Raw genomic sequence first — 72,089 nt, 5'->3', positions numbered from 1 at the left:
AATAACAGACAACGGCATCCGGACGCAAAGGAAATTGATGTCTGCCCAGCCAACCGCCAATGGGACTATCCAGCTTTTGCTGAGTATGGCAAATTAGGCTGACCTCAACCCCCCAAGGGGAAGGCTTGAGCCAGGTAGGGGAAGGAAGGCAAAGGAAGGAAAGGGATAAGGGCTCTATAATCCTATATGGACTTGCTGGGGAGATAGTCCCGTGTGTGGTCTGTTAATAATGCTGAGTAGATTGAAGCAACCAATCAAGCGTTGGCGATGACAGAGTCTATAGATGCATGTATAATACTGACATATATATACTGGTGAGAGGATATTTCAATCAGCAATCAGCATCTGCAGCAAGCAACATTGATGATAATGTCAGTGGTAAAAAGAGAGTGGGCACATCGTAGTACATTACCACTTCCGGGTTGCGGGTGAGTACCATCAGACACTTCGGAGGCGGTACATATCATCCACTGTGTTCTGCTACCACTGGGTATTCGTGACATTAGCGTACTGTCACTAGAGGGTACACAATGCTGGCAGACAGGTGTAAGTCCATAGGCGTGCACCTGGAAGTCCTCCCTTGTGTTAGCCTTGACCTACCAGTCGTATTCCATCCCTTGGTGTATGGGCCCGCAAGCCTCCCCGGGGGATGACGCCCGTGGCGTAACGTCCGGACGGAACTGACGCCCACCTGGACATTAACAGAAAATACAAGAGAATGCTCAGACATAGGGGTTGATTTACTAAAGGCAAATAGACTGTGCACTTTGCAAAGTGCAGTTGCTCCAGAACTTATAATCTTAGTTTTAAATTTTCCTTGTACGTGATTGGGCAGCTGCTGCTGTAGGCACACAAGGTGATGTTTCAGGATGGAGTAATAGTCACATAGTTGGTAAGATTGAATAAAGACACCAGTCCATTCAGTTCAGCCTGTGGTGTGTGCGCGTACATGTGTTTATGCCAATAGTAGATTGCATATCCCTGTATGTTGTGATCGTTAAGGTGCCCATCTAATCATTTTTTTAAACTAACGACGTTCCTTCTTGATAATACTGCTTGTGGAAGAGAATTTGACATCCTTACCGCTCTGATAGTAAAAAACCCTCTACACAGTTTAGGGTACACTGCTCTTCCAATTTCAATGAGAGTGGAGGAAGATTCTGTTCATTCAACTGAAGCATAGTAATCTGTGTACTATGCAAAACATAAAAATTAAACTCAGCGCTGCTCCTTTACTCAAACCAATATAGTATTAAGCAACCCTTTATCAACAAATACAATATCATGATATAGCTTAATGACATGATATAAAGTGCTCAGTGCAAATATAAAGTGCAATAAATATAATACAGTGGGGGTTATTTACTAAAGGAAAATCCACTGAAAGTGCACTTGGAAGTAAAGTCGCTGTAGATTCGAAGGGGACATGCAAAGAAAATAAAAAACATTATTTTAGCTTGCACATGATTGGATGATAAAATCAGCAGAGCTTTCACTCATTTCAGATCTACCCCTTAGATTTAGAGCGACTACACTTCCAAGTGCACTTTCAGTGCAAAGTGGATTTGCCTTTCATAAATAACCCCCACTATCTCACAAAAGTGAGTACACCCCTCACATTTTTGTAAATATTTTATTATATATTTTCATGTGACAACACTGAAGAAATGACACTTTGCTACAATGTAAAGTAGTGAGTTTACAGCTTGTATAACAGTGTGAATTTGCTGTCCCCTCAAAATAACTCAACACACAGCCATTAATGTCTAAACCGCTGGCAACAAAATGAGTACACCCCTAAGTGAAAATCTCCAAATTGGGCCCAATTAGACATTTTCCCTCCCCGGTGTCATGTGACTCATTACTGTTACAAGGTCTTAGGTGTGAATGGGGTGCAGGTGTATTAAATTTGGTTTTATCACTCTCACTCTCTCATACTGGTCACTGGAAGTTCAGCATGGCACCTCATGGCAAAAAACTCTCTGAATATCTGAAAAAAAGAATTGTTGCTCTACATAAAGATGGCCTAGGCTATAAGAAGATTGCCAAGACCCTGAAACTGACCTGCAGCACGGTGGCCAAGACCATACAGTGGTTTAATAGGACAGGTTTCCACTCAGAACAGCCCCTCGTCATGGTCGACCAAAGAAGTTGAGTGCACATGCTCAGCGTCATATCCAGAGGTTGTCTTTGGGAAATAGACGTATTAGTGCTGCCAGCATTGCAGCAGAGGTTGAAGGGGTGAGGGGGGGGTCAGTCTGTCAGTGCTCAGACCATCCGCCGCACACTGCATCAAAGTAGTCTGCATGGCTGTCATCCCAGAAGGAAGCCTCTTCTAAAGATGGTGCACAAGAAAGCCCCCAAACAGTTTGCTGAAGATAAGCAGACTAAGGACATTGATTACTGGAACCATGTCCTGTGGTCTGATGAGACCAAGATAAACGTATTTGGTTCAGATGGTGTCAAGCGTGTGTGGGGGCAACCAGGTGAGGAGTACAAAGACAAGTGTGTCTTGCCTACATTCAAGCATGGTGGAGGGAGTGTCATAGTCCGGGGCTGCATGAGTGCTGCTGGCACTGGGGAGCTACAGTTCATTGTGGAAACCATGAATGCCAACATGTACTGTGACATACTGAAGCAGTGCATGATCCCCTACCTTCGGAGACTGGGCCGCAGGGCAGTATTCCAACATAAGGACCCCAAACACACCTCCAAGACGACCACTGCTTTGCTAAAGAAGCTGAGGGTAAAGGTGATGGACTGGCCAAGCATGTCTCCAGACCTAAAACCTATTAAGCATCTATGGGGCATCCTCAAATGGAAGGTGGAGGAACGTAAGGTCTCTAACATCCACCAGCTCCATGATATTGTCAGGAGTGGAAGAGGACTCTAGTGGCAACCTGTGAAGCTCTGGTGAACTCCATGCCCAAGAGGGTTAAAGGCACTGCTGGAAAATAACGATGGCCACACAAAATATTGACACTTTGGGTCCAGTTTGGACATTTTACTTAAGGGTGTACTCACTTTTGTTGCCAGTGGTTTAGACATTAATGGCTGTGTGTTGAATTAGTTTGAGGGGACAGCAAATGTACACAGTTATACAAGCTGTACACTCACTACTTTACATTGTAGCAAAGTGTCATTTCTTCAGTGCTGTCACAAGAAAAGATATAATAAAATATTTACAAAAATGTGAGGGGTGTACTCACTTTTGTGAGATACTGTATATTTCTGGAGTGTTATTCTAATAGGTGAACAGGGTAGTGGGGGAGCACAGTTTAGGAATGTGTCTATGGGCATGTTTGACCATTCTTTCAAGTGCATTTGTGAGGTCAGGCACTGATGTTGGACGAGAAGGCCTGGCTCCACTCTAATTCATCCCCAAGGTGTTCTGTTGTGTTGAGGTCAGGACTGTGTCCAGGCCAGTCAAGTTCCATAAAGACATGGATGAGTGAGTTTGGGGTGGAGGAACTTGACTGGCTGAGTCCTGACCTCAACCCGATAGAACACCTTTTGGCTGAATTAGAGCAGACTGCGAGCCAGGCCTTCTCATCCACCATCAGTGCCTGGCCTCACAAATGCACTTCTGGAAGAATGGTCAAACATTCCCATAGACATACTAAACCTTGTGGACAGCCTTTCTAGCCTTTCCAGAAGCTGTTCTAGCTGCAAAGGGTGGGCCAAATCAAATTTTAACCCTACGGACTAAGACTTGGCTGCCATTAAAGTTCATGTGTGTGCAAAGGCAGGGATCACAATACTTTTGACTAGATAGTGTATCTGGCAAGATTTACAATGTTGGTGGAACCCTCCTACACATAAATACTACATTTAGACATAGTTTTAGGACCTGGGAGATGAGACAACTTATCTACTTGAAGTGGCATGTTTGGGATTCAAACCCAGATGCTCAGGGATGCTAAGCAGAAGTTCTAACCTCTAAGCCATAGAGCTGCCACATGTGAAAACTTCCTACACATAAATACACATAAATACTGCATTACTTTGGACATACAGGTGATGGAATTACATTACTCAAGAGTTATTCTTCTTGATTTATTCTGTGATATTTGGTGGTTCTTTGTGGGTGAGTGTAGAATAGTGATATTACCCTCAAATTTTTGGGAATTACATTTTGATTTCTGATGTTGGTACACATATCACATTTTTTGGGCTCAAATTATGATTATTTGGAAATAATAAAAAGCACAAAAAAATTTGACTCGTTTTAAATTTGCATCAGCAATGGTATTGTTTGTGGATTATAAAGACACCTGTGTGAGTTTGGGTAAAGATTGTTGTGAGATGGAGAGTAACAAGTGAAAGTGACAGAGACAAATATATTTTACCAAAACATCAAAACATTCCACATACTAACATTCTTAAAAACAAAATATTTGAAGTAGAAGCAACTACGTTGCAAAGGAAAATTTATTTCAGAGAAAGATACATTTCATCTCAACGTTAAAAGGATTTATTTGTGAAAGTTACAATTGTTCCATTAGAATAAATGGCTAAAACTTGCATTGAACTATAATAGTGCTGATTTTCACTTCCAAAAAATGCTCTTTAACACAGCGCTCATTTTCGTATTTACTATAGCGCCTTGTAAAAAAGACACTGGAGCTAAAATAAGAGCTATATTCAGGTCTGGGCATGCTCAGTTGTGTTGGCACCTTTTTGAACAAAACGGGGAATTTATCTGTTCTCAGACTTTTAAAGATATTTCATTGTAGAAATCACTTTTTCACACAGTTTAAAAGCAGATTATCTTTAAATAATATACTGCATATTTTTGTACTATTTAGGCAATTATATCATGCTCTAAACAATATTTCCATGTGCAATTCTCCAGGTTTTAGCAGAGTAGGGGTTTGGGCGCTATTTAGTTTCAGGGAAATATAGTAAATTCAATTTTGAGAGTATTTTCTCACCTCTCTTCACTATAGTGAATACCGTTTTAGTGCTAATAAGCGCTAATTACTATGATCAGCGCTAATTCGCAGTAATTAGCGCCGCGGCGCTATAGTAAATGAATCATCTGTTTTGTTTCCCTCTGATGAAGATCAATTGAATCGAAACATGTTGGAGTTCACTGCTATTTGTAACAGTTTGGGGTGATGTCGGTATATTGTATCGGACCATGTTGGTTATTTTATATCTATATGTTTTTTTAACAGAACTATGTCGGATAAAATGTTGTTTTTTGGGTGCTTAAAAAAATCCCATCCTCTTTCTACACATTATTCTTTGTAATCAGGGATGTGGTATCCGAACCACTTTTATTAATCTGGATCTACTTCATAACCAGTCTATGTATGCTGATACATGTGAAATGATGGATTACCATATTTTCCTACATTTTTAAATAATTATAAAGGGTTCAAGGAGAAATATTTTGTGCGTTGAGTGCCTACTGCACATATGGGGGTATCGCCAAAAGGGGGTGTTGCTTCACCCGTTATGGCTTGTAGTGTTCCAATACTACTAGAAAAGGACAGAGCTGGGCTTATTGCTGAGGATGATGGAGATTTAACCTCCTCCTAGGATTCAAAAGATCCCCAGGGAAAAATAAATGGATTTATTGGTTTGAAGATTAACACAAGTATTTTCAGGATCTAAAAAGATACTTCAGGCACCTATGTACCCAAGTTAACATTTGAACAGAGCATCTGAACAATTTGTGTTTAAGTTAAAGTTAATTCCTGCATGTTCATCCACAAACCTGTCACTGCAGAACCTTAGGGTCTGTGTCGATAGACTTTTGTTCATGTCAGAACTGCTTTCTCATACAAGTCTATGGAAATGCCAAAGCAGCTTGAAGCAGGTTGAATGCAGGCTAGACGGAGGTTAACTGCAGGTCTAATTCACCTGTCAATTAATTCTAAACTATCTCAGAAGCATCCCAAACTAATGTCAAATTAAACTTTATTTGCCCATTGACATAAGCCCTTTCACTATCAAAGTTGCCTTTGGGCAATCATTGTGCACAAATTAATAATTTTTGAGTACAACATTGAGGGAGGCCCACTAATACTCTTTAGGTGCTAGCCCTTATTTTTAAAAATTCTCAGAATGAATTTGCTACTTTTCACTTTTTGCTTACAATCTTCTGGTTTTGTTCTATCCAGTTTCACTGGTCTAGTAGTGGGAAATAGAAACAGTATGTAACTAGACTGGATACCAGTGGCAGCTGGTGCTCCATTTTTTTGGGGGTGGGCAAACAACCCCCCCAATGCTCTGTGCCCAAGCCCACCCTTTTTGAAGCCAATTAGAGCCTCCGGGTCTAATCACGTGCTTCACAAAAAAAAACCTCTAGAACTCTGTGTTCGGTGCCCTACATCAAGATTAGGGGCTGGGCGCATACAGATTAGGGGGGCGGCACCCCTTATGGACAGGCCGCTGCTGCTGGATATCTCATGTTACCTGTTAGATATCCAAATAAATACTGATTTGGTACAGGGGCTTGTTTGCATTTAATTTACAGGCTAGTTAATGGAGGTATTCATAGGGGCAGCCACAGATAATGCAAGTCTAACTTGTTTATTATATGTGCGATGATTTTTGTATGTTTGCAATTTTTTGATCCTTCCTCTACATATATGGTTTAAGAAACTCATTAGCATTACCTTCACTAAATGTCACATGTGAATATTTTGTTAGATGTTTGTAAAACTGGCATGCGGAGGCCACAGGATAATTATGCCCTAACGTATCTAGGGATTTACATAATTTCAGATGGCAATTAAAGAATCCAAGGGAATATATTTTTCCTGCCTCTTTCTTTTTCAGCTTCTTGTACAAAGAAAGTGTTCGTTTACATTAAGGACTCAGCTCCAAGCTGCTTATTTGCATAAAATGAAAGGTTTCTGTATTGTGAACCAGCAGGGTACCATTTAAAATTCCGTTTTAAAAACCTCACCTTAAAATAAGAAAATGTTAATATCATTTTGCAGTCTGCGTGAGCAGCCGACAGATGCCTGCTCATTTCTAAGTTTTATACAATGGATTTTTTTCTGTTCTGGTTAAGATTTCAGCGCTCTTGATAATGTCTTTACTGGAACAAGAGCTTATTTTATCACTGTTTTCCCTTTCATCTCCATTCCCCATTCTATCTGCTCATTTATGTGTTTAGAAGTATTGTTGAAAGAATAATGTTCGTGGTATGAGGTTATTGTGCTCATTATTCTCTGTAGTGACACGTGGCTTGTATGACTGTACTGCACTTGCAGAACTACCTACATAATAGCCCATATAGCTGCTAGGGGCCCATTCGAGTCATACATGCTGGTCCGTGGGTGCTACATGCTGGTCCATTTTCTTCAAGCCACCAAGACAAGGGGTCAATTCACTAAGAGTTAAATATAGGGCCAATATAGCCGGTAAAACAGCACTTGCGGTAAATCGGTTTTGAAAGTGCAATTCACTAAGAATTATGCGTTAACTAACAAATGCGTTATTTTCTCGATTGAGCAGTAATTACCGCATTTTTCCATGCGCTAACTTACTGCATTGAGCTGGTAGCTAAGGAGCCAGCTGGGAAGTCCTTAACAGTGGATGACTGTTAGAAAACCTGCCGAAAATTAAAAATTATGAAAAAAAAAACAGTGTGGGATCCCCCCAAAATCCATACAAGACCCTTATCCGAGCATGCAGCCTGGCAGGTCAGGAAAGGAGGGGGACGAGTAAGCGCTCCCCCTCCAGAACCATACCAGGCTACATACCCTCAACATGAGGGGGGTGGGTGCTATGGGGCAGGGAGGACTCTGCCCCCCCACCCCAAAGCACCTTGTCCCCATATTGATGGGGGCAGGGGCCTCATCCCCATAACTCTGGGCTGTGGTTGTGGGGGTCTGCAGGCAGGCGGCTTATAAGAATCTGGAAGCTTCTTTTGACAAGGGGGCCCCCAGATCCCAGCCCCCCCATGTGAATGAATATGGGATACATAATACCCCTACCCATTCACCAAAAAAGTGTAAAAGGGAATAAAGACAGGACAGTTTTTAACAATTCCTTTATTAGAAAATAAAAAACCTGTCCCCTGGTGTAGATCCATCGTCAATCACAATGATGATGCCCCTCCCCAAAGAAAACTCCCCCATATGTTAAAGGCATATGTCCTGGTATGGTTCATGAGGGGGGGGGGACGCTTGTTCCCCCCCTTTCCTGACGGGCAAGGGATGTGGTAACAAGGCCCTTGTCCCCTTCAGCATGGGGACAAGGTACCTTGCCAAGAGCCCCCCCATGTTGAGAGCCTGTTGCTTGTTATGATTCAGAAGGGGGAGCCGAATGCTTGATTTTGGAGGTACCCTATACTGTTTTTTTGTTTGTTTGCTTTTTGCATGGCGACCCCCTTAACAATCCATACCAGGCCCCTATTTATTATAGGGTTTTGGTATGGACTTTAGGGGAACCTACACTATTTGTTTTAGTTTTTTGCATTTGCAATTATCCAGACATGCAGCCTGCATAACCAGGAAAGGTGGGGGGCACCAGCCTTGCATGTCCTGCAGAAAAAAAAATGGTGTGGGGTCCCCTATATTTTTAGGTCCCAAAGCAAAAAAAAAAACAAGTTTCCCCTGAAAATTCATACCAGGCATGCAGCTTGGCTTGCCAAGAAAGAGGGGCCACATACCTGCAACACTGGATGTGTGCCTTACCATGCCCCCCCCCACTTCTCCGCAGAAAGAAACCTTGTCTCCATGTTTAGGGGGAAACAATCTCATCCCTACATCCTTGGCCCAGTGGAATTGGGGGTCTTATTGAAGCCTGAAAAAAAAACCCTTTGGAATAATAGGGCCCCTGGATACCATTTCCACCCTACAAATGTCAATCATGTCATCCAGAGATGTAGATCTATCGCCATCACGATAAGAGGCACCCCAGTTACCCAACATCACAAACATGATGGGATCCATATTGATACAGGGTTATGTTGTCACTGTCTTGAGAAGGTCATTTCTATTTGCCTGATTATTTAATTGTATCCCATGTCTTTAAAGTGGTGTTCCACCCTAAAAAAAAAAAAAGTCATGATTGTGCCTAAAAAAAAATAAAAAAAAACATTTGGATATTTTTTTTTTTTTCTTACCTCTAAATGCCTGTTGCTAGGGGGTCCCTCGTAGTCTGCCTCTTCCAGTGCCTGGGCTGGTGACATCACTTCTCCCTCGGCACAGGAAGGGCTCAGCTCTGCTCCCTCCCTCCTGTCAATCATCTGGGACCCATTACAGGTCCCAGGTGACTGAGCGGCCAATCACGGCGTGTGGCGCCGCTCGCGCATGCGCAGTGGGTGCCAGGCTGTGAAGCCACACTTGTGGATGGGGATACTGACTACATAGAGATATGGCTTAACTTTGACTTATAATTAGAATTTCTAGTTAAGCGCAATACAGACTTGGGAGGAACACTCTTTTCGAAGATTTCACAAATTAGGTACTATTGCTGTATTTTACACAACAGATAAAAGTCTGCTTGGATTTTAAGTTAGAGATACTTCTACCGGTCAGCCATAACATTATGACACACCTAAAATTTAGACGTGCACACTGAAATATTTCTATTCGGAATTTCGTTTTCGTCCGAAAAATAAATTTATTTAGTTACTCCCGAAATTCGTTTTTATTTATTTTGTTTTTCGTTAAAAATTGCATTCGTCCGAAAATCCAAATTAAGGTCCAATCTGTCATTGAAGGCTTATGGTGTCTGTCGAATGTTCAAAGAAGATTCGACGGAGCAGCTAAACTGTACGACGCCGTATAGTTTATCTGCTCCGTCGAATCTTCTTAGAACTTTCAACAGACACCATAAGCCAAAGTACGTGTGTACTTAGTTCTAGCTATGTTACGGCTCCTCCTCTTTTGTTAGAATCAGCCAATAACATTCATCATCATCATTATTTTTATTAATCTTTTCTCCCCTGTGTCGAATCTTTTCTCCCCTGCGTCGAATCTTTTCTCCCCTACGTCAAATCTTTTCTCCCCTACGTCGAATCTTTTCTCCCCTACGTCAAATCTTTTCTCCCCTACGTCGAATCTTTTCTCCCCTACGTCGAATCTTTTCTCTCTATGTAGAATAATCTTGGACTAATAGAGTTAAGGTTAGGCACATTCGACCACAGGTTTGATGGACACAGATTGTTATTGTCATCATCATGTCGAATCTCCTATCTATATCGAACTGTTGTAACAACGAAAATGAAAATAAAGCATTTGTTTATGTCGGATCTTTCGTTTTTCGGATACTGCACTTTCGTTATCGTTTGTTAAAACGATAACGAAAATACCTGAAATTCGGACAAAAATGCATTCGGACGAAAACGAATGCACATGTCTAATATTGATTAGGTCTGCCCTTTTGCCGCCAAAACGGCCCTGACCTATCCTGCTGAAAGAGCTCATTGCCATTAAGGAATGTCATTTCCATGAAGGGGTGTACTTAGTCAGCAACAATATTTAGGTAGGTGGTACATGTCAAATAACATCCACATTAATGGCAGGACCCAAGGCTTCCCAGCAGTACATTGCCCAAAGCATCACACTGCCTCCGCTGACTTGCCTTCTTCCCATACTGCATCCTGGCGCCATCTCTTTCCCAGGTAAGCGACACACACACCCAGCCAATACACATGAAGTAAAAAAAAAACCTGATTCATCTGACCAACCCACCTTCTTCCATTGCTGTGTGGCCCAGTTCTGATGCTCATGTGCTAATTGTAGGCATCTTTGGCTGATTGGTCTGCGGTCTGACCCTGACTGGTTTGTTGCTATGTAGTCTAATACACAGAAAACAGCTATGCTCATTTGTTTTTGTTTCAACGCATTAACATCAAGAACAACATGTTTACTTTCTGCCTAATATATCCCACTGACTTTCAGATGCCATTGTAATGAGAGAATCATTGTTATTCATTTTATCTGTCAGTGATCTTAATGTTATGGCTGATCCGTGCATTAATACCCATACCAAATCAAATATGTTATCTCCATCCTGGTTAGTCAGACCTGATCACAATCAAGTGGGTTTTATATACCAACAAGTTATTCATGAACCATGAGATTTTCTATTTGTCTGTGTGTTGTTTTTTTTTTAATTGGTTGAACTAGATCAGGGGTCAGCAACATGTAAATCACGATCTACCGGTAGACCTCGGACAGATGACTGGTAGATCACAGAGGAAGTACTTGTAAAGTTGGAGCTGTAGTAGGGAGCAAGAGCAATGAGCCGATGCCTCCTCTATAGTGCTGGCTCCTGTCCCTTGCGGAGTGATACCAACTGTACTCCATGTCTTATCCCAGCTGGCGGTTTCCAGAGTGCCAGCAGCAGGAAAAAAGAAATCCTCAGGTCAGTGTGAAGCAATACACAATAGCAGCATTGTGTTGCTTTCTCACAACCTGCTTTAACCCCTTGGACCCTGCAGAAGCATACAGTTGCGGGGTGCTTGCAGAGTGGCCCCATTTACCTGAATGGGTCGCGATTGGCAGGCGGTAGCGCCCACCAAAAGCAACAGGGGGCTTAATTTCTACTGAGGCATGTGTACACCAAAGGAGGTAGGGATTGGGGGTGGTAAAACCTCAGGGTTTTACCACTACCACCACCACCACAGCCTCCCCCCCCCACCACTTTACGTTTAAACGAGCCCTAAGGGTGCCGCTGCCAAATGCAACTAAGGGCTCATTCACAAGTGCAGCAGGAATTACTGCTGCTTTGAAAAGTGATCCCAGTGTGTTTGACAGGTGGCGAGGAGATGGTATGTTGCCTCCTCACCACCTGATTTAAACTCATGATTGCTGTGTGTCAGGTGGCTTCTCCCATGTTGTTCAGGTCGATCTACAACTCTTTAAGGTTGCCTACCCCTGAACTACTGTCTTTTTTCAGCCTAACTATGTAACTAATGCACATTAGCACAGATCGTGAATCGTTATTATGTCATGTATGTACCTATCTACAGCCTTATGGTACATGTTAAGTGTCATTTGGTAAATGCACAGCTGAAATTTAAAGTGTATTTCCATATTTACAGTCAGATTTAGGCCTCATGTACACTGCTGCTGGTAAACGGACGTTCAGAGGCAGTTGGATGCTTTTTTCAGCTGCCCCTGAACTCATCCAATGTTATCTTATGTGTACATGTACACAGGTTCGTTTAATGTCCTTTTTAGGCAGTTGCGTTTAGAGGCTTTTCTTTGAAGGCAAAAAATGAGTTCAGACGCCAAAGTTGCTGACGTTTCAGACGACAAACGCGTCTACGGCATTTATGCGCGTTTTCGTTTAGAAGCGTTTTTAAAGGTGCCCTATTTTTTTTTACATTACAAAACTTAAAAATGATAGCAACTGATGAAAAACCACTAAAATTTTTTTTAATAAACTTGTAATTGCTTGCAATGCTTCATAGACCATTTATATACCCCTAATGAGCCCATGATCCAATCCAATGCACCACTAGCATTGCTGTTAGCCAAAGTAGAATTGGTAATTTGACCTATATGTTGTTAGATTTAAACCAGATGACCCCACCATTGAGCTTGACCACCGACTTGATCAAACATAGTTGCATGAAACTAAATAACTGGCTTTTTAAATTTCCTCACATATACTCATTATGGGATCCATAGTAAAAGCACCGAAATTGAGGTAGATACAAGTACACTGCTGCTCTCTCAGCTGCTGCTACTCACTCTGGTCTCACAGAATGGCTGAAATAGTTAAATAATACTGTTTTTTGTGCTTTGGGAGGGTCTTATGATGTTATCTTAAATAAACGCTCCTAGACGTAAATGCATCTAAATGGAGCTAAATGCGACTAAACGCGGCATGCAAACGCGGCTAAATGGGCGTTTTTAAACGCCGATTTCAAGCTGTCAAAAAAATCGCTCAGAAGAGGTTGCCTCAGCGTCCCGTGTACATTAAGCCTTAAGAAAACCCCACTATATGTTTGTGATGTGTTCATTGCATAATAAATATGTGAAAATCATTATACTTTTTACATAGCACACATTCACCTAACATCTGAAGCCTTGTCTTCTGTAAACATTTCTATAGGAATTGCTTGGTAAGAAAAACATAGAAAAAGAAAAAGGAAAATGACCATTTGGCAAGTCTACAGAGATGTGTTTTAGAGTCTGTTGAGTAGGGGAGACAGCAAAGAATGCTGATTTGAGAACACTAAAGCTTTCCTTAAAAAATGCTGTTCACAACAGTATTACTCTCAGCAAATAAATAAAACATCTAAACTGCTGTACAGAGGAGATACATATCTATCACATGCTAGATTCCTCAGTACTGCCAGTTCTCATGGTCTTGAAGAACCATTTTTCAGCACTCAAGTATCTCTGCATGCAATTGAACTGCAGTGCACATCCATAATTCCATAGAGCCTCCTGTTTAAATGTTTGGAATGTGTAGAGTCTCAGCTGTTAGGAATACGTATTCTGGAATATACCCACTTTTACTACTATAATACATTTCTAACATGACCAATGTAAAGTAATTCCACTTCTTTTCATATACATAATGTAGCACCCTGGAGTTTAGGCAGGGTTGCTCCCAGGGCCGTCTTTTTGACTGGGCATGCTGGGCAGTTGCCCGGGGGCCCCACTTGCCTGGAGGGCCCCACCCAGGGCCAATCCTGGGCGGGTGCACCGCGCCAGAGGGGCGCCGACACTGACTTGAAGTTGACTGCACTGCACTGGTTGCTCACTTGCTAGAATCGCCGGCCACCCGGCATCTAGCTAGCAACCAGTGACATCAGTCAGGAGCCGCAGCCGCCCCAGCATTCATAGCACGCCGCCTCCGCCTCCTAGTGAACAAGCTCCGCCCACCGTTTCCATGTTCTTCAGACAGCGTGCCTCATAGGGAGCGGAGCATTTCTAAAGAGATAGCTGCCTTGCTGTCAGTGACTCACTGCACTGCACCAGGCAAGTAAGTTCAAGTTGTGTCCATTAAAAGCAGCCACTGTGCCCATCAAAACTGCCACAGTGCCCATCAAACACAGCCACTGTGCCCATCAAAAGCTGCCACTGTGCCCATCAAACACAGCCACTGTGCCCATCAAAAGCTGCCACTGTGCCCATCAAACACAGCCACTGTGCTCATAAAACCACCGTGAAGATACCACCGTGAAGATTGGAGGAGCCCAAGGGATTCAGTGACAATGAATCGGTGGGTCTAATGAGAGACCAGGAGCTCAGTGTGCTGAAGAAGGGGCGATTGTAGTGAAAGTGAAGGAACTGTTAAGCTTTGTGTTTGGAACTGTGAAAGACTGTTACCATAGGAGACAGCATTCCTACACATGCAGATATGGCGTCTTGCTGGATGCCTTTCCCTGCATGGCTATCCTCCTATTGAAGTCTCAGAGTCTGCCGATTAATTTTGCAACTACCTAAGTAATAATAATCATAAAAAAATCATAAATCCAACCAAATTTACCAGCTATTGTTTTTCCATCCCTTAAAAAAAGGATGAAATATATATTTATAATTGTTACCTGCCATTAAGACTGACACCATTGGATTGTCTGCCAATAATAGACAGAATTATTGACAAAAAAGCCTATTTTAAGCCTCTCATTTGTCCTCTCTTCAGGATCAAATCTAACCCATCTATATAATATCCCTTTCCCCCTATATATATATGGGTTATTTAGAGACACATCCTTAGAGCTCTTCCTCTAGGGAGCATCACAGGATGATGGAACAGACACTGTTCTGGCGGCATGTTATTATGGTTTTATGCAAGGTAGGAATTTGTGATTCATGTTGTGTATATGAGTTTTTTCTTTTCTTTTTTACTCCCCCCTTTTTTTTTTTTTGAACAATTTTTGATTGATTTTCCTTCATGCCTTCAGTTCACAGTGTCCGTTTTGGAGGAGAAATCCCCCTCTGTTTGCTCCAGCATATAACCTGATATACTGGGTATATGGGGGAAATCCATACATATATTGTTTTGTGTGGTCTTGTTGAATATCCTCTCATGCGCCCCATTGAATGGGAGGTTATGGAGCTCTGCAGGAAATCTGATACATTTCCAATGTTTGTGAGTATATATATTGATGTAATGTTATACATACTTGTGTATAGAAAAGTTTGTATTATGGTAGAATTTTCTGATTTCAGAGTGGTGATTTACATCCCTGAAGAAAATCGAAATGACCTTGGATACAGTGCCCATTCTATGATATTGCTGTCTTACAATTATTCACCTACTCACAAGCCTGGGTATCACCACCTTACATATGTTTTGTGTATTAGTTTTTGAATGTACAATGTTTGTTTTTAAACATGTCCCATACATGGCAGCTTTTATGGTAATACAATAAACTATATATTTTATAATACATAATTTGTTATGTTGGTTGCCTTTTCAGAAAGTCCCAATTTAGAGATTTGGTTTCTTTCAGATAAAATACAGGGATGATGGCAACCCTGATTCAGCACTGATGAAATTAATACTGTAAAATGAATGTTGCTTGTTTACCAGTGAGAACGGGACACAAAATTTATGAGAGTCTTTGTCATACAAGCGATATATTTTTCCTAAACAGAGACTTTGAGAACTATTGCAAAAAACCTTTATGCGTGAAGTATGCTATCGGGGAAGCTTGGATATTTATGCTTCATTTTGAAGGTTCAGCCTGTAGCAGGGTGTTAGGAGTGGAATTCTCACTTTTAGGCACTAGATGCTCCCACCTGTCCTTAGTTCCTTATTGGAATTGTTTTTTCAAGAGAAGTACTTCTCTTCTAGCTTTTAGGGGGAAGCCACACATAGCACCAGAGGGTCCTCTGCTGTGCACTCTGGGGTCCATTTTGGGGGAGCCAGTATCTGATTGGACATAAGGTTTGGGAGGCTAATCTAGACTCAGGAAGGCTTTATAAAGATCCTGCTGGGTAACAAAATAAAATGTGGAAAAAGTAAAGCGCTGTGAATACTTTCCGGATGCACTGTATGCCAGTAAACCTGCAGCTGTTTCTATTGTGCTAGTATAGCAAAGAAACTGCACTATCTCAGTAACAGTAAATATTATTAAATATTCACATATAGTTGTAATAGTATTAAGGGCTGTGAAAGACAAAGTACACATGGGAGACCAGATGTATCAGAATAGTAGTGCGGAGGGAGGTGATAAGTGTGAGAGGTGCCACTCAGACAAATCATAGACGTGACAGTAATAAGTGTCACCATAAAATGACAGATTCAGTAACTCAGGGGAAATCCAGGCTGTCATTTAGAATATGAAACATAAGTGTTAGCAGATGTGGCAGCCACCTTGAGGCATGGACCAACATCCTAGATTCCCCTCTGTCAAAGCAACATGTGACATGGTGTTCCTGAATCCCTATATACAAGGTGAAGACAGGTGGCTGGCTCAAGATGTGTGTTGTCTTACATTCTTTTCAGAAATTAGCACCAGCAGGGAATTTACAAAACACCATACTAATGTATTAGAGGGATGTAATATTAGTGGTTCTACTTAACAAGCTGTTGAGTATGTGTAATGTTCATGTTATATGAGCAGAACAATCCCAAGCAGGGCACTTTTACCATATTACCATTCCATACTGAGCCTAATATAGAAATAAATGGGCTTTTAGGGTAAACATGCCATTTAAGGCCAATGGATATCCACTATGGAAACTGAGCAACCAGGAAAAACATGGTGTCATTTGGGAGGTTATGCGGTATTCTGCTGGCTCAAGAACAGGAACAAGAACCGTTCTGATTGTAGAGCCCCCTTGCTGTAGCCTGCTGTAGATCATGGGACATGAAAGGTTGGGCTACCACTACTGTTATACCGCTGGGGACATTTTGCCATCTTGCAACCACAGGGCCTAGCAGGCTGTGCACAGGTGCATGGTCCATAGGGAAAGAAATCTCATAGTCCATGGTGGCTGACCTGGTTCACCTGTAGTAACACATAGGGGTTGATTTACTAAAGGGAAAAAGACTGTGCACTTTGTAAAGTGCAGTTGCTCCAGAGCTTAGTAAATGAGCACAAACTCTGCTGACTTACATCATCCAATAATTTTCTTGCACGTTATTGGGTACTCTTTGTAAAGAAAGCCTTACCTCCTTTACTAAGCTCTGGAGAGGTAAGGCACAGTCTAGTTGCCTTTAGTAAATCAACCCAAAGACTCAATGGCCATATTGCATCCTGAACCCACCTTCCTCACTTACATGTTAGGACAGCAGTGGAACCCCCCTTGTTCTGTCTTCATCTCAGAGGGCCATGGGAATAGACAGTGAACACCTGCCCTTGCTGTGCATCAGGCCCACCAGGGTGGGAGGTGCTCCAGGCCTTGCGAGACAATACAAACATCCAGCTGATCCATTAAGGAAATGCCCAGTCAGAAAACATGCCTTTCTGAATGCCTTACTTGATAATAAAAAAAATAGCAGAACAGACCGAAAGCCGGTCAGCTGTGTGCCCACACTTGTAATGCCGGTGCTGGGGAGAGGCAAGGGAGAGAACCGAGGGTTCTGGCGACCACATTCCTGGATCCTTGGGACAGGTGAGTGTGTGTTTATTAAAAGTCAGAAGCTACACTTTTTGTAGCTACTGACTGTTAATAAACATGAAAAATGACTGGAACTCTGCTTTAACTATGCCCCAAAAGCATAACCGTGTTCCATCCGCCGGCCTGACTACTATGGGACTGAAAACCTCTGCCCCTCAACTTTGGAACACCCTGTCTCCTGACATCCGAAACATTGACTTCCTACCAATCTACAAATCACGTCTCAAAACTCATCTCTTTAAACTAGCATATTCTGTCTGACTTTGACATGAAGGCATGTAGCATCCCTCTAGCAGGCTCATCTAAACATTAGAATTCTGCAAGAACATTTCAGGTGGAATGGTCGGAGACCTAAAACCTGTGTTTAATGGCTCACTTTCCATAATATCATACTGTCAGGGGAACACTTTATCTTGAGAGGTCTCCTTAACCCAGGTAGCTCCAGGCACTGTACAAGGGGACAATACTGCACCCAGCCAGTGGTGTCAAGTTCTCACGTACCTGACTGATGAGCCCGATAGTGCAGAGGAAGGCCTCCCTTACGTATCTGACTCGCGGCCCATAAATATTTTTGCAGTTTCCACAGCTGAGGGTGTTCCTTTCATAGGCAAAAAATGAGCCATTTTGGACAGCCTGTCCACCACCATGAAGATGGTAGAAAAACCCTCTGCCGGAGGGAGTTCCACAATGAAGTCCATTGAGATCATTTTCCAGGGTCTCTCTGGAATGGGCAATGGCTTCAGTAAACCCCAGGCTTTTACCTTGCTGTTCTTGCTTCGGGAGCAAGTAGTACAAGACTCCACATAACTCTTACAGTCATCTACCACCTGAGGCCACCAGAAGGTGCGTTGTACCAGTTCGGCCGTCTTCAGGGCACCGAAGTACCCAGCCAGCTTGTGGTCATGACAGAGCTCCAATACTGCCACCCTTAAGTTCTTAGGTACAACAATTTTACCTTCATGCCACAGTAGGCCATCCTGTGCCTGTAAGCTGGTTTCAGAAGACGAAGCAACCTCAGCAGAAGCCTGTTTGATTCGTGATAGCAGATTCTCCTGTAGTATGAAAAAGTTTCCTGAGGGAAGGATGGTGTCTGGTTTTGTATTCTTCGACCCTGGCCTGTACGTTATATGGAATTAGAATCTAGAGAAAAAAAGTGCCCACCTTGCCTGCCGTGGTTTTAATCTCTCTGCTGTTCTCAGATATTCTAAATTCTTGTGGTCCGTATAGACCAGAATGGGATGTGCTGCACCTTCAAGTAAGTAACTCCATTCTTCTAATGCGGTCTTGATGGCCAAAAGCTCACGGTCTCCCACATCATAATTTCTTTCCGCTGTAGATAATTTGCGGGAAAAGAAAGCAACTGGGTAAAGTAGGGCTTTAGCTCCTTGCCGTTGAGTCAGCACAGCCCCTACTGCAACTTCTGAGGCGTCAACTTCAAGAACAAACGGTAAGGCAGGATGCTTCATGATGGAGGCTAAAGTGAACAGTTTTTTGAGGGTTTCAAATGCCGATTGCGCTTTGGGAGACCAGAGGAATCGGGTTCCTTGTTTAGTTAGTTCAGTAATGGGGGCAATAATAGCAGAGAACCCCCTAATAAACTTCCGGTAGAAGTTGGCAAACCCAATGAAGCGCTGAACCCCCTTCTTGTCCATAGGAGCTGGCCAATCTAAGATGGCGGTGACTTTCTGGGGGTCCATCTTGATGTCTTCAACAGAGATTATCAGGCCTAAGAACTGGATATACTGAAGTTCAAATTTGCACTTCTCCGGTTTGGCGTAGAGGCCATGCTGCCGGAGTCGGGTTAGCACATTTCGGACATGCCTACGGTGGTCATCTACTGTGGAGGAGAAAATCAGGATGTCGTCCAGGTACACAACGACGTACAAGTCCAGATAGTCACAAAAAATGTCATTGACAAAGTGCTGAAAGGTGGCTGGCGCGTTGCATAACCCAAAAGGCATGACTAGGTATTCAAAGTGCCCGAATCGGGTATGAAAAGCCGTCTTCCACTCATCTCCTTCTCGAATATGGATTAGGTTGTATGCTCCCCGGAGATCCAGTTTAGTGAAGATGACTGCGGTTCCCAGTTTCTGAAACAGTTCGGGCACAAGAGGCAGTGGGTAACAGTTTTTGACAGTAATCTTGTTTAATTCTCAATAGTCTACGCAGGGGCATAGTGAATGATCCTTCTTTTCAACAAAGAAGATGCCTGCGCCAGCCGGAGAAGTAGATGGGCGAATAAATCCTTTCTTAAGGTTGTCATCAATATAGTCCTTCAGCGTGCCCAACTCAAGCTCGGTTAAAGGGAAAATCCTTCCGAAGGGGACCTCAGTCCCTGGTAACAGTTCAATAGGGCAGTCGTAGGATCTATGGGGATCTTACTGAACACATCCAGAAAATCGTGGTATGCCTCTGGGATTGATTGGCGTAATTCAGGATCTGTGTCAAGGCAGAGTAAGGGTGAACGGTTGACTGAGGCCTCTTGCAGGCAATGTTGCTGGCAATAACTTGAAGGAAATTTGATTTCTCCAGTGGCCCAGTTGATGTGGGTATTATGGGCCTGCAGCCAGGGCATACCTAAGATGATGGGGAACAGAGGTGATGAAATGGCATCCAGGCGTAAAAACTCTTGGTGATGGGAAGCAATGATAGCCAGCAAAGGGACAGTCTCCTGTGTGACCAGACCAGATTTAATAACAGAGCCATCAGCAAGATGTACGGCTAGTCTCCGGGTCTTTGGTTGAAGTGGAATGAGGTGTTTGGCTGCAAACGTCAAGTCTATGAAACGGCTGCAGGCTCCGGAATCAATTACGACAGATACCTGGATACTCTTTCCTGGGAGCTGTAACATGATGGGGAGAGCAAAGTGAGAGGCTTGCTTAGGTAAGACAGGAACATGCATTGAAGAGATTGAAAGGCACTTATGCATCTTTGCAGGACAAGACCTCACATAATGCTCGTGTCCCCCACAGTACATACAGAGGTTATGGATTCGCCTGCGCTGTCGCTCCTCCCAGGTGAGAGAAGGATGAAGCAAACCCAACTGCATGGGCTCGGAGGAATCTGGAGCCGGAGCAACTGGAGCGGAAGGAGTCTGGCTGGAGAAACTGGGAACTTTAGGTAGCATCCAAGTTGGCCGATATTGACCTATGGATCTTTCGGAGCGACGTTCCCTTAGATGTTGGTCAATCTGAATTGACAAAATAATAAGTTCGTCCAGAGATTGGGGTATCCCTACTCGTGCCAGTTCATCCTTTAGAGGATCAGATAGACCCATCCGAAATTGGTAACGAAGGGCCGCATCGTTCCAATTGGTATCAGAACTCCAACGCCTGAACTCGGCCACGTAGTCCTCTGCCGCTCTGCGGCCTTGCTGAAGTGCATGTAATGCGGCCTCAGCAGTGGCAGTCTGCTGGGGCTCCTCATAAAGTTGTGACATAGTGACAAAGAATGTGGTGAGGTTGTTTAACGATTCAGCCTTTTGTTCCAGAAGGCGATGTGCCCAGACTTGGGGTTCACCGGTCAACAGGGAGATAACGAAACCCACTTTAGTTGCTTCCAGAGAAAAGGTGCGGGGTTGTAGGGCAAAATAGAGTTTACGAGCATTACGAAAGGCTCTGTATTTGCTACGTTCACCCGAAAATCTTTCGGGCGTACGTACCTTTGGTTCTGGTAGTAACATCACTACTGAAGGTGCGGATGAGATACCAGCTGAGGTAGCGCTTTGAGGGTTGGCGGGAGATGACAGAATTTGAACTCGTTCTTCCAGCCGAGTATATCCCTCTTGTAGATCTTTAACAGCTTGTGTCAAACCCGCCAGGTGTCGGCACAGTTCTTCCAATGGGGAGGTTCCTCGCTCGGGCTCAGACATGGCTGTTTGATACTGTCAAGTTCTCATGTACCTGACTGATGAGCCCGATAGTGCAGAGGAAGGCCTCCCTTACGTATCTGACTCGCGGCCCCTGGTAGAGCAGACAGGTGGCACGGGAATGCAGAATGGTATGAGTGCCTGGCAGGATCAACAGCAGATGGGTCAGATGGCCGGCACAGCAGACAGGACCAGCAGGCTGGATGGATCAGCAGACAGGTGAGCAGACTGGATGGATCAGCAGACAGGTGAGCAGACTGGATGGATCGGCAGACAGGTGAGCAGACTGGATGGATCAGTAGACAGGTAAGCAGACTGGGACTGAAGTCAAACAGGAGCAGATATCAGATCTTCAGGAAACGCATACACAGAGCTGCAGATCAAACAGCAAGGACACAGAGCTGCTGAGGTGTTTAAATAAGTCAGCCTGTTGCCAATCACTGAAATCAGCCTGGACTAAGTTAACCTTTAGGTGGCAGATCCATGACAAGTGGCCTGCTACAGCCCTAACTCCTAAATGGCACTTAAGTTTATCAAAAAGTTCCCCTCATACAGCCCAAATACCCTTTTCTGACAGAACCCTTAACATTTTCTTAAACTAGCTATAGGCTATACCATTACCTTCTTAAAAAGAATAGGAAACCAGTCCAGCAAACTTGTTTGCAGATGAGAACTCTTATTTGAGATTTATACTGCAGGTACATCTCCAGCTTTATAGTATAACATCTTAGCAGTGCTGAGCACAACATTTCTACTTAGTAACTTCTACACGGGGGGCCACACCTGCACCAGGATGAGAGTAGTGGTACCGAGTATGTCCTCACAGTTTCTAGTCTATATTTTGGCAGGCAAAATAACGACTCCACTTCCCCTCTTTTCCACTGAAGGTATGTCCTATGCTTCCCCAAAAGGTAAAAAAATTACACCATGCCACTACTTAGAGGTTCAGGAAATCTTCCCTCCGGAAAACAGTTCTCACTCCATCAGCTCTAGACTCAACTACTCTTCATTACTCCTAACAAATCTCACAACCTGGTTATGTGTGTCCCTAATCAGCTATGATGCTGGACAGATAGGGTCCCCAAGCAACCCATAAAGGCCATACCAGCCTGAACTGTGTTTTAAAGTCTTCTTAGCCTACTTTAATTGAAAAGATAGAAAAACAAACCTCAGACAAAGATTCCCATGCAGGGTTTCTCCCAACAACTAAACGGTCAATGGGAAATTCCAAGCCATTTTTGCTTTGGTCGATCAGACCTGGCTCTCTGGGTTTCCATGATTCACTCAACCTTCTGCATCCCCCAGCTGTATGGACCTGAGCTCTCTCACTTTCCTGAAACGTACAGACTCCCTCCAGCCCCCAGGACTCGCTAGCTGCCTCAACTTTCTCAGACACCCTAGACTTTTGTGTAAGAGGATCTTCATGGTTGGCTGGTTTTGCTGCCAAAGCACAAATCCCTACTCCCGCTCTAGGCCTGCTAGAACACTGTCCCTCCTTCTGAGGCCATCTTGTGCCCTGCTTTTTGTCATAGGTCTCCACTTGACATTCCCGGCCATAGATTTTTACATCCCCAAGGAAGGAATGTCCACAAATAGTAAATAGTTTGCTGCACATTACTGGTTGTGTCAAGGAAATGGCATTACAGTGACATTACAAGGAGGTACATTCAGGAGTCACTTGACATTACACAGTCAATCACATTTAGTGGAAGATCCTCAGTAGTCACAAGTGAAAGCATGTGCAGCACTTTAGCATATATATATATATATATATATATATATATATTATATTTCAGCATGATGACAATGACCTCAAGCATGTAGCCAAGGTCATAAAGTGGTTCTAAAGGCAGAAGTTGTTTACTTTAATGTATTCTATGCACTAAAATAAAAAAAAACCTTCTGTGTGTGCAGCAGCGCCGCCAGCCACCCTAATATTTACCTGAGCCCCATCTCGATCCAGCAATGTGCACGAGAGCCTTTGCTCTCCGGGGACTTTCCCTCCTCATTGGCTGAGACAGCAGCGGGTGCCATTGGCTCATGCCAGTGAGTCAATGAGGAAAGACAGAGGTGGGGCAGGGCCAAGCCATGGCTCTGTGTGTGAATGGACACACACAGCAGCGGCTTGGGAGTGAGCCTGCTCGGATGCCCCCAGATCAAACTACTTGCTCTGGGGGCTTTTGGCAAGAAGAGGAGGATCAGGGCTGCTCTGTGCAAAACCACTGCACAAAGCAGGTAATTATGACATGTTTGTTCTTTTTTTTTTTTTTAAAGCAAAGTCTTAAATATCACTCAACTATTTTTAGTGTAAAGAACAAGGAGTCTTGGAAGTGATGGTTTGGTCCTGATCTCAACATCAAGTTAGGCTGGGATTACATGAACAGACAGAAGAATTTGAAGCAGCTTACATCCACAGAAGATCTGTGGTTAGTTCTCCAAGATGTTTGGAACAACCTACCTACCAAGTTCCCTAAAAAACTGCAAGCACACCTAGAAGAATTGATGCTGTTTTAAAGGCAAAGGGTGGTCACTGAAACTATTAATATGATTTGGATTTATCTTCTGTTCATTTATTTTCCATTTTGTTAATTGATAATGTAGCACTACCCCTGCAGGAGCTGCTTAAGTATGTTCAGTCTCGTACTCTGCCTTTTAACCCCAAGAATAGCCACAGCCCCCTCTGGCACACCTGGCAACAGTGTGAGTGCAAGGACCAATGAAACCGCACACGTTATGATAAAACACAGAAATTATCTTTACTGCAATATTTCTGTGAAAAGGGTAACAGACAATAACAGTATATATTCAAGTAATGCAACTGGAGAGCAATAACTGAGATCCAGAGCAATATAGCTCAATACTGTATTCAGGCTGCTTTCAGGTGATTCCAAACTTGCGAATAACCCCAAGAGCAGAGGCACACTTAAATGGCAAATAGATCACAATATGACACTTTATACTGGATTGGTTACCTCTACTCAAATTGGCTCCATTAATCCAGGCAGGAGGAGAGCAGAGGAATGACCTTCTCTTATGTCAGACCTCTCTCTTCTATCCCCTGACACCACAGGCCCAATTGCAAACATTGTACTCAAATCAACATTCAATAGATCAGCCCCCAAGGTAAACTATCCCGTACACCCACTACATACACAGGGCCCTGAACATGTGTGTGCTTGCCCATATGGCTCCAGTAACTTCTGTCCCTTTAAAGAAGGATGAGGTCTTGGATCCTTAGCTAGCCACTTTCGTTGGTGCACTTTAAACTCCTGAATAGCAGGGCCAAACAACACAACTGCCCCGGATTATCAAGTAAAGAATGCAAGATCTTCCTCAGTAGGGTGAAAGGACAATGATGTTGGTATACAGTGTCTCTGTATCTAAATGGCCTTGTGTTGCGTGGCACTACAGGTACCAGCAAGGTGACTAAGAGCAATGATGTCTGTATACAGTGTCCATACAACTCTGTGTACAGTGTCCTTGTTTCCAGCAAATGGGCAAATATCCTCTCGCCCAATCCTGCAGTCAAGGCCCAAACGAATCTCCTGGAACAGGCAGGATTTTCTAGTATATTGTTAAAAGTGCTCTTGCGCTACTATAAATCAGTGTATAAAATATACAACAAAAATAAATATTGATAATATGTGCAGTAAAATTTATAGTGTAACACAAAACAGTTAGCAATTAAAATTGATAAAATGATTTCGCGCAAATATTAATATTAATAAATGATTCAAGATATAACCTTCAGGAGAGAGTTAATTATGAAATAAAATAAATGATAACTGCGATATAATGAAACAAATGTGAACAGTGAACAGGCTTTTCTAGTGTCCCGACTGGTCAGCTCACAATGGAATGCTTCACACCGTCGATGCAGGTGCCTCTGGATATGCACCTGGGATCCCCCTCTCACAGGCTGGATGTCCCCAACTAGCTGTGGGTGCCTGAAACAATGTGGTGGACGGACCTGGGAGGCAGCACCTCACCCCTAAGTCCAGTTTTTTCCCCTGCCTCGTGGTGACTGAATTCCCTCAGGAAATCAAGATGGAGTCTTTTGTTTCTCTCTCCCCAGAGCAGGCTGGTTCTTGTAGTTCTGTGTCCATAGAAAGCTATGGGGCTGTTTTAGATGGGGACTACATATCCCAGAATCCTTCTGCTTGCTAAATTCCTTCTCATTATCCCCTGTAATTGTTCCTGTAATTGGCTCTCTTCCTCCTGCCAATAGAAACACAGGGGAGGATGCAGAGTGAGTAGCCCTGTGTGTCTGTGTAAGGAGAAAAAAAAAGGAAGGGGGATAAATTCCCTACAGACTATGACAGGCTTTCTCTCCCTTACAGAAGAAATTCGGTCAGCTTGGCCAGGTCACAGGTGACAGAGAGGGGCACCCGCTGCAATAAAATAAACTATGACCAGCGCATGATGATGTACGTCAGCACAATGGCACGTCTGCGCAAATGGGCGTACCTGTACGTCCCCTTTAAATCGCGGGCTAGAGGGCGTGCCTGCGGGTTATGCAGACTCTATGTCCGCCGGTGGCCCGCGATCATGACACGGAGAGGCAGGACGGGGAAGACATTTCCCTGTTCTGCCTAGCAACATGACAGGGATCTACTGCTCCATTGCATCGGAAGCAGTGATCTCTGTCATGTTCTAATGAGCCCATCCCCCCTACAGTTAGAACATAGTTAACCCCTTCCCTGGTAGTGTCATTTACACAGTAATCAGTGCATTTTTATAGCACTGATCGCTGTATAAATGTCAATGGTCCGAAAATAGTGTCAAAAGTGTCTGATGTGTCCGCCGCAATGTTGCAGCCATTATAAAAATTGCAGATCGCTGCCATTACTAAAAAAAAAAAAATAATAAAAATGCTATAAATCTATTACCTATTTTATAGATGCTATAAATGTTGCACAAACCAATCAATATATGCTTACTGCAATTTTTATTTTTTCCAAAAATATGTAGATGAATACATATCGGCCTAAACTGAGGAAGAAATTTAGTTTTTTTTATATATTTTTTGGGGATATTTATTATAGCAAAAAGTAAAAAATATTGCTTTTTTTTTTCAAAATTGTCGCTGCAGAGGTGATCAAATACCACCAAATACCACCAAATACCACCAAAAGAAAGCTGTATTTGTGAGAAAAAAAAGGATGTCAATTTTGTTTGGGTGCAATGTCGCACGACCGCGCAATTGTCAGTTAAAGCGACGCAGTGCCATATTGCAAAAGTGCTCTAGTTAGGTAGGGGGTACATCCTTCCGGGGCTGAAGTGGTTAATTTACAACATTTACTGTGTGTTTCTATATAAAGTGTGTGTGTATATATGTGTATATATGTGTATATATATATATATATATATATATATATATATATATATATATATATGAGGCAACCTTTTCCCCCACATTTTAGGGAGAAAACAACTTTTTCGAAGAACTTTTATAGGAAGTAAATCAACAATGTATTTGTCATAGTGAACAGACAGTGACATGCATTAGTTTTGCCCTTCATGACTGAATTCTCCCTGATCACTTAACTCCTGCTGGCTACTCAAACTCACTGACAACTGTGCTTTTTTTTCTTGAATAATGTGAAAAAATCTCCTATTGTTAGAGGCAAAAAAAACCTAAAGAGAATATTTTTTTTTCATGTTTCTCTATAGAAACTTTTTACTGGCACCTTCTCTGGAGGTCTGACAAACTGGGCCATTTGACAACACACTACTTCATTTAGACAAAAAGGGCTGGGAATTTGAAAGATTAACTTGTTTATTCTTAGAAACAAACAGTCTCTTTGTGTTTCTGGTAATTTCAGGCCTGTCACCACGCAGGACTGAGCAGTACAAAAACTTCACAGGGAAAACGAAGGGGGGAGCTGTTTTAAAGCACCCCCATGCTGACAAAATACACAGGCCTAATTACCCTGTCCATTGCCATTTTTTTTCCCGAATATAATCTAAATGGTTCATGTGTTTTCAAAAGGGTTATTTGCTAATGCAATCTGGCTGAACACATTTCATTTTGATGGGAAAATGGACTTTTCACTACATACTTAGATTATGTGAGTAAATATATTCAGGACTTTGATGGTATACAGAGACATGTTATATTTAAAAACAACATGTAAACCACATAAACTTTTGCCATTTTAAAAGCTGTCAACAGTTTGCTCAAAAGTGGAAAAGTGTACTACTAACTAAGAGAAAGAAGGGTCAAAATTTATTTAAAGTGATATTAACCACTTGCTTACTGGGCATCCCCCACTTGCCCAGACCAATTTTCAGCTTTTAACGCTGTCACTCTTTGAACGACAATTGCGCGGTCATACAACACTGTACCCAAATGAAATTTTTATAATTTTTTCCCACAAATAGAGCTTTCTTTTGGTGGTATTTGAACACCTCTGGGTTTTTTATTTTTTGTTAGAAAAATTTAAAAAAATACAAAACCGTTTTATATTTTGTTATTAAATTTTGCAAACTGGTAATTTTTCTCCTTCATTGATGTACGCTGATGAGGCTGCACTGATGGGCACCGATAGGCTGCATTGATGGGCACTGATAAGGCGGCACTGATAGCCAGCACTGGTGGACACTGATAGGCAGCACTGGTGGGCACTGATGAGGTGGCATTGGTGGGCAATAAGAGGTGGCACTGATGTGCGACACTAAAGGGCATTGATAGGTGGAACTGAAACTGAAGGGCGCTGATAGGTGGCACTGATAGCTGGCACTGATGGGTGGCAGTGATGGGCACCAATGGGTGGCAGTGATGGGCACTGATCACCACTGGTAGGTGACACTGATAGGCAGCACTGCTAGGTGGCACTGATGAGGCACTGATTAGCACCACTGGTGGGCATTGACAGGTGGCACTCGTGGGCATTGATTGCTGGCACTGTTATGCACTGTGGGCACTGGCAGGTGGCACTAGTGGGCACAGATGAGATGGCTGTGCATCTTCCTCTTCGGGACTAGGGATGGGCTTTATGTTCAGGTCGAACATGAGTTCGACTCGAACATTGGCTGTTCGCCCATTCACTAAACAGAGAACAATTTGGGGTGTTCGCGGCAAATTCGAAAGCCACGGAACACCCTTTAAAAGTCTATGGGAGAAATCAAAAGTGCTAATTTTAAAGGCTTATATGCATGGTATTGTCATAAAAAGTGTTTGGGGACCTGGGTCCTGCCCCAGGGGACATGTATCAATGCAAAAAAAAGTTTTAAAAACAGCGTTTTTTTCGGGAGCAGTGATTTTAATCATTCTTAAAGTGAAACAATAAAAGTGTAATATTCCTTTAAATTTTGTACCTGGGGGATGTCTATAGTATGCCTGTAAAGGGGCGCATGTTTCCCGTGTTTAGAACAGTCTGTCAACAAAATGGCATTTCTAAAGGAAAAAAAGTCATGTAAAACTACTATCGCTAGCACCGGCTATAATTAATTGTCGGTCCGGCAATACACATAAAAGTTCATTGATAAATCGGCATGGGATTTCCCCACAGGGGAACCCCGAACCAAAATTTAAAAAAAAATGTGTGGGGGTCCCCCTAAATTCCATACCAGGCCCTTCAGGTCTGGTATGGATATTAAGGGGAACCCCGAGCCAAAATTTAAAAAAAAAGGCGTGAGGGTCCCCCTTAAATCCATACCAGACCCTTATCCAATCATGCAACCTGGCAGGCCGCAGGAAAAGGGGGGGGACAAGAGAGCGCCCCCCTCCTGAACCGTACCAGGCCACATGCCCTCAACATTGGGAGGGTGCTTTGGGGTAGCCCCCCAAAACACCTTGTCCCCATGTTGATGGGGAGAAGGGCCTCATCCCCACAACCCTTGCCCTGTGGTTCCACCTCTTTTCCTGTGGCCTGCCAGGTTGCGTGATTGGATAAGGGTCTGGTATAGATTTTGAGGGGGACCCACGCGCCATTTTTTTTTTTTACATTTTGACGCAGGGTTCCCCTTAATATCCATACCAGACCTGAAGGGCCTGGTATGGAATTTAGGGGCACCCCCATGTATTTTTTTTTTTTTAATTTTGGTTCGGGGTTCCCCTGTGGGGAAATTTCATGACGTTTTTATCAATGAACTTTTATGTGTATTGCTGGACCGACAATTCATTATAGCCGGCGCTAGCGATAGTAGTTTTACATGTTCTGGATGTGAACCTAACCGGGGGGGGGGGGGTGTTCGGCTCATCCCTGTTCGGGACCAATGTCCCTTGCACAGATGCCAGTGATCGGCTTTTTTTTCTCGTGAGGAGAAAATTATCTATCTTTTGTTTACATCACGTTAAGCTGTCATTGGCTGACAGCTGATCACGTGCTAAGGAGTCGGGATCGGTGTCTCATTGAGTCTCGTTGACTTGGTGATCACAGTGCGCACTGCGCGTGCCCTGCAGAGGGCATGCGGGGAGCGTGCAAAGGGGAGGACGTCTATTGAAGGCCTCCTGGCAAAGTAGGTCCGCGCTGTAGCCGTTATTCGGCTATAGCATGGATCTGAAGGGGTTAAAGGTTCAATTTTTATTTTTTTAAAGAACAAACATGTCATACTTACCTGCTCTGTTCAATGGTTTTGCACAGAGCAGCCCTGATCCTCCTCTTTTTGGGTCCCTCAGCTGCACCCCTGGCTCCTCCCTCCAAGTATCCATCTTAGCAAGCGGCTTGCTTGGAAGGGTACTTGGAGGGTCCTTCACCGACACCACAGGCTCCTCCCTCCAAGTACCCCTCCAAGCAAGCCACTTACTAAGAGGGATACTTGTGTGGGCTCACTCTTGAGCCCTGCTTGTTGAGTCCATAGACACAGACAGTGGGGCTTTGCCTAAACCCCGTTCCCTTGTCAAAAGATTTGTTTGACACCAGCAGGAACCAATGGCTCCCGTTGCTATTAAATTGGTAGTAAAGTTGTGTCAGGGATTTGTACCTACAGGTAAGCTTATAGTAAAGCTTGCCTGTAGGTAAAATGAATATCTCCTAAATGTGCACATATGTGTCCTATGTTAACTCCTTCCTCCCCGTACCTAGTGACCAGACCTTAGATGTCTGTAATGCTAGCCTGCTACCAGTGACCAGAGGAGACCAAAATCTAGGGAGGGAGTCAGAGTACTGACCACTTCGCTACTGGAGGACCCGTCACCTAACCAGGTACCATGCCAAATGACTGGTTGTTGTAGCTGTTCTTCCTTTGGTACCCATGACAACTACCTCCTCTCTCTTTCATTGCGAGTTACCTTTCTGTAGTGGCGTTACACATGACCCCATAGTGCTATAACAGACCCAGGTTCTTTAGGAATATGCCAGGACTCAAGGTGCACCTCTTGAATAACTTCAGACCAGGCTCATGGCAGTTTATACACTTTACTGTAACACTGGATGCTGGCAGCAAAGCATGGGATCACTGAGGTAGGAAACGGATGAGGGGACACAAGGAACACAGGCATGGGCTCAGTCTAACAGTTGGGAGTACACAAGACTGGATGCAGACTAGAAACTGAAGACACTGGGATGCTGAGATATATAGGGGTTGGTTACAGACTGAACAAATACTGGGAACATGGGTCACTGAGACCATAATGGAAAGAGAATATGCAGGAGAACACAAGAGGTGTGGCTGCTAGCCTGGTGAAACTTTTCTTGAACATTGAACAACCTGCACTCTATCCTTTTAAGACAGCGCCCCCCTCTGTAATTGGCTGGAAGCCGGCGGCTGCACACAGAGGGGAAGACCTGATGCTGAAGTGTGAAATAAGTGAATACACTGAATATACTGTATACAGTATATGTCAAAAAGTGAAGGTCCAAGCACCAAATTTTGGGGTACACCACTAATAATCTTTGACCATTCAGAGTATGAATCATTAATTATTACTCTCTGAATATGGTGTTTTAGCCAGTTTTCTATCTTTTTACAAACTGAATTTTCTAATTCAGTTGAAGACTTTAACTTACACATTAGCTGTGTGTGGGAAACTGTCAAATACTTTTGCAAAATCCAAGTATACTATATTCACAGCCACTCCTTTGTCTAAATGTTTGCTTACTTCCTCAGAACAAGAAATCAGATTTATTTTAAAATGTTGGCCTTTTGTGAATCCATACTGTCTACTACTTAAAATATTGTTTTTCTAAGAAGAACTCTTCTATGTGGTTTTTACTTAACCACTTCAGCCCTGGAAGATTTGGCTGCTCAATGACCAGAGCACTTTTTACAATTTGGCACTGTACTGATTTTACTGGCAATTGTGCAGTCATGCAATGCTGTACCCAAACAAAATTTGCGTCCTTTTTTCCTCACAAGTAGAGCTTTCTTTTGATGGTATTTGATTGCCTCTGCGATTTTTTTTATTTTTTGCAATATAAATGGAAAAAGACCGAAAATTTTGAAAAAAAAAATATTTTCTACTTTTTGTTATAAAAAAAAATCCAGTAAACTAAATTTTAGTCATACATTTAGGCCAAAATTTATTCAGCCACATGTCTTTGGTAAAAAAAAATATAATAAACATTTATTGGTTTGCGCAAAAGTTATAGCGTCTACAAACAAGGGTACATTTTCTGGAATTTATGCAGCTTTAGTTTATGACTGCCTATCTCATTTCTTGAGGTGCTAAAATGGCAGCCTATCATTTCTTGAGGTGCTAAAATGGCAGGGCAGTACAAACCCAACTCCCAAATGACCCCATTTGGAAAGTAGACACCCCAAGGAAATTGTTGAGTGGCAAGTTGAGCACATAGAATATTTTATTTTTTTGTCATTGATTTGTCAAGTGATTGAAAAATGACAACAAAAACAAAAACAATGACAACAAAAAAAAATGAAACAAAGTTGTCATTAAATGATATATTGCTCACACATGCCATGGTTATATGTGGAATTACACCCCAAAATACATTCTGCGGCACCTCTTGAGTATGGGGATACCACATGTGTGAGACATTTTTGGGGAGCCTAGCTGCATACAGGACCCCAAAAACCAAGCACCGCCTTCAGGATTTCTAAGGGCGTAAATTTTTGATTTCACTCCTCACTACCTATCACAGTTTTGAAGGCCATAAAATGCCAAGATTGCACAAAACCCCCCAAAATGACCCCATTTTGGAAAGTAGACACCCCAAGCTATTTGTTGAGAGGCATGCTGAGTCCATGGAATATTTTATTGGTTGCCACAAGTTGAAAATGACAAACTTTTTTTTTTTTCTTTTTGCACAAAGTTGTCACTAAATGATATATTGCTCAAACATGCCATGGACATATGTGAAGTTACACTCCAAAATACATTCTGCTGCTTCTCCTAAATATGGGGATACCACATGTGTTAGACTTTTTTGGAGCCTAACCGTGTACAGGACCCCGAAAACCAATCACTGCCTTCAGGCTTTCTAAGGGCGTAAAATGGTGATTTCACTTCCTCACTGCCTATCGCAGTTTGGGACGCCCTGAAATGTCAAGATAGCACAAAACCCCCGAATGACCCCATTTTGGAAAGAAGAAACTATTGGAAAGAAGAAGCTATTTGCTGAGAGGCATGTTGAGTCCATGGAATATTTTATATTTTGCCACAAGTTTCGGGAAAATGTAATTTTTTATTTTTTTTACACAAAGTTGTCACTAAATGATATATTGTTCAAACATGGCATGGTTATATGTGGAATTACACCCCAAAATACATTCTGCTGCTTCCCCTGAGTATGGGGATACCACACATGTGGTACTTTTTGGCAGTCTAGCCGCGCACAGGACCCTGAAAACCAATCACCGCCTTCAGGCTTTCTAAGGGCGTAAATTTTTGATTTCACCCCTCACTGCCTATCACAGTTTTGAAGGCCATGAACTGCCCAGATAGCACAAACCCCCCCAAATGACCCCATTTTGGTAGACACTCCAAGCTATTTGCTGGAATGTCACAAATGACACCAGTACAGTGATCAAAGAAAAATATGAACACTGCACTGGATGACACAGTGACAGGGAGTGAAGGGGTTAACTGGGGGGGGGGCGAACGGGGGGTGACTATGTGTACTGTGTCAGTTTACGGTTGGTGCAATTTACTCTGAGATGTCTTCTCTCCTCTTTCTGGAGCGAAAAGAATTCCACGAGGGGAGATGACATCACTTCATCTGCCTGTGTTTACACTTACACAGGCAGGGGAAGGATTTCATTCGGCAGAAACCGATCACCAGGTCCAGGTCAGAAATCATTGGCCTGAGCCTGGGGACTGATCGGTTTTGAAGCAAATCCGATCGTTGCGGCCACCTGGAGGGGCCAACCTGCCGCAGTACAACTGTGGCGGCTGGTCCGGAACAGGTTAAACTGTCAAGTATCGTCTCGAATATAGTAGTTAAACTAACTCTACTCAACTCTTTGCGGACATGTAGTTATATGTCTTCTGGTCAAAGTGCTTTAGTCACCTTTATTTAATCTAAATGTTTCTGAACCATATACATTTTGAGACGTTGTGGTTCTTTGGTTCCTTGGTTTTACTATTCCCAATATAGTTTCTTTTTTTTTTTTTTTTTTTTTTTTGTGAACGTCCAATATAGTTTCTGATTTCATTTATCTGAATTTCTCTCCCCTATTGGTGACTAGACATGTGCAAATTAGTTTTTTAACAAATTTAGACACTAAATTTTCAAATTTCCTAATTTTTCCGAATATTCTGAAATTTGAAAAATCTAAAAATTTAGAAATTGGAAAATCCGAAAATTCTAAATTTTTTAGATTCTAAAATTCGGAAATTGGAAATTCAAAAATCAGAACATTTCTGAAATTCAGAATTCGAAAATTTGGAAATTCGAAAATCCGGAAAGTCTAAAATTCAAAGGAACGAAAATCGGAAAATAAGAACAAAAATCTGAAAATTCAAAAACCCGAAAACTAGAAAATCTGAAATAATTAATAATTTAACTATTACTAACTATTAAAGTATAGGTATTGGAATTTCCTTTCAAATTTGGCTGTTGAAATACGAATTTATCCAAAGTTACGAATTATCCGTAATAATGAATGCCATATCTAAACAAATGGAACATAACAAATTATTAATAATAAATAACAGTAATAATAATAAAAATGTATTATTATTATTTATTAATATTTAGTTTTGTTCCATTTGTTTATCTGCGGCATTCTCCTTAACCACTACAGCCCCGGAAGGATTTACCCCCTTCCTGACCAGAGCACTTTTTACAATTTGGCACTGCGTCGCTTTAACTGCTAATTGCGCGGTCATGCAATGCTGTACCCAAACAAAATTTGCATCCTTTTCTTCATACAAATAGAGCTTTCTTTTGATGGTATTTGATCACCTCTGCGTTTTTTATTTTTTGCGCTATAAACGGAAAAAGACCGAAAATTTTGAAAAAAAAGATATTTTCTACTTTTTGTTATAAAAAAAATCCAATAAACTCAATTTTAGTCATACATTTAGGCCAAAATGTATTCGGCCACATGTCTTTGGTAAAAAAAAAGGTCAAGCGTATATATTTATTGGTTTGCGCAAAAGTTATAGCGTCTACAAACTAGGGTACATTTTCTGGAATTTACACAGCTTTTAGTTTATGACTGCCTATGTAATTTCTTGAGGTGCTAAAATGGCAGGGCAGTACAAACCCCCCCCCAAATGACCCCATTTTGGAAAGTAGACACCCCAAGGAAATTGCTGAGAGGCATGTTGAGCCCATTGAATATTAATTTTTTTGTCCCAAGTGATTGAATAATGACAAGAAAAAAAAAAAAAATTTACAAAAAGTTGTCACTAAATGATATATTGCTCACACAGGCCATGGGCATATGTGGAATTGCACCCCAAAATATATTCAGCTGCTTCTCCTGAGTACGGGGACACCACATGTGTGGGACCTTTTGGGAGCCTAGCCGCGTACGGGGCCCCGAAAACCAATCACTGCCCTCAGGATTTCTAAGGGCGTAAATTTTTGATTTTACTCCTCACTACCTATCACAGTTTTGAAGGCCATAAAATGCCCAGATGGCATAACCCCCCCCCCCAAATGACCCCATTTTGGAAAGTAGACACCCCAAGCTATTTGCTTTGAGGCATGTTGAGTCCATGGAATATTTTATATTTTGATACAAGTTGCAGGAAAGTGACAATTTTTTTTGCACAAAGTTGTCACTAAATGATATATTGCTCACACAGGCCATGGGCATATGTGGAATTGCACCCCAAAATACATTGCTGCTTCTCCTAAGTATGGGGATACCACATGTGTGGGACTTTTTGGGAGCCTAGCTGCGTACGGGGCCCCGAAAACCAATCACTGCCTTCAGGATTTCTAAGGGTGTAAATTTTTGATTTCACTCTTCACTGCCTATCACAGTTTCGGAGGCCATGGAATGCCAAGGTGGCACAAACCCCCCAAATGACCCCATTTTGGAAAGTAGACACCCCAAGCTATTTGCTGAGAGGCACGGCGAGTATTTTGCAGCTCTCATTTGTTTTTGAAAATGAAGAAAGACTAGAAAAAATTTTTTTTTTCTTTTTTCAATTTTTAAAACTTTGTGACAAAAAGTGAGGTCTGCAAAATACTCACTATACCTCTCAGCAAATAGCTTGGGGTGTCTATTTTCCAAAATGCTGTCATTTGAGGGGGTTTTGTGCCACCTGGACATTCCATGGCCTCCGAAACTGTGATAGGCAGTGAAGAGTGAAATCAAAAATTTACACCCTTAGAAAGCCTGAAGGTGGTGATTGGTTTTCGGGGTCCCGTACGAGGCTAGGCTCCCAAAAAGTCTCACACATGTGGTATCCCCGTACTCAGGAGAAGCAACAGAATGTATTTTGGGGTGTCATTTCACATATTCCCATGGCATGTTTGAGCAATATATCATTTAGTCACAACTTTGTGCAAAAAAAAAAAATTTGTCTCTTTCCCGCAACTTGTGTCACAATATAAAATATTCCATGGACTCGACATGCCTCTCAGCAAATAGCTTGGGGTGTCTACTTTCCAAAATGGGGTCATTTGGGGGGGTTTTGAACTGTCCTGGCATTTTATGCACAACATTTAGAAGCTTATGTCACACATCACCCACTCTTCTAACCACCAGACAAAGCCCTTCTGACACTTTTTGTTTACATGAAAAAATTATTTTTTTTGCAAGAAAATTACTTTGAACCCCCAAACATTATATATTTTTTTAAAGCAAATGCCCTATAGATTAAAATGGTGTACGTTTCATTTTTTTTTTTTTCACACAGTATTTGGGCAGCGATTTTTCAAACGCATTTTTTTGGGAAAAAACACTTTTTTAAATTTTAATGCACTAAAACACACTATATTGCCCAAGTGTTTGATGAAATAAAAAAGATGATCTTGGATACCAAACATGACATGCTTTAAAATTGCGCCCAAACGTGCAGTGGCAACAAAATAAATACATTTTTAAAAGCCTTTACAGGTTACCACTTTAGATTTACAGAGGAGGTCTACTGCTAAAATTACTGCCCTCGATCTGACCTTCGCAGTGATACCTCACGTGCATGGTGCAATTGCTGTTTACATTTAACGCCAGACCGACGCTTGCGTTCGCCTTAGCGCGAGAGCAGGGGGGGACAGAGGTGCTTTTTTTTAATTTTTTTTCTTTATTATTTTTTTTGCTTTTTTATCTTATTTTTAAACTGTTCCTTTAATTTTTTTTTTTAAATCATTTTTATTATATCAGGGAATGTAAATATCCCCTATGATAGCAATAGGTAGTGACAGGTACTCTTTTTTGAAAAAAAATGGGGTCTATTAGACCCTAGATCTCTCCTCTGCCCTCAAAGCATCTGACCACACCAAGATCGGTGTGATAAAATGCTTTCCCAATTTCCCAATGGCGCTGTTTACATCCGGCGAAATCTAAGTCATGAAATGCTCGTAGCTTCCGGTTTCTTAGGCCATAGAGATGTTTGGAGCCACTCTGGTCTCTGATCAGCTCTATGGTCAGCTGGCTGAATCACCGGCTGCATTCTCAGGTTCCCTGTTGAGACAGGAGAGCCAGAGAAAAACACGGAAGACGGTGGGGGGGGGGGCGGCATTCCCTCCCACTGCTTGTAAAAGCAGTCTAGAGGCTAATTAGCCGCTAGGATTGCTTTTACATGAAAGCCGACCGCTGGCTGAAAAGAATGATACCAAGATGATACCTAAACCTGCAGGCATCATTCTGGTATAACCACTCAAAGTCGTGAATGGCGTACCTGAAGACAAAAAAATGGTTAACAATAAAGCACAGTAAACGGTAAAGTATAAAAAAATTGCATACCTGAAAAGCAAACATGATAAAACATAATAACAATAAAACATCGCAGAATATAATACAGTAAAAAAGAGCACAACAATAGAGAGAGAGAACAATAAAACGACAACTATTTTTTTTTTATCTTATATTTTTTTTTTTGTGTGTTTTTTTTTTTTTTTTACACTTTTTTTTCGTAACTGTAACTTTTATAACTGTAACCGGTTCCAGGTTTGGGTCTCTCAAAATGCGATGGCATCTTGGCAGACCCTGTGAAAGTGTGTCCTAGTCTGTGCAATGCTGTACGCTACGCTAATACTCAACTAGTAGCGTTCAAAACATTCACCAATGTAAAGACCAGAATTGTCAGGAGAGGAGGGAAAATAATAGCGGGTGTCACGCCTATATCCGCACTTGCTGCAGACACGACATCTTTTTTGGGGGGGTTCATTGGGTAGGGGTACTCAGAAGGTCATAAAGAAAATGCCTCTCATGCAGCCGACTGCATTTGGTTGGGGATGTGAATGGGGGAAGTACGGGTGCTGCAGAAGTGGTGGGTTCCCAATTAGGATTGGCGAATGCAGCAGGAAGGGCATTATGGGCACGACGGACCTGTTTGTCTTCTTGGTGGCAGCGGGACACTACTTGTGCTTGCCACCTCACCAGCTTGAACTGCACTTATGGGACTCGCCACGTCACCAAGTGTTACTGCAGTGCTGGTTTGACTATGACCAGGGTGTACTAGGCCGCTGGTGCTTGCCAGTTCACCAAAACGCTACCAAAAAAACTGTTAGCGATCGCAGGGATCAGGCCTGACTCTGCGAACGCTGCAGTTATGTGTTTAGTGTTTTGTAAGTGACCGTGATCGATCGATACTGCACTTGGGTGGGCTGGGCTGGGCCAGGCGGAGGGGCAAAACGCGGGTGCTAGCAGGTATCTGGGCTGATCCCGCTAACACTGCGTTTTTTGGAACCCTAAACTGCTGGGGACGCTAGTATAGATCTGATCGGATCAGATATAGATCTGTTCAGATACTATACCACTAAGGGAGGCGTATGCTGCGTGCGTGGGTGTTAGCGGTACTGGCGCTAATCTGACGCTGCCTGGGGCGATGCATATCATCGCCGGCGATCAGGGGGGCTAAACCTTTATTCGGTAATAAATGGTGGGTGCCCTGACACTGTAAAAAAATAAACGAACTAACCAGCGTCACCCGTAACAGTTATACAGTGATCACTGGTGAAAGGGTTAACTAGGGGGCAATCAAGGGGTTAAAACATTTATTAGATAGTATATGGGGGTCCCTGTCGCTATAAAACACTGACGGCAAACCTAAATATTTACCTTCCTAACCAGCGTCACCAGCGACACTAATACAGCGATCAGAAAAATGGTCGCTTAGCGACACTGGCAATGGGGGTTGATCAAGGGGTTAAAACTTTATTAGGGGGGGTTAGGGGGGTACCCTAGACCTAAAGGGGGCTAATACTAACTGCCCTACCACACTAACTGTCACAAAGTGACACCATGCAGTAATCAGGAAAAAATAAATAAACTGCTTGGTGTCAGTGTGACGGGGGGGAGGGATGATTAGGGGGTGATCGGGGGGGATCGGGGGGTAAAGGGGGGTGTAAAGTATGCCTGGCATGTTCTACTGTGTGTGTGTGTGGCCTTCCCCTCATCTCTGAACGCTCCCAGACCAAAGCCGACCGCCTCGGGCACCGGGGGGGTCCGTTCGGACCCCCCACCCGCGGGAAGGCAATCACGTACCAGGTACGTGATTTTGCCTGCCCGTGCCATTCTGCCGCAGTATATCTGCGTGAGGCGGTCGGCAAGTGGTTAAAATGAAATGTCTCCCCCTTCTATATATTTTTTCAAAATTCCCTAATTTGGATCCCCAGGGCCATATTTAAAAGCATTGATCGCCTTATTTTGGCCTTTTTCTGGCAGGGGGCAATCCTAGAATTAGGCTATCAGTGCTGCAGCAGTGGAAGGAAGGTTGGCTGGAAGTCCCTAATTTTTATAAAAAATTACAGCCAGTTGGTTTTTGCTTATCAGTGGTTAACCACTCCCCTAGACAATGCTGCAGTGTCTCTGGAGGCAACCATGGTTGGCTCCAATGAGGCCCAGTCCCATCATGTATATTGGGGTTGTAAATCGCTGTATCCGCTTACACTCTCCATGCGCTCCACAATTAGAGCCTAGGGGTGACCAGGCAACCTGAAACCACTCGTCCTCCTCATGTCCCACGGTGGAGAAACCTTCAGCTTCCACATTTTTATTCTTATCGTGGCCCTGCCACCTGGACAAAGTTTGGTATTAAAAAACTCTGTGATGTTGTTCATAATGGGGCCTAGTTGCAGTTTGATGGGCTCGAGGCTATGCATAATTTGACTAACTTTCACCTATTTCGCTATTTGCAAATCAAATTTGATTCAATTTGGATAGGCTTCCACTCAAAAAGTTCTTGCAAAAAAATTTCATAAGTGTCCGACGTAATGTCAAACACAAAATCTTATGTGCATTCTTAAGTTCTTCCTGGTGTTCACACCAAAAGTGTGCTCTCCACCACCATAAATACTAAATAACAGAGCATTGGGCTCTGGTGAGTTTATTTAGTATTTATGGTGGTGGAGAGCACATTTTTGGTGAACACCGGGAAGAACTTACGAAGAATGCACATAAGATTTTGTGTTTGACATTACGTGGGACACTTAAAAATTTTTTGTATAAACTTTTTTTCATTAACTTTATTATTTTTTCATGGATATCGCACATAAATTGAAATATTGTTATATTATGAGGTGGGAGGAGGACCTGGGACGAACTTTAGAAGACACGGACTGGTCTAACATATGGCTCACATCTAAGTCATCTTCACCCAACATCTTAGCACTGGAGACAAATTATAAAGTCCTAACTCGCTGGTACCTTGTACCCGCTAGAGTGGCAAAATATTCACCTAATACCTCAGCTCTTTGTTTTCGAGGATGCCCAGAAATAGGCACATATTTACACATATGGTGGACGTGCCCAGTAATCCAAACCTTCTGGAAGGAGTTCTTCGTGATTGCATCTAAAATATTTAAAAAAATAATACAACCAGATCCATATTTAACTTTACTTAATCTAAAACCGGAATGGTTAACACTCTCTCAATTCAAACTTATGATCCAACTAATAACGGCTGCAAAACAAACAGTGGCCAAGGCATGGAAATCTCCTACATTGGTACTAGCAGAAACAATTCACAGAATGAATAATACAATGTCCCATGCTAAGATGGTAGCCATCGATCAAAATCAAATTCCAAAATTTGAAAAACTTTGGCATCCTTGGATAAAACAACAGTTCCTGTCAAACTTCAATGACTCTGTCCTGTTGCCATGGTAACAGATTAAATGACTTACAGAGAAACCCATTCTAAGGCTTCAAAGAGAACTAAAAAGAATAATAAACTGACGAGCGGGACAACCTTGTGGACCATACCTCTACCTTTCAACCTTTTTTCTTCTTTCTCTTTCCTTTTCTCCACCTTACGATTAAAGCTCATTATCAGAATTTATTTGACCTATATACACTTTACTTGTAAACAATATGTATAGTAGGTATAAATCATTTAAATACCTACAAAAGTAACTAAGGAAATAATATATATCTTTAATTTAGGTTTACGTGAACCCAATGTTTAATATTTGAAATTTCATGATATTTACCTATATAAACAATGAGCTTACTTTATAGATCCTTGTAAACTTACTTTATGTATCTTTATAACATTGTATACTCAATAAACTTCTTTTGACAAGGAAATATTGTTATATTATTATTGTATGAGGCTTTTGTACATATTTTATATGAATTTGTATTTTGCACATTGCACGCAGCGCTTTTTTATTGTAATTTTGATTGCATTTATTATATAATTTGTGGATTTGCACATTTGGCACATTGCACTTTTGTTTGCGGTGGTGCTTAAAGGAAATATATATAGTCCATAGTGTTTGAGCATACATCTTTGGAGTATAGTGGTGGTAGTGCTATCCACTTGATATATAACATTTTACTATTTCTTTTTTGTATTGGTTCATTCTTGATTGGTCCAAGGGTCATCAGGGGCACATTCATTCTTACATATGTACTCCCGTTGCATTTATGTGGTGTTCTATGTAACCCTTATCATGTATATTATTTACAGTATGATCTGCACTTGTTGCACATGTGACCAACCAATAGCAATGCTATTGTAGCCACCAGTGATATTGTATTTGTTGTTCTTTGTTGTACTGTTATGTGTGTGTGTTATGATACTTCTATTTAAATCACAAATTGAAAAGCAATAGAAGGATGAAAACATTTCCTAAAAAAAAAACAAAAAAAACATGGCCGAATCTAGGGGGTGCTGGTGTGGGCTGCACCCCCCCCTCCCCCAAAGCCCACCGCCCTCTTCTCTACCCTCCTCCATTGATGCTGTGGCCACAGGGAGGATGAAGAGGGCATTGAAGGCAATTACAGAACCGATTTTCTGTATGGCTCTCTTTCTCTTTTTAGCAGCTGAAAGTTAGCATGAAAAAGAGGAGGAGGCATGGATCTACCCAAATTCTTTTACAGCTTGGACAACATCAGGCATTCAGACACTAAATGACTTCATAGCATCTAAATCATTCCTTTCATTCCCATCGCTTAGAGAAAAATATGATCTACCAAACTCTGAGATATTTAGATATCTCTAAATCAAAAATTTCTATACACCATTCCTAAAGGGGGATACACCATTATCCCAATTATCCATTTTTGAATCAATCTGTACAAAAGATCCATTTGCTAAAGGTACAATTTCATCACTTTATAATCAATTATATGGAGTACCAAATCTTAATAGACCCTCTTACGTTCAGAGGTGGGAGGAGGACCTGGGACGAACTTTAGAAGACACGGACTGGTCTAACATATGGCTCACATCTAAGTCATCTTCACCCAACAGCTTAGCACTGGAGACAAATTATAAAGTCCTAACTCGCTGGTACCTTGTACCCGCTAGAGTGGCAAAATATTCACCTAATACCTCAGCTCTTTGTTTTCGAGGATGCCCAGAAATAGGAACACATTTACACATATGGTGGACGTGCCCAGTAATCCAAACCTTCTGGAAGGAAGTCTTCGTGATTGCATCTAAAATATTTAAAAAAATAATACAACCAGATCCATATATAACTTTACTTAATCTAAAAACGGAATGGTTAACACTCTCTCAATTAAACTTATGATCCAACTAATAACGGCTGCAAAACAAACAGTGGCCAAGGCATGGAAATCTCCTACATTGGTACTAGCAGAAACAATTCACAGAATGAATAATACAATGTCCCATGCTAAGATGGTAGCCATCGATCAAAATCAAATTCCAAAATTTGAAAAACTTTGGCATCCTTGGATAAAACAACAGTTCCTGTCAAACTTCAATGACTCTGTCCTGTTGCCATGGTAGCAGATTAAATGACTTATAGAGACACCCATTCTAAGGCTTCAAAGAGAACTAAAAAGAATAATAAACTGACGAGCGGGTCAACCTTGTGGACCATACCTCTACCTTTCTACCCTTTTTCTTCTTTCTCTTTCCTTTTCTCCACCTTACGATTAAAGCTCATTATCAGAATTTATTTGACCTATATACACTCTACCTGTAAACAATATGTATAGTAGGTATAAATCATTTAAATACCTACTAAATACCTTAAATACCTACTAAGGAAATTATATATATCTTTAATTTAGGTTTACGTGAACCCAATGTTTAATTTTTGAAATTTCATGATATTTACCTATATAAACCCTACTGTAAAACAATGAGCTTACTTTATAGATCCTTGTAAACTTACTTTATGTATCTTTATAATATTGTATACTCAATAAACTTCTTTTGACAAGGAAAAAGAGGAGGAGAAGCCTGCTTTCAGCTGTTGCAAAGTGAGCGAGAGCCATACAGGGAATCAGTTCTGTACTTGCCCTCAACCACCTGGATCATCCTCCTTGTCCACCGCCCTCTTCTCCCTGCCTCCCCTGTGCAGTTCTGCCGGCTGTCCTCCTCTCTCATCCTACCAGCTGTTGCGGGGAGAGCTGGAAAAGAGGCTAGTAAATATGTCATTCACTGGCCCCTTAGTTTTCTTAATGAACACAATTAAAAATTTAGTACTGTTCATTCATCACTGAAACATAGTAAATTGTGTTTACAATGCTTCAGTTCATGAATGAACAGGAAGCCGCACAGCACAGAGAACTTCCCATTCATTCACTGTCCAGGGCAGCTGAGGCTGCAGAGAAAGGGACTGGGGAATCTTTAATCTTTGTCTAGACTCCTGTTATTTCACCAAGCCCCCCCCTCCCCCCCCAACAGAGTTGTATAATTAAAAAAAAACAACAAAGGCTCATTCACACAGGTTATCTGGCACATTCAGTGTGAATGAATGGTTTGTTTGAGTGGCTGCAGCCACATGTTACTCCGAGGACGCAGCACCTGTACGAAGACAGCTGCGGATTCTAATTTAACAGGTGTGCAGGAGTGGGTGAGTGACCCTGAATGCACACTGTCTATGTTAGGAGCTGTACACCTGCACACTCACACACCTGTCAAATCAGAATCTGTGGCTGTGTTGGTACAGTGGCTGCATCCCCATTCCCAATACCTCAGTCACATATGGAGCTTTATTTATTATTAGAGTTGGGCGAACACAGCATCAGCCACTTGCTTCTTGACGATGCACAGGCATTACTTGATTCTGATGTTGGGTCTGAGGTTGAGAAAGTGAGTAACATGAGCCTACAGAGAGGGGGGAACACTGATCAACAACAAATTGTCAGTCATGTTTCCACAGCCGCAGCGTATTGCCAAGTTGGCTCCAGTGATAATGAGGATGGAGGGGATGATGATGATGAGGTCACGTGATTTGGGTGCCAGAGCAGAGGAGTAAAATTAGGAGGAACCACAACCCCAACAAGGCAAAATGTCCTCCAGGGGCAGCCATCATGGAACAGTAGAGAGCAGCCAACCTATTCCATCAGATTGTCGACCTGTTATTTCTCAGGCCACTTCCCAGAACTCAGCTGTGTGGGCCTTTTTTAGCACATGTGCAGCTGATCGCACTGTTGCAATTTGCAATCTCTGCCATAAGCAGATCAAGCGTGGTAAAAACACCAGCCATTTGGGTAATACATGTTGGCAAAGGCATTTAATTTCCCACCACTTAGCCCGTTGGCTGAGTATACATATATATAAACACAGTATCTCACAAAAGTAAGTACACCCCTCACATTTTTATAAATACAGTTGTGCTCCTAAGTTTACATACCCTGGCAGAATTTATTTCTTGGCCATTTTTCAGAGAATATGAATGATAACACAAAAACTTTTCTTTCACTCATGGTTAGTGTTTGGCTGAAGCAATTTATTATCAGTCAACTGTGTTTACTCTTTTTATATCATAATGACAACAGAAACTATCCAAATTACCCTGATCAAAAGTTTACATACCCTGGTGATTTTGGCCTGATAACATTCACACAAGTTGACACAAAAGGGTTTGAATGGCTATTAAAGGTAACCATCCTCACCTGTGATCTGTTTGGGGAAAACAAAAGAATTGTCAAAACATCTGGGGGAAAAGGTAGTTGAACTGTATAAAACAGGAAAGGGATATAAAAAGATATCCAAGAAATTGAGAATACCAATCTGCAGTGTTCAAACTCTAATCAAGAAGTGGAAAATGAGGGGTTCTGTTGAAAGCAAACCACGGTCAGGTAGACCAACTAACATTTTAGCCACAACTGCCAGGAAAATTGTTCGGGATGGAAAGAAAAACACACAAATAACTTCTGGTGAAATACAGGACTCTCTGAAAACATGTGGTGCGGCTTTTTCAAGATGCACAATAAGGAGGCACTTGAAGAAAGATGGGCTGCATGGTCGAGTCGCCAGAAGAAAGCCATTACTATGCAAATGACACAAAGTATCCCACTTACATTACACCAAACAGCACAGAGACAAGTCTCAAACCTTCTGGCACAAAGTCATTTGGAGTGTTGAGACCAAAATTGAGCTTTTTGGCCACAACCATAAACGCTACATTTGGAGAGAAGTCCACAAGGCCTGTGATGAAAGGTACACCATTACTTCTGTGAAACACGGAGGTGGATCGCTGATGTTTTGGGGATGTGTGAACTACAAAGGCACAGGAAATTTGGTCAAAATTGATGGCAAGATGAATGCAATGTTATCAAAAAATTCTGTAGGCACATTTGCATTCATCATCCTGTATAATGATAATATAATAATAATCAGCCAGGAAGCTGCGCATGGGACGAACTTGGACATTCCAACATGACAATGATCCAAAACACAAGGCCAAGTCAACCTGTCATTGACTACAGCAGAATAAAGTGAAGGTTCTGGAGTGGCCATCTCAGTCTCCTGACCTCAATATTATTGAGCCACTTTGGGGAGATCTCAAAAGTGCAGTTCATGCAAGACAGCCCAAGAATTTACAGGAACTGGAGGTTTTTTGCCAAGGGGAATGGACAGCTTTACCGTCTGAGAAGATAAAGAGCCTCATCCACAAATACCACAAAAGACTTCAAGCTGTCATTGATGTTAAAGGGGGCAATACACGGTATTAAGAACTGGGGATTGTAAACTTGTGATCAGGGTAATTTGGGTAGTTTCTGTTGTGATTACGATTTAAAAAGAGTAAACACAGTTGAATGAGAATAAATGTCTTCAGGCAAACACCAACCATGAGTGAAAAAAAAGTTTTTATGTTATCATTTATATTCTCTGAAAAATGGCCAAGAAATCATACATTCTGCCAGGGTATGTAAACTTATGATTACAACTGTATTTTATTATATCTTTTCATGTGACGACACTGAAGAAATAACACTTTGCTACAATGTAAAGTAGTGAGTGTAGCTTGTATAAAAGTGTAAATTTGCTGTCCCCTCAAAATAACTCAACACACAGCCAATAATGTATAAACCGCTGGCAGCAAAATTGAGTACACCCCTAAGTGAAAATGTCCAAATTGGGCCCAAAGTGTCAATATTTTGTGTGGCCACCATTATTTTCCAGCACTGCCTTAACTCTCTTGGGCATGGCGTTCACCAGAGCTTCACAGGTTGCCACTGGAGTTCTCTTCCATTCCTCCATGACGACATCACAGAGCTGGTGGATGTTAGAGACCTTGAGCTCCTCCATCTTCCATTTGAGGATGCCCCACAGATGCTCAAAGGGTTAAGGTCTGGAGACATGCTTGGCCAGTCCATCACCTTTAGCCTCAGCTTCTTTAGCAAGGCAGTGTTCGTCTTGGAGGTGTGTTTGGGGTCGTTATGTTGGAATACTGCCCTACGGCTCAGTCTCCAAAGGGAGGGGATCATGCTTGGCTTCATATTGTCACAGTACATGTTGGCATTCATGGTTCCCTCAATGAACTGTAGCTCCCCAGTGCTGACAGCACTTGTGTAGCCCCATGACACTCCCACCACCGTGCTTGACTGTAGGCAAGACACACTTGTCTTTGTACTCCTCACCTGGTTGCCGCCACACACGCTTGACATCATCTGAACCAAATAAGTTTATCTTGGTCTCATCAGACCACAGGACATGGTTCCAGTAATCCATGTCCTTAGTCTGCTTGGATTTCTTGTGCATCATCTTAAGAGGAAACTTCCTTCTAGGACGACAGCCATGCAGACCAATTTGATGCAGTGTGCGGTGTATGGTCTGAGCACTGACAGGCTGACCCCCCAACCTCTGCAGCAATGCTGGCAGCACTCATACATATATTTCCCAAAGACAACCTCTGGATATGACGCTGAGCACGTGCACTCAACTTCTTTGGTCAACCATGGCAAGGGCTGTTCTGAGTGGAACCTGTCCTGTTAAACCGCTGTATGGTCATAGCCACCGTGCTGCAACTCAGTTTCAGGGTCTTGGCAATCTTCTTATAGCTTAGGTCATCTTTATGTAGAGCAATATTTTTTTTAGATTCTCAGAGAGTTCTTTGCCATGAGGTGCCATGTTGAACTTCCAGTGACCAGTATGAGAGCGTGAGAGCGATAACACCAAATTTAACTCCCTGTCACATACACCGATCCAGAGCATCCCAAAGATGCTCAATGGGTGACATTTCCGGTGAATATGCTGGCCATGCAAGAACTGGGATGTTTTCAGCTTCCAGGAACTTGGAGCCATGCATTATCATGCTGCAACATGAGGTGATGGTTGTGGATGAATGGCACATCAAATCTCGGCACGGTATCTCTGTACATTCAAAATGCCATCAATAAAATGCATCTGTGTTCGTTGTCCATAGCATACGCCTGCCTATACCATAACCCAACCACCACCATGGGCCACTCGATCCACAATGTTGACATCAGCAAACTGCTCACCCACACAATGGCATACACGCTGTCTGCCATCTGCCCTGTACAGTGAAAACCGAGATACATCCGTAAAGAGAGCACCTCTCTAAAGATGCCATTGAATGTGAGCATTTGCCCACTCAAATCAGTTACGACGACGAACTGCAGTCAAGTCGAGACCCCGATAAGGACCAAGAGCATGCAGATGAGCTTCCCTGAGATGGTTTCTTACAGTTTTTCCAAAAATCTTTGGTTATGCAAACAGATTGTTGCAGCAGCTGTCCGGGTGGCTGGTCTCAGACGATCTTGGAGGTGAAGATGCTGGATGTGGTGGTCCTGGGCTGTTGTGGTTACTCGTGGTCTGCAGTTGTGAGGCCAGTTGGATGTACTGCCAAATTCTCTAAGCACCTTTGAAGACAGCTTATCATAGAGAAATGAACATTCAATTCAAGGGCAACAGCTCTGGTGGACATTCCTGCAGTCAGCATGCCAATTGCACACTCCCTCAAAACTTGCGACATCTGTGGCATTGTGCTGTGTCATAAAACTGCACATTTCAGAGTGACCAGCCTAAGGCACACCTATGCAATAATCATGTTGTCTAATCAGCATCTTGATATGACACACCTGTGAGGTGGATGGATTATCTCAGCAAAGGAGAAGTGCTCACTAACACAGAATTAGACAGATTTGTGAACAATATTTGAGAGAAATAGGCCTTTTGTGTACATAGAAAAAGTCATAGATCTTTAAGCTCATGATAAATAGGGGCAAACACAAAAGTGTTGCATTTATAAATTTGCTCAGTGTATATGTATGTATGTGTATATATATATAATTTTATGTATGGATCATTTTCAGTGTGTATGTATAGGGAAAAAAAAAAAAAAAATATATATATATATATATATATATATATATATATATATATATATATATATATATATATATACACACAGTGTATATCATTATTTTATATATAAACACACACACACAATTTCCTCCTAACAGGTCATTTTTGCTACTGTGATTGAACCTTTCAGAAAAATTAGAAGCAAGGAGGAGGTGGTGAATGTTCAATTAGCCCTAAAACATCTCGGTGCGTAAAATATTCTTGCATTAACCCATCCACCATCCCATCCATCAGCCGCCATTCTGACCGAATCTGCCCTGAGAGCATATTAGTTTAATCAGGCCGATGGGTGTTAATACTCTATTGATTGAAAATGCAGCTCTACGGTGTTAGCACAGGTTTCCATATTCTTCCTGCGTGTGACATTCAGGTACGTGTGAAAAATTATACCAATTATGAAATCAGCCACTTACTGCCTTAAAGTGCACTCGTGTGTCACAGTGTAAAGTGCTTGCTACCAAATAATATTAGATGGATCCTGAGCTTGAGGGAAAGTGCTGAGAGGAAAGACTTTAACCAAAGGGCAATTGCATGAAATTTACTTAGAAATAGCTATTTATCACCCTAGGATTTCCTGCTGTTCACATCCGATGCAGACACTTTATGGAATGAAACAGCCATCCAGCCGGTATAACACAGCCATTGTAAGAAGTGGGGTTTTTTTTTTTCCACTACGCTGACATTAAATGAAAAATTTAGAAGTCATTTTAACAGCTTAAAGATGCATTATCCTCTTTGATGTGCCATTTGAGCTGCACATAAAAACCCATATAAAATAACCCCATCGAAATAAAAGGAACTTTAGAAAGTTTTATGACATGCCATTTAATGCACCTCTCCCTCCCCCTTTCTTGTTCTCTCTCACTCTCTTGTCTTTTCTGTCTTGTTAAATGCACCTTTTCCTCTAATACTTGCTATCGCTCATTCAGATTTCACTGTCATGCTTCATTCTCCCCTAACTCAGCAGCAGACTTTATGTGGTTCTTCAGCTCATGGCTCTCATGAATGGAAGGCATAAGGCTTTAGGTATCAGAAGCCAGCAAGGCACACTAATGAGATATTAGGGATTGGCATATACCCTAATGGGCACAAGTGAACATCCACAGTTTTAGAGAAAATCTTCTAGAGTTTAGATGTTCAAAAGGTTCTTTCAGCTAAGAAGGTTACTCTGCTGCAGTGATGACCTTCCCCTATAGATCTTAGGGATCTATTTGTTAAAAAAAAAAAATCAATATACGGATGTGAGCTGCAAAAAAAATAAAACAAAAATAATTGTATTTCTTCTAATATGATTATTTTCTATGATTGTCAGCATCATCTAGTGGACACACTGCAGTATATTTCCTGATTGAGTAATTTCAGAAAAAAATACCACATTGCAGCCACTAAATGGTGCTGATGATTACAGGAAATTCTATTAAAAAAAATGCACACATTACTATTGGGGCTTGTGGAAATGTTTGTCACCTTTGTGCAGCAAATGTTTTTTTTTAAATAGACCCCTTACTGTGCTTTTTTTTAAGGGAGAGTTGTGAGGATTGCATTTCAAAAAACAGTTGTGTACATTTACTGGCACAAGAAGCCAACTTTATTTTTTGCATTTATAATGTGGTGTTTCTTACACCTGTGGCAATAACTCACGGTGGAGCTGCTGGTTTATAGCGGGCTGTTACGGTCACCTTCGTTACCTTTATTTCACCAGAATCGGGTCTAGGGTCCCGTTGAGTTTAACACCAGACAATGTAGGCACCGGACACTTGAGTAGCTTTTCCAATGCTTTAATAAACGTAGATTGAAGGAAGTAGCAGGAAAGAGGTAGAAGGAGAGTTGCAGGGAAGTTCAAATACCTTTTCTTAGTGTAGTATTAGGAATTGAAACTTGTAGATGAATATACTCTCTCTGTAGAGTTGGATCTTCGCCCGCCTGGATAGGTTTCTCTCACTAACCTAGCAGCCAGTACGCAGCACGAACAAAAGTCTCTGCCACAGATTTGATTGGAACAAAACCCGTACGATCCTCTGCCACAGGATGTAATGGTTTATGATGAAGAGCAAACACAGCACTAGAACCTTTAAGCCAACCCGGCAGTACTATGCGATAAGATTACTTCAGGATACGTCCTCCAACTGAGTCACCAGGCCCCTCTCCAGACCAGCACTCTGCATGATCCTTCCATGACGGGTCCTCCCCTGGGATCTTCTCAGTTGTCCAACTTCTTCCCGTAGGGCAGACAGCCCAGGACCATTCCTCTGCCGCTGTGGTAGGCCCCAGACAGACCTCTGGGCCCACCCACATGCTGCAGCGATGTGGGCCTCCCGATCGGAGGACCACGAGGTAGTACTCTTAGCACATACCTGTCGGCCAGGAGGGCCAGCAGGTGGAACGAAACGAACCCTAAAACATGGCGTCTGTCCTATAAATACCCTCTCCCAGAATGCAACTCGGAGGACTACCTCCACCGAGTTATCTCCAGGACAGAGGAGCACTCATATGCTTCAACGTGTTGCCTTTCCAACACCTACCCATGGTGACAATGACACCCACAGGCACAGTGCGAAACTACACGCAACTCAGCCAAGCTGTAACAGAGGCAAATCTGACTCTGTATAAACAGATAACCCACTAAATGTACCTATAAGCAGTAGATTGAAAATCTACCAGTGCTACACACCCCAGCTTGCTGGGTTATTTGGGGTGTGGCTGTATTCCATTGTTCTATTGTTTGTGTCTGCCTCCTGATAAATGTATTATTGGATGGATATTTGTATTTGTATTCCTAGCTTGTAAATCGGGGGCAGGGCAGAGAGAGGAGGGTGGAATTCCTCCAACAGCCCTCCCTGCTGATAAGGTGGTCTATTGTTCAAATGTTTGAATACCTATGTGTTCCTTATTGCTAATTGGACAGTTTACACCACCCTGAATCAAAGGGAGGGGGCATTGTCCCTGAGTGGATATCTGTTGTTACATGTGTTATGTGTTTCAATAAACAGTTCACGTGCCATCTTTGTAACTGAGCTAGTCTCGTCTGGTTCTTGGTTACAATATTCGGCTGTAAAATCTGATATCTGGTGGTCCAGGTTGGAGGAAGCAGTGTACTGACGGAAGCACTCAAGCGGAGTGTGGGACATTTCGTTACAACCCTTATCTCATTTCTCCCAATATGATGCGCATTTGTGGCACACAGAGATATCTACTAGATCCAAATACATGTTAATCTCTCTGGCCTGAGGAGTAAAACCGTGCAATGCATAACTGTTGCAGATAAAAAACTTTGGATGATGCAGGACAATTGTAAGATCATTTGCAAGGTTCAAAAGGGTCTATAAAAAGTGAGAGACTATCCAAAAAATACTCCTTTAGTCTTTCCAACAGGGAGCCAAGCACAGAAAGTAAACCAAGGAGCCAAAGTAATTCTAAAAGTCACAATGGACTGCTGCTACCGCACTCAGATGACCAAATGAGAAACAGACAAAAACAACAGAATTGGGAAGCACAGATCCAGGAGGTGGCAAGGAATAAATTGGAGATTGAATCCATGTGAAATTTAAAACAGTTAATTGCTGATAAAACATGTAACCAATACATATATCACAGAGTATCACAGTGTAATCGTATACCGCTCAAGCTCTGGCACCTGCTGTGATACTCATCACATCCCCTGCTCTGATACATTTGATCCATCAGGCTTTGCCGATGTCTACCTGCGGTCGGAGCGTGTGACGTGGCCGGGGAGAAGTGCTGTGGTATCCGGACACCTTGCAGCTCAGCCTCGTTCCCGCTGCCCCTCCAACATCCATCTCTGGTCTCACCGTCCGCTGCAGCGGCTCTGCCATCTTCCACTCTGGTCATACAGTGATCCTGGATCTGTGCCAAGCCTATCCCCTCCCTGATGTAGTTCGGCTTTGGTTAAGGTCACCACTTCCAGCTGTTGGGAAATGTTTTCAGGCTTCCCATTTTTGGTCTGCAGCCCCCTCTGTCCACAGCCCTCACAGAAGCGGGACAGCCATTTCTCCACCACCTTTGGCTCCATTGCCAGCATTATCACAGTGCGTTTGGCTATTCTGACGATTTTTCCCATTTGTACTGTGTATTGGTTACAAGACATGTACCGTACGCAGATGGAAAGAAATGTAAGCACAGGACATACATGATGGGATGGAAGTAACTACCAGACTGGAATAGGTTAAGTTAGAGTTGATCAGATAACAAGAACTTGCTCTTACCGGATTGGAGGAGTCACAAGGAGACGGGGAGGAGCTGTGTGATAATAGCGTGGGGGTGGAGCAGAGGTACATCAGTCGGAGGCAGAAATTGTGGTGGAATGTTGTCTAGCCGGGTGCTGCGTTTCCTGCATTAGAGAGAAAAATTAGTGAGTTAGAGCAGCTCTGACACCAGCTCAGAGCTTCAGCAGAGATGCATGGCACTGACTGGGTCCAGAGTCAGATTGTGTCATCTCTGCAAGGGGTGAGGCAGGACCCCCCTCAATAGGAGGAGAGCCGCAGAAAACGGAGCCCTCGAGGGGATGTCAGTCCATCGCTGCAGGAAACATCTGCAGTGCCCAGGAAGAGAGGTCTGTTGGTGGGGAGACAGCGGTGGCCACACGGGCAGGAGTGCCATGAGTGGCAGAGGTGGCAAGCAGCTCGGAGGAGGGGGAGCTGGCGGTGGATCCCCTGGAGATGGCGTGGGTGTCGGGATCAGCGGCTGGAGGGTCTTCTCGCCCACTGCAGCCTGGTAAGTCAGTTACTCCTTCTGTTTCTTCTAAGACTGCTAGGCTATCCCCAATGCATAGTGTTACTGTGGGGGGTGGGAGTGAGCAGTGTCCCACAGTACAGGGGGGGTGCCTGGGGCTGGGGGGGTGTGAAGTGGGGTTATGGGATTCCCTGTGTGAGTTACTGTGCCACTTGGAAAGTGGAGCGCCGCGGGACCCTGCCCTGGTTAGGCCATGGGCCCCCCCTCAGGTTAGGGAGTCTCCTGTCCACAGTTGGTACTGCCCCTCAGAAAGAGTTGACAGGGGTGGTCACGGGCACGCAGACAGATAAGGACATCGCAGGAGCGGTCGCAGTGGCGGCGACCAAAGACGAGGATGCGGACAGAGTGCACTTGGCAGACGCGGCGAGGTGCAAAGTATACGTGTGCTTCGAGGGAGCACTGGGGGCTCATCTAAAACCTGAGGTTCAGGGAAAGATTTGGAAGGGCAAGTATGTGGAAATATTTTCCCTACTCCCGCTTGAAAAATTCAGCTTGGATCGGGTGAAGACGGATGAAAGCAAAAAGGAGGAGGAAGAAACGAGGAGGTACAAGCTCATTCCACGTACGTTCGCAAATTGGTTACAGGCATTTGCAATCTTTGCGAGCGTGATAGGAGAAAAAGCCCCCGAGAATTGTTTGGCTTTATTTTGCTACTTAGAAGCCATCAGTGAAGCGCACAGGGTATATGGGGGCCTGGCATGACTCCGCTATGACGAGCAATTTCGCCAGCGGAAAGCCATTTGTCCCTCCATCCGGTGGGATCACAAAGATATCAGTCTGTGGGTGAAGTTGATGACTTCATCCAAGGTTACGGGTCAGTTTTTTCCCAGAGGGGTTGGCAGTGCTTCCTCCTCTGGATTGCCGGCCCCTAGGAGAAAGGGGGTATGCTGGCAGTTTAATGAGGGAACATGTTGGTTTAACAGCTTGTGTCGATACAAGCACGAATGCTCAGGGTGCAACGGTGCCCATCCCCTCATGCATTGTTTTAAACAAGGAAAAGGTTGAGCCGGTGATGCCGCTGGAAAAAGGGATGACGCCGGTGAGGCTGGAAAAGATGCTGCCTTTTCTAAGTATATATTCCCAATAGAGCGGCAACTGACCTTTTGGAGTCAGTGTTAGGGAAGCTGTTCAAGGAAGTTGCGTTGGGTCTCATGGCGGTCCCATTTCCTGATCCGCCGTTACCAGGGATGGTGGTTTCCTCATTGGGCGTGGTTCCAAATAAGGATCTGGGGCAGTTTAGGATGATTCACCATCTTTCTTACCCCAACGGCGGCTCCGTGAATGATGGTATCGACCCACAGGTTAGTGCGGTTACCTTTGATGCTGCCGTCTCTTGGGTTAGGAAGTATGGTAAGGGATCCCTTATGACAAAATCCGATGTTGAACCGGCATTCCGGCTGCTGCCAGTACATCCACAAAGTTTTCATTTATTAGGGTGTCGTTGGCAAGGGTCTTACTTTGTAGATCGTTGTCTACCGATGGGCTGTTCCATCTCTTGTGCCCTGTTTGAAGCATTTCGTTTGTTTCTGGAATGGGCTATTAGGGAGGTACCGGGGGTGAACTCGGTCATTCATTATTTGGACGGGTCCACCGGAGTCCAGATGCTGCGGGATATTACTAGGGACGTTGCAACACCTAGCCAAAGTATTTGGTATTCCGTTGGCGGCGGACAAGACTGAAGGACCAACTACGGAGTTGGCTTTTCTGCTGGGGATAACCATTGATTCAGTGGCCATTGAATGTAGACTGCCTAATGATAAATTGGTGGTCCCTAGGCGGGAGGTGAGTCAAGCGAGTGGCCAGCGGAAGATCAGATTAAAGGAGTTGCAATTGTTGTTAAGCAAGCAATCACTAGTCCAGGGCTTTACAGGATGATCTTTGGATCTGGGACCTGTTTCTGGAATCCTTTAATGGGCATTCGCTGCGGTAGTCGGGACCGGTCAGCAATGCCGATTTGGTCCTTTTCACGGACATGGCAGGGTCGATTACGTTGTTAGGGCACTTACTTTCAAGGGCAATGGAGTGCGGAACCATGGCTAGCGGCTTGGCGGGAGGCTGGGTTCCTCAAAAACATGGTTCTGTTGGAACTGTTTCCCATAGTTCTGGCGGATGAGCTTTGGAGTGAGGCCTTTCGGAACAAGAAAGTGCGTTTCAATTGTGATAACCTGGGGGTCGTGTCGGCAATTAACAGCATATCGGCTTCTTCTCCTCCGGTAGTTTGATTGTTATGTTATTTAGTGTTAAGTTGTTTGCGGATGAATACTTTTATTTATGTGGTGCATATCCCAGGGGCTACCAACAAATTAGCAGATGCTCTGTCTCCTTTTCAGTGGGACGATTTTTGTGCTCTAGCAGCGGAGGCGGAACGGCTGGGGGTGCCCTGTCCTCAAGAGTTGTGGACCATTGCATTGGACTCGCCGCTGGATTGATACTGGATTTGCTCAGCGCTGAAACTTGGGAAGCGTATTCCAACGTTTGGCAAGAATGGTTCTCTTTGCTAGAGGAGGTAAGTTGGGTATCGGACGGGTCGGATATGTAATCTTGGGTGGTGTTCTTCATCTCCAGTAACTGCACGAGGGGTGTCTCAGGATCCGTGATGGGCAGGAAACTGGCTGCCCTGGCATTTTTATTTAAGTTGGCAGGGCACGTGGACTTCACCAAGTCCTTTGTAGTTCACCAGGCACTAAAGGGTTACCGTAAGTACCAACCCGGTTTCCTTTTCAGTTCTGGGTTTGGTTCTTGCTAGTTTAGAAAAGGTCCTATCCTCAGGCTTTAAAGAAATTCTGTTCCGGGCGGTCTTTTTGGTGGCTTTCTTTGGGGCTTTCAGGATCAGTGAACTGGTGTCCCTTTCAAAACGGGTGGTGGGGGGCCTTAGGTTGGGGGATGTTCAGTGTTCTGACTCATCGGTTAAGATTTGGATCAGGCGATCCAAGACGGATCAGTTGGGGAGAGGGGTGCAAGTTGAATTGTTCAAGGGCAACTGCACTCAATTCTGTCTGGTAACAGCATTAGGGCAGCTTCTGCGCATTCGCCCAAAGGTGGATGGGGCGCTATTCGTTCACCTGGATGGCTCATCTCTGTCTAAATTCTAATTCACTGCGGTTTTTCGCAAATGCTTAGGGGCAGGGGTCTGGTCCTGGGGGAGTATGCGGCACATTCCTTCCGAATAGGAGCTGCCACTGAGGCGGCTCGGTGGGGCCTTCCTGAGGAAGTGATGAAACGCATTGGTAGATGGGAGTCCACTAGATATCGGATATGTTCGTCTCCACTTGTTGTGAATTTTCAACCACATCTATGTGTGTGTTTTGTCTTTTTGGTCTTTATGTTTTGTGTTTCTTTCTGTGCAAGGTTCTTATTGTGCCTTTTCAGATTCCCCAAGATGTCTCATCTGGATATTGGGACATTCTTATGTTTTTTGGGGGGCTAAGAGGGCTGAAGTCAGGCCAGAGGGCAGGCAGCTGGGTGTGGCAAGAGAGCAGGGTAGGGTCAGATGGATTAGCATGCCTGGAATGATGTGGCACAAAGTTATACCAGAAATCCATCGTTTTGCACGTCTGGACCAACCACCAGACATTTTGGTCCTACACATGGGAGGCAATGATTTGGGAATACGTCCCATGCGGCAGGTCATCAAGGATATCCAGTGGGATTTCCTTCGATTGAGGTCCTCCTTTCCTGACATGATTGTTGTGTGGTCAGACATTGTGGCCCGCACGTCATGGAGGGGGGCCCGATCGGTTGAAAAACATAATAAAGCCCGTATAAAGGTGAATAAGGAGGTGGGCAGGTTCATTGCCCGTAATGGTGGAGTGGTTGTCAGGCATTTAGAGCTGGAGATTGCTACATGGAGGTACCTGAGAGGGGATGGCGTGCATCTCAATGCAGTAGGGATTGAACTATGGGTTTTGGGATTGCAGGATGGTATCCAGAAGGCGTTTCTTGTATGGCGGGGGGCAAAAGTGTAAGGTGTCACACTTGTGCCGCTGTGGCGGTTGGGTCCTTGATGATGAGTATACAACATGAGGTATTTGAGAAAACGGTGGGACCCATCTCAGGTGTGGAGTCCTTCCAGCTGGTCTGGTTCAGTCTAGACTACCTGGTAGTAAGGTGGTAGGGGTCTGTGGTCAGTTAGCAAGACCTCGAGGCAGGATTTGGCGGCTAGGGACAAAACCTTAAGAACTTAAGTGGATAGATTCATGCAATGCATGAATGTATAGGGGGACTCTGATGTGCGCATCTCATGTATAGGGGGACTCTGATGGGGACACCAGATGTAAGGAGGACTCTGATGGGGACACCTGATGTAAAGGGGGCACCTGATTTAAAGGAGGACTCTGATGGGGACGCCTGATGTAAAGGGGGACTCTGATGGGGACACCTGATGTAAAGGGGGACTGATGGGGACACCTGATGTAAAGGGGGACACCTGATGTATATGGGGATTTTGATTGGAACACCTGATGTATAGGGGGACTCTGATGGGGACACCTGGTGTAGAGGTGGACTCTGATGGGGACACCTGATGTAAAGGGGGACTCTGGGGAAACCTGATGTAAAGGGAGACACTGATGGGCGCATCTCATGTATAGGGGGACTCTGATGGGGACACCTGATGTAAAGGGGGACTCTGATAGGGATACCTGATGTAAAGGGGAACGGCGAAAAATGGGCGTGGCTTACGTGGAAAGTGGGTGTGGCTTAAATAGGCGTGACTCAAGAGGGTGTGGTTAGAGTCTGAGATGAATGAGGGATGGTGAGGGAAAGGGGGAGAAGGAAAGGGGGAGAGGGGAATGACGGGACAGCAGCCCCAGATCCTACACAATAGAAATATGTGTATTCTAGAAAGTTTAACAATCAGCAGATAAAAATACTCCAAACACCTGGTGTTAGCGCTTCAATCATCCCGGCACCATGGTTGTTATGGTGTCAGGATGATTGAAGCGCATTATTTCTATTATTACATTGTAATATAAAATTAAATCATTCAACTCACCATAATGCCGAATCAGTGGGATCCCTGTCACTAGCCACATCGCCTGCCACCAGCAGAGTCTGTCCTTGCATCAGGTGCCCCCGGCAGAGTCTGTCCTTGCATCAGGTGCCCCCGGCAGACTCTGTCCTTGCATCAGGTGCCCCCGGCAGACTCTGTCCTTGCATCAGGTGCCCCCAGCAGAGTCTGTCCTTGCATCAGGTGCCCCTGGCAGAGTCTGTATAGACCCCGTCAGTGCAGACCCCCCTCCATCAGTGCAGACCCCCCTCCATCAGTGCAGACCCCCCTCCATCAGTGCAGACCCCCCTCTATTAGTACAGACCCCCCTCAGTGCAGCCCCCCCTCTATTAGTGCAGACCCCCCTCTATTAGTGCAGACCCCCCTCAATTAGTGCAGCCCCCCTCTATTAGTGCAGACCCCCCCTTCAGTGCAGCCCCCCTTCTATTAGAGCAGACACCCCCTCAATTAGTGCAGCCTCCCCTCTATTAGTGCAGACCCCCCTCTATTAGTGCAGACCTCCCCCTCATTGCAGCCCCCCCGCTCAGTGCAGCAGCGGCCGGTGTGTTCTGCCGAGAAAGTTCCCCTCGGCATATAAGGACCCCCTGTACTGCGCAGGCGCAGGGCTTGCGCAGTACGGGACTGGGGAACTTTTCGGCAAGACACGGCGACGGAGGCGCCATGTCTTCTGCTTCAGTGGAGAGAGGAGGGGCCGTGCAGCTAATAAAGCCCATTGGCTGCACAGATCGAGCCCCCTTCCTCTCTCCACTTACTCAACACTAGGGGGAAGATCGAGCGGCGGCGCCGGCCACCATTTTGCTGGAGCCAGCTGCTCCAAAAATAAAAAAACAACATTCCCGATTTTCCTTATGGAAAATCCTGATTCGGGACAGCCTCCAATCGGGACGAGGGTCCCAAAATCGGGATTGTCCCGGGAAAATCAGGACTGTTGGCAACTATGGGAGAGGAGAGACAGAGCCATGGAGTCACATAATCGCAAGAAGATGGTGTGTTATCAGTACGGATAAGCATATTTATGGTATATCACAGACATAAGGAAACTTATTGTTCTAATACAGAGGGGATGGGAGCCGACAGGGGGACAAATGCAGCATCTGAACAATGCTGCATACACCTAGGTAAGTATGATTTAAAAAAAATTGATTGCCATACTTCTCTTTTAAGTAAATTACTTTCTTTCCCTATTCGCCATGTTTGTTACTTGACCGGAGCAGTATGTACTAGTCTCTGGATAGGTACGCCTAGCACTATACAGCCCCCATATACTCAAAAATACTCTAAGAAGAGGGCATTTTGCAGAAAGCCCTTTCCTATTCTGGATCAGGAAAAATGGACCTTATAGAATGACTGGCCATACTCAGAAAGATTATTCCAACTCCAAACAATTGTAAATCCTTGCATCCTATGGACACAGAATTTAATAAAAAAGGACCATCCCCCCTGTGGGGTACGCAGCCTATGCCATAATATACCGCTTTAAGAATGCACAGAGCGACCTCCTTCATAAGAAGGAGGTCGCTCTGTGCATTCTTAAAGCGGTATACAGTAAAACCTTGGATTGCAAGCAGAATTAGTTCCAGAAACATGCTTTTAATCCAAAGCACTTGTATATCAATGCAAATTTCCCCATAAGAAATAATGGAAACTCAAATGATTTGTTTCACAACTATAGTTTCATAGGCCCTTCAGTTTATAGTCCATATAAAAAGATTATAGCATTGTGACCAGGTTGCATAACCATAAAATGTCCATCCACATGGGGATTAGAAGCAAAATCCAGCAGGAGCTCCAGAGTATAAAAGAGAAGAGAGGCACCTAAAAGAGAAGAGAGGCACTTGCTAAGTTGTACCTTCACTAAATGTAACCATTTTGCTACACTTAGAGGCGCCTCTCTTGTATATCAACTTGTATATCAAGACAACACTTGTATATAAAGTGAAAAGTTATTTAAAAATTTTGCTTGTCTTGCAAAACGCTCTCAAACCAAGTTACTCTAAAACCAAGGTTTAACTGTATTGTGATTTTAATGTGAGTATATTTTACATGCTTTTTATAAGTTGATTATGACCCAGGCGCTATTGTGAAGCATTATTATTATTGTGAAGTATTATCCTTACACTGGGAAAAACTGTCCTCCATGGAGCAGGAAAGCAATAGTGGGTATGATTACATGGCTGCTGTTTTTAATTTTACATAATTATTGTGATATATCCTAAATCAATATGTCAAAGTAGATCATTTCCTCTACATCACTTCCCCTTTATACACTTCCCCCTAGAAAAGAAACGATTCCATGGGTATTTATCAAGCATTCTTGAAATGTTTTCAACGCTTCATAAACACAATAAAAACATGTCATAAACACGTCATAAATGCTAGAGTGTTAATGAGCATTTGTATATGGAAAAATAATGCGCTTAGTGTGTATGTGAATTAAGTAAAATTAAATGATCAAATTGACAGCAGCACTCACAACATTTGTACACAGCAACATCCAGAAACATAATAAAGGAAAAAAATGTGTTGCACTGTCTTAAGAAAATCAATTAAAAATGTGAGCAAAAATCTGAATAAATTAAATAAAATACACTATAGAGTATACAAATTATATAATATTAAATATATGAAACACCAAAGTCCATAAAGTGATAATGTGCAAAGTCCTTGAATTCCGTGCAACATCCAGTGCTTAGATAAATAAGGCAAAAATATCTTCTTATTAGTTCCAAAGACCTATCAAGGTCTATATTTGCATCTGTGAGATATATTACCCCTCACATTAGGTGCAGGTCATCTTAGCTTATCCAGCCTCCTCGTGGGGAACTGTTGGTGAAAACGAGCCAAAGATAATAATCACATGGTATCCACAGAAGGCGATCCAACCATTAATCATTATGAGAAAAGGAAAACTTATTGCTCAGCATCCACATTAAAAACGGGCAATTTATTAAAATGCTACTTACAACAAAATTGTAGTCGCAGGCATACTGACGTCACCACTATTTCCTGCCCTGCATATGTACGTTTCGTCTGAATAGACTTTTTCGGGAGGACTCACGGAAAAAGCCTAGTCAGATGAAACGTACGTCGGCAGGGCAGGAAATAGTGGTGACGTCAGTATGCTCGTGAGAATGCTAGGACGGTATATTTCCAAATGCCTGTGATTACAGTTTTGTTGTAAGTAGTAATTTAATAAATTGCACTGTTTTTAATCTAGATGCTGTGCAATGAGTTTTCCTTTTCTCATATGATTAATGGTTGGATCGCCTTCTGTGGATATCCTGTGATTATTACCTTTGGCTCATTTTCACCAACGGTTCAATACGAGGAGACTGGATTTTTGCACATTATCACTTTATGGACTTTGGTGTTTCATATATCTTATACTATATAATTTGTATAATATATGGTGTATTTTATTTAATTCATTCCCATTTTTGCTCACATCTTCAATTGATTTTCTTAAGACCACGCAACATGTTTTTTTTTTTATTATATTAATAAGCATTGCTTCATTCTTTATAATCATAGAAATAGATAAGCCTTCACAATTGAGGGTGTGGTGAACTGAATTTCGATGACATTTTATTGGACATTTTTCATTATGAAGAAATAAAATGTAAAGAATTTTAACACATAAGCAGTTGTATGGTTGCCTCAGAAAATCCCACCTGAGGGGTTCAAATTCATGTAGTCGTTACTCAGCACAAATGTGAACAAGTCCTTAAGCACTAAGGCAGGTTTACAGGGAGGAGCAATGGCTTGTGATCTGTCAAGATTTCAAAATCAAGTCCATAAAGATATGAAATCTTTCACAACCCCAAATCACATATACAGCTTCATCTCTGCATATCAGTATATTCCCTACTTGGATTTTAAATAGGTATGTAATCCCCTGGATGTTGTTTTTAAACTTGGATGGTCCATACACACAGGCCCCCCCAACCCAAAGAACCTTGTCCCCATGTTGATGAGGACAAGGGCCTCTTCCCGACAACCCTGACCATTGGTTGTCGGGGTCTGCGGGCGGGGGGCTTATCGGAATCCGGGAGCCCCCTTTAATAAGGGGGCCCCCAGATCCCGCCCCCCACCCTTTGTGAATGAGTATGGGGTACATTGTACCCCTACCCATTCAACTAGGGAAAAAAGTGTCAATGAAAAAACACAGTACACAGGTTTTTAAAGTAATTTATTAGGCAGCTTCGTGGTCTTCTTCCGACTTCGGGGGTCTTCTGACTTCGGGGTCTCTCCAGCGTCTCCTCCCGGTGTCCTGATCTTCTGCCAGCTCCTCCGCTATCTTCTGCAGCTCTTTTGCTAGCGGTGGCCCGAACTTCTGCCTTCTGCCTTCTGCCTTCTTGTCGTCTTGTCTTCTTCCCTCTTCTTCCCATGTTGACACGACGCTCTCTCCAGCTGGAATGCTCTCTGAGTGCTCCGCAATGGACTTATATAGGCGGTGACCCCACCCCCTTATGTGGTCACTGTCCCAGGGCATGCTGGGACTGTGCCGTCATAAGGGGGCATGGTCAACATCACCTGGTGACCACGCCCCCTAAAACATCACAGTCCCAGCATATCCAGGATCTGTGACGGCATAAGGGGGTGGGGTCACCGCCTATATACGTCACATTGAAGCGCTCAGAGAGCATTCCAACCGGAGAGAGCGTCGTGTCAACATGGGAAGAAGACAAGAAGGCAGAAGTCCGGGCCATCGCTATAGCAAAAGAGCGGCAAAAGAGCAGAAGCTAGCGGAGGAGCCTGACAGAAGAACCGGAAAGACCCCCCCGAAGTCGGAAGGAGACCCCCGGAGCTGTCTAATAAATTACTTTAATAACCTGTGTAGTGTTTTTTTATTGACACTTTTTCCCTAGGTGAATGGGTAGGGGGTACCATGTACCCCATACTCATTCACATAGGGTGGGGGCCGGGATCTGGGGGCCCTCCCGATAAGCCCCCCCACCCGCAGACCCCGACAACCAACGGCCAGGGTTGTCAGGAAGAGGCCCTTGTCCTCATCAACATGGGGACAAGGTGCTTTGGGGTGGGGGGACCCGCAGGGCGCCCCCCCCTGCCCCAAAGCACCCACCCCCCCCCATGTTGAGGGCATGTGGCCTGGTACGGTTCAGGAGGGGGGCTCGCTCGTCCCCACCCCCCATTCCTGATCGGCTGCATGCTCGGATAAGGGTCTGGTATGGATTTGGGGGGGACCCCCACACCGTTTTTTCGGCGTAGGGGGTTCCCCTTAAGGTCCATACCAGACCCAAGGGCCTGGTATGCTCTTGGAGGGGGAACCCATGCCGGTTTTTTATTCAAAAATTTGGCGTGGAGTTCCCCCTCAAGGTCATCTGAGCACAAGTCGCATGCCGAAGTCGGATCATGCGAGACGGCAATCCGACTTCAATGATAGTCAATGGGCTGAAGTAGGATCAAAGTCGGACCAAAGTAGTACAGGGAGCATTTCTAAAGTCGGAATGACTTGTGTCGGACCAGTTAGGACGGCTCTCATAGGGAAACATTGGATTTCACACATCATGCGACATGACCTCCCAATGTCGGAGCGTTTGTCGGACCAGTGTGAACCCAGCCTGAAAGAGGAACTGCAGTCTGCTCAAATACTTTTAATAAAAAACATTTTTGCCATTCTGAAGCTTCCCTCCAACCACTTTGCATATCTTTTTATATATACTGTGATTCTGGACTTGCCAAATATACTGCAGAAATCTCCCTCCACTAAGTCTGGCTGCAACCATTTTAATTGTTGGCAACTGAAGCTGCTGCCTGTACACTTCCTGGATTTACACAGACACACAGAGGCACACCTCCAGCTCTGCAGCCCTACAGCTCTGATTGGACCTCTTATGACTCATCCCCCCTCCCTTCCTGGAAAACTTTCACCAGAGTGAGAGAGAGAGCTATGCATGATGTCATAAGCCTAGGCTTTTTACCAGGCAAGAAACAGGAAGTGGGCTGTATAAGGCATTTACTGGCAGAAAAAAAATGTTTTACTATTCAAAGTTAAAACAGCAAGGGCAGAAGATTTAATAGATGGAAAGATGAAAAAATGACTGAAGGTCCGCTTTAAGGACATATTTAAATTAAAGTTTTTTGCTTTTGAAATTCAACTTCAATGAAGAATAGCCTTAAGATTATGGAATTGGATGCTTTGCAAATCAAAATGATCAGACTGATAGCTTTGATCACTTTGATTTGTACATCCCAAAAACACATAGATCCAGGGCTTTTTTTCAGTGGGAACACGGGGGAACGCACCTACAGGACTGTATATGTACATCATTATACCCTGCAGCACACCCCAGCACTCTTTATATGTGCTGCAGGGTTTAATGATGCTGGCTGCTGTGGGATCTATTCTAGCTGAAGGGATCTATTTGCGCAGGGGGTCTATTGCCACAGAGGAGGTCTATTGTTGCTGGAGGAGGACCTATTGTTGCTGGGGGTGGGTCTTGTGTTACTGGGGGGTCAGTTGTTGTTGGGAGAGATCTACTGTTGAGGGAGGGGTCTATTGATGCTGACTGATGGAGAGCCTATTGATGCTGGCTGTGGGGAAATCTGTTGTTGCTGTGGGGAGGATTTTGTTGCAGGTGGTCCATTGTTGTTAGGGGGATCTATTGTTGCTGGCAAGGCGTCTATTGTTACTGGCTACAGGGGATCTATTTTACTGCTTTTCTTGATATTACCAAATTCCCCAAAAAAATCTTAGCACCATACTTGATACTTGGTTCTGTATTGTCTAAAACGGCAGTACTGAGAAGCAGTGGTGGCTGGTGCTCAAAATTTTTAGGGGGGCGCAAACAAACCTCTGAAAAAAAACCCATCAATTGCAGCCTCACTGTGCCCATCAATTGCAGCCTCACTGTGCCCATCAAATGCAGCCACTGTGCCCCATCATATGCAGCCACTCTGCCCCATCATATGCAGCCACTCTGCCCCATCATATGCAGCCACTGTTCCCCATCAAATGCAGCCACTGTGCCCCATCATATGCAGCCACTGTGCCCCATCATATGCAGCCACTGTGCCCATCAAATGCAGCCACTGTGCCCATCAAATGCAGCCACTGTGCCCCATCAAATGCAGCCCCTGTGCCCCATCAAATGCAGCCTCACTGTGACCCCCCCGCCCGCTCGCTCGCAGTCTGACCAACACTTACCCCATCTTAGTAGCGGGTCAGGCAGCAGGTGACGACGGCGGTGAGCTGTGGGATAGGCAGAGGGTCAGGAGATGGCTCCTGTGTCTTCCATGCTTCCCATGCGTCTCTTCTTCCCTTCTGCTAGGCGTTCAATAAAATCGCTTGTGCCTTCAGCCAATCAAGTGGCAGGTATTAGACCCACGCTTCCTGATTGGCAGAGAGGTGGTTCAGTGTTAGAAAAGAGTTCACCTTTTTTGAAGCCTATTAGAGCCTAAGGCTCTAATCGGGTGCTTAAAAAAAAACACCCCCGCCGCTGTAATTCAGGCATCCGGCGTCCAAAAAGGGGCCAGACGCCTGAATAGGGGGTATGGATAGATTCATGCAATACATGAATCTATCTATTCTACATAGAGGGAGCGGCGCCCGTGGGCCCTTAATGGACGGTCTGCCCCTGCTGGGAGGTGGGTAGATGGAACCAAGGAATGGTGCTCGGAGGTGGGTAAGGGCGGAGGGGTGACTGAGAAAGGAGGAGTTCCTGCACCTATTCTCTGAAAAAAAAAGGCTTGCATAGATCAATATTTTAGATTTATTTCAAACAGCTCAAGAAGATAATCAGGGATTTAGGCCCTCCACAGGTTCAATAACATCTTGATACTGTAATTCAGTGAGCTTTTGTTCTACAATTGTCATCAAACTATAAGAATGTCCGTGAATTGGCTTTTCAATAAGGCAAAGTGATCCACAGGTAGGAGTGGAGAACAATAGAGGGCTGGCTGCTTATTGCCAGTGGGGTGGTAAGACTTGGAAGGCCCCTGTTAAAGAGGCATTAAACCCATATTTCCAGTAACTGAGAATCATGTGAATTATAGGCAACTATTCATGTAGCTCCCTGCAGGCTAATGACTGTACTTGTTTTCTGGAAACTTTAGGGATAGTTACAGTGATCTTAACATTGATCAGCAATGTTAATTTAACATGCATTGACACTAACTAAAGAACTCATATTATTGGTTAGAGCTACAAATTGATGCAATAGTCTAAGACTATAAGCAGCTGCTACCTGGGTGGAAATCCAATTGCTTAGATTAAAACCTGTCTCAATTATTACTGTTTGCCTTTAAAATAAATGGCACTGGTAGCCTTTGCCAACATAGCCCATCTTCTTCTTTTCCACTCTCTACTGATGTTAAGAGGCTTAACTGAATGTTTTTGGTTATAGTCCAACTGGGCATTGGTAGTACTGAGGGCACAGCTCCCAACTATCCCTGATTTCGAGGGACTGTCCCTGATTTGGAGCAATGTCCCTGTGTCCCTCTTTCCTCCTCATTTGTCCCTCATTTTGGTCTGATCTATATAGTTGTGTATAAAATGCACTTTTTATCTTTCAAAAAGTGTTTCCCAGCGCTAAACGTTTCATCTAAATTCAAAATTGCTGCATTTGTAAATGTTAAAAGCCAATATAAAGGAATAGGAGTGGCAAAAAAAAGTCCTTGTAGATTTAATTGAAAACAAAAGAGAGGTTCCCCCAGGGTGGGGTTTTTTTGGCAGCACAATAAAAAAGGGAGTCAGATTCAATATCAAAGAATATAACAAATTTATTGAAGTGTACCATAAAAGTTAAAACAATGAGCTCCAGTGGGGGGTACTTGGGATAAAATTACATATTAAGTAAGCTGAACATACATTGGCAGACACATATTCACAACAACACTAGGTAGCATGCATATTTATCCCCCTTCCCCCCCCCCCCTCCCCTTTTCCCCATTCCGTTTTCCCCTTCCCCACCTGTCCTATCCTTGGCACTTCTGGTTCAGTCACTCTAACTCCATCACATTTTTACACTCAGTTCATTGTTCATTCATCACCCATTTTTTTCATTTCTTTATTTTATTTCATCACATTCTCACTTGGATCACCTTCACCTTGAGTACAAACTGAGGGGCTGCCTATACCTTATACTGCCTATGAAGAATACCATGTATATTTATATACTTTTATGTCTGTGTCCTGGGCGTGTGTTGGAGACAGTTGTTCCTCGGCGTCCCCTCCTGGACACATGACTAACATGATTTAAATGACTAGATCTACTATGGAGATATCTTTTGATTACTCTCACAGGTGTACTTTTCTGTGCTCCCTGGTCGGCTACCAGTCTGGTGGGCGGTGCCCAAGAGTGTGACCTCTCGCAAGCTACGTCGTTGTCTTCACTGCCCTGGTCCGAACCGCGTTGGCGGTAGGGGCGCCCGGGCCTCTCCCTTTGGGGAAGACGGGAGGACAGTCTTTTTTAGGGGATCTCCATGTGGGAGGCCTTGTTCCTTTCCCTGCTGAACACACACCATTGGGTAATTATATTGTATTTATGCACCATATGGTGAATGTAACTATCATTATACCAATGCAATCTATTTACGTGCACCATTTTTACTTATGTATATTTTTCAGCAGACTAATCCTCTGAAGAAGACCCCAAGCACAGGGGTTGAAACGCGTCAGGTTTAAATATTCATGCTACCTAGTGTTGTTGTGAATATGTGTCTGCCAATGTATGTTCAGCTTATTTAATATGTAATTTTATCCCAAGTACCCCCCACTGGAGCTCATTGTTTTAACTTTTATGGTACACTTCAATAAATTTGTTATATTCTTTGATATTGAATCTGACTCCCTTTTTTATTGTGCTGCCAAAAAACCCCACCCTGGGGGAACCTCTCTTTTGTTTTCAGTTTCCAAGGGGTGAGCAGCAAATCCCTTTTCTCCTCTCTAGTGTCTTTCCATTTTGTAGATTTAATTAACCTTTTTTTAGGTTAATTCTCCTTTAAGGGCGTGTGTCATGGGCAACCATAGGCATGCGCAGGGGGTGTGCCTGGGCACACCCTAATAACTCTGTACAGTGTCAATTCCCCCTTCTGCCTGGGCTTCCCCCCGTGTTGCATGCCCCCCACCACGGTGCTGCTGGCTTCCCTCCTCTCATTGCCCCCCCCCCAGCTGCTGTAGGGGATGTTTCAGGATGGAGAAGGGGGCTAATTATTAGCTAATTTACCAGCCCATTCCTTTTCTAAATGAACACTGTGCACACACTCACTGTGTTCAATCGTAACTGTTTACTATGCTTCAATTTGTGAATGAACAGGAAGCCGCTCAGCACATGCATGTGTGTTTGAGCTTTGGGGTGTACACCCTAATGCAATAGGCTGTGCACACCTATGGAGCCAACTATTAGAACAATAAAATAAAGTTTGGAAAATCAAGGAGATAAATGCAGGTATCAAGAGTGCATTATCCAGTGGATCTTCATGTTGCCTCAAAACATGCGTAAGGGTCTAGTGCAGCCTTTCTCAACCTTCTTACCCTAGAAGAATCTTTTAAAGTGTTTCTTGACCTTTTATCAGTCGAGGCACCCTTTAAAATTCTGTACAATCTCAAGGCACCCATTACAAAATGTAAAAAATCAAACCAATAGTTTACAGAATACAACAACATCTGCTCATGTAGGACACCCAACGTTAGAGGTGATTTATTCTTCCAAAGCAAATACACCTTTGCATACTGGTACTGACTAGTATTCCAATGTTTATCTTCTTCCTCAGTTTCTCTCTTTCGCTCATCTAATGTGACCCCAGTGCTGACAGAGAGGGGCAGGGATGGGGCAAGCAAGGATGCTGTGCAAGTGAATGACAAAAAGATGGGGAATATGGCGCTACCTACTGGCAAAAGATGACACCAATATCAAAACTAACAGAAATAACAAGGCATGGGTGGGAGAAATGGGGGGAGCATAAATGCTGCACTGGAACTATGTGTATACCACTAATACACAGTACATGTAACCCCCACCTCAAATAAAGTGACTGTGCTATATATGTGAAAAATTGTTGTTTGTAACCTACAGGTGGGTAGTAAAATCATATCATGCATACAAAAATAATATATATGTGCCCATAACTACTGCACAGGTTGCCCACCACGCAGTCACAAACCGCAAGTGTATAACAAATATATTTAAGTGTGTCAAGTACGTGTCATCAACTACAAGCCCAAAGGAAAAAGACACATATGTGTCCAATGAGCCATGCGTGATATCCTGAAACTTCCCTATTAATAAACACTTCAGCTGTCAGGATGTGAGAATATGTGAAGATAATATAAAGTAAAATAATAATAAAAAAATAATAAAAAATAAAGATAAATATCATATGTATACGTGAAAAACAACCACAATCAAGAGTGTATGGATAAAATAAGGCTAAAGATAAGAGTTCATATATGACAGTTCATATGGTGTACGTCTGATGCTCCTCAGATATAACACATAAAAATTATATATGTTAGGTGACTTGAGTGCTCGCAGTGTCCACAGGTGACTTCTGTGCTCCCCCTCAAGGGTCCCCACTCACCAAATCCAGTCACCCCACTGGGGCAATGCGCATATGGATACACTCAGTGCGACCAATCCTCCACCAAGACTGTCAGTATGGTTCCAGAGAGAGCTTTATCTTCAAGTAGATACCAGCGTAATCTTTACCGAATCCCTCATACAAGAAAGCATATAAGAACTTCCATGGTGTAGTAAAACTAAGTTCATTTATTGATCGACAGTAAAATAAAAAAACAGACAAAAAGCTCATTCCAAAAGCATATATATATGCAAACTACGTGGAGGCCAACTTCTGTCACCAGTGGTCAGGCCGCAAACCAAACAGCAAGAGGTGGACGCAGATTGGAGACAGTAGCGGTCCCCTGCACTCCAACTGCGTTCCACCAAGACAAAAACAGGAAGTGACGTAGCGTGCGTGGCACCGTCGATGGTGTGCAAGTGCTCGATGTCCTTTTTATCAACTGATGACATCATTGGCTGTTATGTTGCCGGAAACTAGAAAGTTGTAATGATGCACAATAAAAACTTTTGGCTTTGTGTAACTAAAAGGCAGGCTTGATCCACCTGATGGCTTATATACAATGTTTGGGCAATTTTTAGGCATTTTGCCAAGGCACCCCTGAAGAAACCTGAAGGCACCCTGGTTGAAAAAGGCTGTAGTATGTTACCAATGTAAGCAAGTTATAGATCTAAAAATACAATTAAAAAAATTAAGAATAAAGAATACCAAGAGTATTAATACTAACAATGCTCTAGGCATTGTTAATACTCGAACACCAAAGTGCTCTAAGTAAAAGAAAAAAATCAATGTTCACAAAATAATTATTAGTAATATACATAAAATTACAATAAAAAGTAATAAGGCCAGAAATTAAACACAGACGGGCTCCATTACATCTGTGGTTAGTTACACAGCTAGTCAGGTTGAAAAAAAAAACAGAAGTTAATCTAGTTCAACCATTAGAAAAAAATAAATAGAAAATCTACATATACAGAACCCTGTACTAGGGATGGGCTGAACACCCACCTGTTCGGTTCGCAGCAGAACTCCCAAACAGGGGAAATGTTCTAACCCGGTGAACCCCATTGAAGTCTATGGGAGCCGAGCAGGAAAAATCAAAAGTGCCCAGTTTAATTATGCTTAAAGTGCAACAATAAATATTAGAAATTTCTTTAAATATAGAGCTTAATGTGCCTGTAAAGTGGTGCATTTGTAGCATGCATGATACATGCTACAGCGAAAGTGAAATTTCTAAAGAAAGAAAAATTAGTCAAATCCCATTTAGAACCGGCGTGGGGTCCCCCCCAAAATCCATACCAGACCCCTATCCGAGCATGCAGCCCAGCAGGTCAGGAAAGGGGAGGGGTGAGCGAACTCCCTCCCCCGCTCCTGAACTATACCAGACCACATGCCCCCAACATGGGGGGGTGGCTGCTTTTGGGCGGGGGGGCTCTGTTGATGGGGACAAGGGCCTCTTCCCGACAACCCTGTAGTTGTCGGGGTCTACGGGTGGGAGGCTTATCGGAATCTGGAAGCCTTTAGCAAGGGGGCCCCCACATCTTGCCCCCTATGTGAATGGGTTTCTGGTACAACGTACCCATACCCATACCCATTCACCAAACAAGTGTCAAAAAGTAATAACCACAAGAAACAGTTTTTGACAAGTCCTTTATTAAAAAATAAAAATATAAAAAAATAGTTACCCTCGATGTAAATCGGTCATCAATCATGATGCCTGCCGAACCCGAACAATAGAAAAAAATAAAAACTCTCCGCCTCCTGCCGACTGCCCACTCTGCGCTTTGACAGTTCTTATATAGGCAAGGGGCGGGACCAACCAGTTATGTCACCTGTTGGCAC

This window comes from Aquarana catesbeiana, linkage group LG09 (assembly GCF_042186555.1).
Source record: "Aquarana catesbeiana isolate 2022-GZ linkage group LG09, ASM4218655v1, whole genome shotgun sequence".
NCBI classification, from domain to species: domain Eukaryota; kingdom Metazoa; phylum Chordata; class Amphibia; order Anura; family Ranidae; genus Aquarana; species Aquarana catesbeiana.
This window is presented reverse-complemented; position numbering follows the sequence as displayed.